Source organism: Leptinotarsa decemlineata, unplaced genomic scaffold (genome assembly GCF_025532065.1).
Source record: "Leptinotarsa decemlineata unplaced genomic scaffold, Ldec_3_MD MMD2_tig00000505_RagTag_RagTag, whole genome shotgun sequence".
NCBI lineage: Eukaryota > Metazoa > Arthropoda > Insecta > Coleoptera > Chrysomelidae > Leptinotarsa > Leptinotarsa decemlineata.
The window spans coordinates 20,751,018-20,803,447 of NW_027412549.1; the positions used below are offsets into that span (position 1 = coordinate 20,751,018).

The window sequence follows — 52,430 nt, forward strand, 5'->3', positions numbered from 1 at the left end:
TTTCTTCTCCCAGAGAATCCAGTCCTCTCTACTAGGTTAGGTATAAGGCAGTTCATAGTTGACAGTTTGAGGCATAATGTCAGAATGCTGTGACTTCCACTCTCAACCAACCGTCTATTGTACTCTGCACAGTAATCTGTCTGCTTCTCAGATCAAACTGTTCGATCTGAGGAGTAAGCAGATTGATATATCTGAGGAAACTCGTGGCGAGTTTTGAAAATGGCTTCACAATCGGAACCAAAACTGCAGACGCGGTTCAGCACGAAATCAACGAAAACATGTACAGTGTCACACATAAATTTCGCGACATATGGAAGTTTTCCTTATTAATAGATAAAATTAAAATTTGACTTCGCAGTTGATTTGTGGTTGAAAAATGAGTAAGAAACAGCCTCTTTCCTTTTGTCATGTGCTACTCCAAGTCTGTCAAATTAAACATTATTTTCGAAAATAATCAAAAAATCTTTTTTTTTTTAAATTTCGAAAAAGACAAAAACATTTGCTCAGTTTCCAATTCTATACCCTTGCTCAATCATTTTCTCTATCGATTCGAACAACATGATTCAAATTTCATAATTTTGATGAATACGATACTTCAATGTCATAGCTTGCCAAGAAAATACCCGCATTGGCATGTTGCCAGTTTTTGTTAACAGTTTTTTCATTTCATCGTTAAACTGATTTGATGTATGGACGTTTATATGTCAGTAATCGTATTCTCATATTCCTCGTATTCCCTTTTTTAGCAGATTTGTATCCCATTAGCTGCAGAGGAGTTCGAAATATTTTGATGCAGTTTACACAGTGTTACTGATGGATGTAAACTGTTAGATACAGTTATCCGGCAAATAATAATGCTTCTTGAGTTAATTCCATGAATCTTATATTCTTTATTGTCACCAGTAGATATGTAAATAACATTAAACCAAAATAACTACAAGCAAATTCACAACAAAATATCATAACATTCATTGTTTCATCTCAATAATCTTGAAAAATCCGAATTAATCATTCAGTTTGCCGTCCTTCCCGTTCTATACAAATTATAGTCCTTTCATTTACAAATTTTGTGACATTTTTAATAAATAGGGGATTTATGTTAGCACAACACTCCCAAATGGTGTTCTCCAAATGTTCTTTGTTTACAATTGGTTTGTGCTTATACACTTTTCGTTTCAGATAACCCCATAGAAAAAAGTACATCGGAGATAAGTCGGGTGATCTTGGTAGCCAATAATCTTCCCAATATCGCCCTATCACTTCGCTCCAAAACATCTGATTGAAACACTGTTTCATTTCTACCGTTTGGTGGATCGATGCCCCGTCAAGCTGATACCACTAACTTTGTCTAACATCTAGCGGCAGATTATCCAAAGCTTCAGACAACTGATTCATGATGAAATTTCTGTAGATGTCTGCGTTCAAATTTTCCCTAAAAAAATATGGTCCAATTATTTGGTTATGTAATAATCCACACCACATATTCGTCTTAAACGAATATTGGTCACGACATTCTATAATAAAATTTGGATTATGGTTGGACCACCAGCAACAGTTTTGAGAACTAACTCTTTCGTTCGACGTGAAAGTTGCCTCGCCTGTCCATAAAATCCAACTTTGTAAATATTCTATCTTCCTTTATTTTATATCCCAACAATAAATACACAGTTAAATTCAACCTTGAATATATTAAATAAAAAGTATTATAATTTTTTCAACTTCAAATAAATGGGTTCTTTGGTATGTAGTAAAAATGTGTCAGGGTCTAATTCCAACGGAACACTTGTACTAGTACTAGTGTATACTTGGTACTTTCTCAATATGGTCATTAAGCCTAACTTAACTTGCATCAGACCAAATCGCATACCTGAAATGAATAACAAAATGTTTAGTGAATGAAAATATTTTCTAACTTTTTGGTCCTACTTTTTATAGATGAATGAATTCTTGCCACCACCACCCTTCTTTTCAAACATAAAAAGTGCCGGAATAATATGCAAATTTTGTTATGGATCACCTGCGGTACTTTTACGGTATTGACTTAAAACGGACGTTGACTAATTACTTGTGATGCACTATTTGGGACCTTTGGTGTAGTAATGAATATTAGTGGAGTTTCTTTCCCAACACCAAATCGTTATTTTTAACACCTCGACACGTGTTTCGATCACCAAGTGATCTTCCTCTTGAAGATGATCACTTGGTGATCGAAACACGTTTCGTTAAAGTAATGGTATAATGTTGGAAAAAAACTCTAGTAATATTCATGTTGACTAATTCTCTAGGGATATTGAATCCTTTGTAGGAAATCGGAAGTACGGAATTCATTGAAACTATTAATTTTCCACCTTCAGGCTAATACAAGCGAATAAGCCTCAATATTTGTCGTGAAATGTTCAGGTCCGAGTGACACGAATATATTTCATGAAGAGAAGGGAAAGCAGATGAAATATCGAGATTATCTTTTCAAACTATACAGACCCCTTCATTAATATGGTTGTTCTGATTGTTGGAATCATTGGTGGAATGATACCATCTCTACTCTAGAATCTCAAGATCATTTCGGTTTGCTGCATCAAAGCAGAAGTTTTGACCTGCAAAAAGCAGGTATTCTTAGCTCATTGCGTCTACTTAGGACTCAATAAAGCTTCAACTCATATTTACTCGTAAGTGGGGATTGGTCATTGAATATTGATGGTGGATCTCCTTCCTTCAGAGTTCCCTCAGAATAATGATTCATATTTTCAGGAAACATGCATGCTCATACGAAAAAAATAAATTAAAAAATCCGGTTCTTCATGTGCCCCAAGCGGACGCAAGAATGAAACCTTTTTGTATTTGTGCGAATCAAACTTCTGCCTTGATGCAGCAAGCCGGTATACTCTTGAGACTCGAGACTAGAGAGTGCATTATTCCAACAAGGACTCCAATAGTCAGAACAATCAAACTAACAGAGTGATCTGGATAGAATTTGAAAAGAAAATCTCGAAATTCTATTCATTTTTTCCTCCTCTTTTTGGACCACATTTCTCGTTTAGGATAAGTACTCTACATCAGACATATCTCCTGGTGTCAGCCCTAGGGTGGAGAATGAATTGTTTCAATTTGGCACTTCCCATTTTTCACAATCGATCAATATCGCCTAGAATATGAAGCACCATGTGTCTCGTCGATACCGTATGTGATAAAAAACACTTTCATGGCCGGATTATATCGATGGATATAGCCTGAGACCGCATATGCTGAACATGCCGACAGCAAACCCATAAAGGTGGGGCAGGCTTGATGTCAGACGCAACTACGGTAGGTATAGGTGACTTCAGCCCACTCGACATGGAAAAGCAAAGGTTAGATGTCTTCAATTTTGTTGAAGAAGTCCATATTCATCGGTTTACCCTTGTGTTACTGCAGGAGAAAACTGATATCTACGGCTTTTATGTAGGTTTCTTGCTGAATGGGTTTCAACTCGTTGACAGAGTTGTGGTCACATCGTTCGTGTCAAAAAACAGAACCCAGTTCATAAACCACTTGGGCAGCTGCCTCAAAGATGAATGCTCCAGTTCCTATTCTCCCATTGCCGCGGACCAAGCAGAGGAGGGAATGTTAACTTCTATCGACTGCACAGGCTTCATTACACTACTCCAAAGAAGTAGAATAAAACTGGCAGCAACTTTGTTTTTGCCAAGAGTTTCGATGATCAGATCTGACGAAGTTTGTGCTGGTATTTGCCGATAATAGAGTTTTTCGCTAATGTTACCCCATGTTTGGCATGGTTCCACCTCGAGTTAAGTATACGTCTTTCCAGCATTCAAATAATGAACTAAGTTTCCCTCTACGAGCTGCATAGCTTCTCCACAATCACCGCATCAAGCTTTTTCAGTTGCAAATTTGTTTATTCCAAATTTGCTGCGAATAGCATGCATATACTCTTCCACCACCCTCAAGGACTGATGGAGATTTTTTTTCGGCGACATAAATTTCAAAGTCAACCATATGAAACAAACGGGTGACCGTGTACCTCCGTTTCTTGGAGAAGCCACAGTTAAATTATGTATTATCTCTGACCGCAAAGAATAATGGCAATAGTGAGATGCAGAAAAGAAGGAAATTGGCGGATTCACCTTGAAATGCACCCCTTCTGAATGTAACCCGTTTTGTTTGGACTGTGACATGGTGAGTAAGATCACTCATTTCTCACTACACTATATTATTTCTATATATTTCTCATATGTATATGACTTTTCATCACCTACCAATACACATTCTTGGTCCTTCTCCGAACGGAAAATATCCAGGACGACTCAAGTTTTTATTAATGAATCTTTCCGGGTCATATTCCATCGGTTTTGGGTAATATTTTGAGTCTCTTTGAAATCCAAGAATCGGAATGATAACAGTAGTATTTTTTTGTATCGTGATATCAGAATACCGAAAAGTATAGTCTTTCGTGCACACTCTGGTTAATGTTGTCAAAGAAGGCCATTTCCTCAGGGTTTCTGTGAAAAATAAAGAAACATTTCAATAATGTTTTCACTAAACTAATCAGAGATCAAATAAACGGAATAACCAGATATGTTCACCAGATTTATTTTTATTTCGTGTGTAGCTGTTCCATTAGCGATACTTTCATTTTTTTTATGTTGGTATACTCGTCTCGAACATATGTTCTCAGTTGCAACTGTTTAGCATGTTTAGTTTGTTGGTGAGAGACATAAATGTAGAAGTGTTTTGCGAGTTTGGCGATTCTGCTATCGAAAAAAATGGTAAGGTCATCTTGATATCATCAGTCATTGAAATGACATTAAATACGCCATAGTGATGAGGGAAGGCCAAGAACCGGCTGTTATCTCCTACGATTGATGTATTTGCCAATTTCGACATTTTCTTCAAGAGAAAGATTACTCTTCCTCTTGAAAATGACCACTTGGTGATTCAAACACGTGTCGAAGTTTAAAAAAAATAACTGTTTGGTGTTGGGATAAAACTCCAGTAATAATTTCTCAACTTTGCACAATGAATATAAAAATAGAAGGATATACTTCATAAAATGATAAAAATTGTGGAAACAAGGATAAAAGATAAGGGTTTCGTTTTACAAACACATTTTTTGTATAAATTTCAATTTGTTCTTTGATCGCCTCAAAAGGACCCTTCACAAAATAACTGGAACACGTAGATGACCACAAATTTGATTTCCATGAACAAAAATTTGGCAGATAATTTGCCACCAACGACGAAACAAAATGTTATAGCAATAGCTCAAACAGTATGAAAAACATTATCATTTCTCCAAGTACAATGAACAGGTTGTGCTTCAATATCATGTGGATATTGATATGGTTGAAAGTGTTCAAAATATGTTTTTAAGGTACTCTGCATATAAACTGGGATATCATATTGGTGAATATGACTATAAAATTATATTGGACATTCTTAACTTGAATACTCTGGCTCATAGAAGATTAGAAGCAGATCTTATACTAATTCATAAAATAATCAATGGTAGCATCAATTCTCCGAAACTTGTCCAACTTATAACTTTTAATGTAAATCCAAGGAGAACAAGAAATTCGGAAATCTTCAAAGTACCCTTTTGTTGCACCAACTATGGCCAGAATGAATCTGTAGGTAGAATTTTGAGAAACATTCAAAAAGACTGTGAATAGATTGTAATTCATTATTTTTACGATTTTTTTTTATTTCATTTTATATATTTTTTCCTTTGACCTAGCTTAGATCACTGTTAAATACATATGTGTGAACTTGTTAATTATCTTGTGAAAAATAGGCATTGCCGTAAATGAATAAATAAATAAATATAAAAAACATTTCTTCATGATATTCCTTGAAATACATTTTTTGTGGTGAAATCAGTGTTTGGTACTGTTTTTGGGTTTTTAACCTTCCACAACCTACAAAATAAAGAAATCGATAGGGAATCTGTTGAATTTTATAACAAATTTCGTTAATATGCGAAATAAAAAAATCCCAAGTGTTCTCAAAGCAATACTGACATATTTCTAATCAACAGATGTGTTTACAATGTCAACGAATATCTAAACAAAATAGATTTAATCTCGTATGTGTATCGTTTAATGCTTTTGAAATGTTTGTTAAATGTTTGTTGTAGTTATACTAGATGGGTTAAAAAGTACGTAGGTTCACAGACAGATGGCGACACTAGTAATGAATACATATGATTTTTGGATAAACTCAACCTTCAAAAGATACGTGTATGAATGGCACAGCTATCAGACTATTAGTTTGTCGGGCAGAACATTTTGAGTGGAGCAACTTTTGTTCGTTTGAAGAAAATGGATAAATCTGATTTTTATGTGTTAATAATGCGTTGCTTGCGGAAAAAATACTGTTGAAGCCAATGCTTTCACTTGACCAGGAAAATCAACAGTTTGGCGAGGATGAGACAAAAACCTAGAAAAGCCTTCGAATGTGCAAGGAAATCAGGTTCATGGGACCAATACAGAAGGTCCCTAACTGAGTATAACAAAGTCCTGACAAAATCCTAGAGAGATACGTGGAGATGGCAATGTGAGGAGGTCGAACAGGCCCAAGCATGTGCCAGGCTCTACAAAATACTCTCAAAGGAACCTCAGGTCTCAATAAATAATCTGAAAACAAATACGGGGGAGTATACAAAAACCGGAGAAGAGACTATCAGAGAGCTTTTCCGGGTAACTTTCCCGGGTCAGAAATTACAAATCTAACACCGAAGTCCTGGGCGAATTCAGAACTAGAGACCCCGAAAAGTGCATCCATAGAGCACTGGCAAATGACAAAGAAGGTGATAGATATGGAGAAAATCAAATGGGCTGTAAACTCATTTCAACCCTATAAGTTGCCGGGACCGGAAGGCATATACCCAGTAATGCTTCAAAAGGGACCGGAAGTCCTTTTCAAAAGATTGTATATAATTCTCAGGGCAAGCTTAGCACTGGGACACATACCAAAAATTTGTAGACTGATCAGGGCCACCTTCATTCCGAAACCTCAAAGCCTTCGCCGGACAGGACTCGGCGAAGGCTTTGAGACCAATTAGTCTCATGCCATTTGCGTTAAAAACGCTATAAAAACTACTTGACAGATATATCAAGGACGTATCACTGGCTATCAGACCATTACACCAAGACCAATATGCATACAGGTCAGGTATGTAAACAGAAACGGCTTTATGTTGGGTAACAGAAAACATAGAATATACTTACAAAAACAAGGAAGTACTTTTAGCTACTTTCTTGGACAGTGAGGGCGCATTTGATAATACGTCGTTAGAATCAATCATCCAGGCGTCGAGGAGAAGAGGGATCGACAAGACAAGCTGTAGGAGTATAAACTGCATGCTTGGGGTAAGATTGGTATATACAACCATTATGGGGGAAACAGTCGTGGCACGGGTAGTAAGGGGCTGCCCTCGGGGGGGAGTAGGGTGCTAATGCCGACTGAACGCCTCCCCCACCCCTTTTGACCTTGAGACGTCACACGACCTTGAATGACGTCGCCTAACCTTGAACGTCGTACACGTAGTATGAGCTTGAATGCGGTGTTTGACCTTGAGTGTGGGGTTTGACCTTGACGTTCGACATTTCGACTACCTTGAGCTTGCTCCATGGCATTGAATGTTGACCTTGAATGAAATCGTGACGTGTACAGAATATAACCTTGAACAGTGGGCGTTCGGCGTTGTCCACTCCCTTGTTGGTAATTCCTATATAAGTTCAGAATATCGTATGACGTCACCTAACCTTGAACGTCGTACACATAGTATGAGATTGAATGCGGTGTTTGACCTTGAGTGTGGGGTTTGACCTTGACGTTCGACACTTCGACTACCTTGAGCTTGCTCCATGGCATTGAATGTTGACCTTGAATGAAATCGTGACGTGTACAGAATATACAGTGGGATTAGGCGTTGCGGTGTTTGACCTTGAGTGTGGGGTTTGACATTGACGTTCGTCACTTCGACTACCTTGAGCTTGCTCTGTGGCATTGAATGTTGACCTTGTAGCTCTCATTTGGGTTATGGTGGGGGGGAGGAGTTGGGCTTTTATAAGGAGTGTGGTGTGAACGTTTCACTCATTTCAAATTCTCCTTATCGTACGGTATATATTTCTATATACAAGATGTATTCGTGCGTTGATTGTAAAAAAAGTTTCACTCGTAGTGACAACCTACGTCGTCATCAGCGGGATTCCTGCACACCCGCAAATGGTGATGGACCTCCAACATCGAAGAGGCAACGGTTGACACCCCCAGCACTTCCAACACTGCAAACATGCGTTTGCTGCAATTTGACTATTGCAAGCGATCAGATGAATGTACATCGGAGGACGTTGCAGCACAGAACAAATGCATGTGTTCAATATGGGGAAGGTGTGAAAATTGTCAATACAGCTTTCAAGTGTCGAATTGTGAGCTACCGAGTGGACAGTGAAAACCACCACATGGATTACCCAACATTCTTCAATGAAATTAAGCAGAAAGTAGTGAAACTACTCGAAGAAGTGTTGGATATCCATAAATGCATGAAAGTGAACATGGAAGTGTTTGGGCGGTACAGTCTGCAAACTAAGGATCTTTCAGACATCAAATCATTTAATAGTCCCAATGAAGTAATTGATCAATCGAATGATTTGGATGTGGTTTATAGCAGTTTTGCAGATAGTTTAACTGTTAAAGCAGCGGAATTTCAAGATCGGGATTCAGGTATGTGATCTAGTCAAAATGTTGATGATGATGGACTTATAGAGAAAACCCATATTTTCAGGTTGGACCATTGAGAAAATTTTGTACTTGGAGGTGAATATCAACAAGTATAGCCCCTTCGGAGGGTCTTCATACATCAAATTGCCAAGGTTCATCGAATTGAAGAAAAGTGTGGTGAATGTTCTTAATCAAGATCAGTGCTGCTTTGCGTGGGCTGTGACTTCAGCTTTATACCCTGCCAGTCAGAAACTTAATGAAATTTCATCATATCCCCACTTCTCAACCGTCTTGAATGTAGCAGGTATGGAATTTCCAGTTAAGTTGAAAGATATTCCTAAGTTTGAGGTTATGAACGATTGCTCTATCAATGTTTATGGGTTGGAAAATGTTTTTAAAAATGGTAGAATTGAATATGAAGTTGTGGGTCCATTACACTATTCTAAACGTAGATTAAATAGTCATGTTAATCTGTTGATTATTACAGATGATTCTGGTAATAGTCATTATTGTTGGATTAAGGATTTATCGAGACTAGTATCATCACAAATATCTGCCCGTGGTCATAAAAAGTATTTTTGTGATGGTTGTTTATTGTACTTTGATAATGAACGAACTTTATTGCGACATCAGTTGAATGATTGTAATCACATATCGACAACGACACCATCCACAAATTTCAGGGTTGATAAATTTGGTAAAAGGGTACCTGAGAATATTTTGAAATTTGAAAATATCGAGAAACAGTTGAGGGTTCCATTCGTTGTATATGCTGATTTCGAATCTATTCTGAAACCAGTGCATACTAATGAGCCAAATCCTGCTAATTCTTATACAAATCGAACATATCTTCATGAACCATATGCTTTTTCTTACCTCATAAAGTGCTCTTTTGATGATTCTATATCTAAATTTGTACTATATAGAGGTGCTGATGCAGCTAAAGTGTTTGTGTCAAACTTGGAGGCTGATGTCACCAATATTTATCACAAATATTTGAAGAAAGTCATTCCAATGAGTCCATTGACTGATGAGGAAGAGCATGATTTCAATATTGCCGCCACATGTGGTATATGTGGAGAACCATTTGGTGATGGTGATATTAAGGTGCGTGACCACTGCCATCTAACGGGGAAAAAAAGAAATGGAGCTGCACATAGTATTTGTAACCTCAATTTCAAATTGCCCAACTTTATACCCATAATTTTTCATAATCTCAGTGGGTATGACTGTCATTTGTTCATAAAAGAGTTATGCACAAACAAAACAAAAGTTGATGTCATTGCTCAAACTAAAGAAAAGTATGTTTCCTTCACGAAACATATAATTATGGAGAGAATAGTAGATCACAATGGAGTGACGAAAAATAAGTTTTTGAAATTAAGGTTCATCGATAGTTTTAAATTTATGGCTGCTTCCCTTCAAGAGTTAGGTGACAATTTAGATGAAAAACATTTTGTGGAAACAAGAAAATATTTTCCCGAACAGGATAAATTCCAACTTATGAGGCAGAAAGGTGTTTTTCCGTACAGTTTTATCGATTCTTTAGATAAATTAAATTATTCTAGTATACCATCAAAGGTGGACTTTTATGATAAATTAAATGAAAAACATGTTTCTGATGAGGATTATGATAGAGTAAAGCAGGTATGGAACACATTCAATTGTCAAGATTTGGGTGAATATTCTGACATATACCTAAAATCTGATGTTCTACTGTTGTGCGATATTTTTGAAAATTTTAGAAATATGAGTTTAGATACATATAAATTGGATCCTGCTCACTATTTCACTTCTCCAGGTCTTTCTTGGGATGCTATGTTGAAGTATACGGGTGTCAACTTGGAATTATTAACTGATATCGATATGGTGCATTTTCTCCAAAACGGTATACGTGGTGGTGTAAGCCAGTGTTCGGAGAGAAAGCATATTGCAAACAATCAGTTTCTTCCAAATTATAATCCCGAAGAACCTTCATCTTTCATAATGTATTTGGATGCAACAAATCTGTATGGTCATAGCATGTCTCAATCATTACCTTTTGGTGGGTTCACTTGGTTGACCGCCAGTGAAATATGTCAGTTGGATATCAATAGTATTCCAGATGATAGCCCCCAAGGATACATACTTGAAGTAGATGTGCATTATCCTGTCGAGTTACACGATCTACATTCGGATTTACCATTTTTGGTTGAAAGTATTATACCACCTGGTTCAAAGTCCAAAATACCCAAACTTATTCCTAATTTGAATGATAAAAAGAAATATATCGTTCATTATAGGAATTTGAAACAAGCGGTCCGTAATGGTTTGATGGTGATGAAAACTCATAGAATTCTCAGATTCAATCAGTCACCGTGGCTGAAAAAATATATCGATTTAAATACAAATTTGAGAAATAAGGCTACCAATAAGTTTGAGAAGGGTTACTTCAAATTGAATATAAATTCCATATTTGGCAAAACGATGGAAAATGTAAACAATAGAAGAGACATTCGAATTGTCACACATTGGGAATCCATAAGAAGAGGTATGGGTGCCAATGCTTTGATAGCTCGTCCCAATTTCAAAACATTATCCATATTTTCGGAAGACTTTGTCGTCATACATATGGATAAAGTTAAGGTTTGTTATAATAAACCATTGTATTTGGGGTTCAGTATATTGGATATGTCGAAAACAGTCATTTATGATTTTTTCTATGATGTCATCAAAAAACATTACGGACCACAAGCTTCTCTTCTCTATACCGATACGGATTCTTTGATACTGAAAATAATGACGGATAATTTTTATAATTTTATGATTGCAAATGTTGACAAATTTGACACTTCTAACTATAGGTTGGGTAATAAATTCAATGTGCCAGTTAGCAAATCGGTGATTGGAAATATGAAGGATGAACTTCCGAGTGATCCCATCATCAGTTTCCATGGCACCGGTGCGAAAGCATATCATGTACAAAGTGTGTCTGATGAAATAAAGAAAGCAAAAGGTATTAAAAAATCCGTTATAAAAAATCAAATTTCAATTGAAGATTACATTAGGATTGTTGAAACAGGCGGTATAATATTTAGAAAGATGAATGTATTCAGGAGTGATTTACATGATATTTACACGTTGATGTGCAATAAAGTCGCGTTATCACATAATGATGATAAGCGATTCATCATTCCTAATACCACCAAGACATTACCTTGGGGCCACAACGATATTGAATTCTATCAGACAAGTTCCGAACAAAATTTAAGAATTCTTTTGAATGTACTGAAAGATGAAAACAGTATAAGTGACAAGAAATTAAATTTACTCATTGCCTTATTGGAAGAGCAATCGAGTAATTGAATTTTTTCACTCATTATCTGGTTTGTTCAACAAATTGTAAAATTCATACTTGTCGAATATTTCAAACGAATTATCCTACCCCACTTCCACCCCCACTCCCATTCCCACCCGAAGTGGTAGGGAGCATACGGCTATAAAACATGAGGAGGAGGCCACAGTTCATCATTCGATTGCAGTCTTCCTTCGAAAGAAGCAGCCAACCTGAGATACCTGCCAGCCAACTTAGTTGAAAATTCCAAGCAGCTTGATGTAAGTACACACTTCCATACTATTTATATTATATTGTCTAATATTTTCATTTTCTCTTTCTAGAATCATGTCTTTTCTGAGGAATGCTCTGATGACCCCGATTACCACTCTCAGTGAGAGACAGTTGGAGGATGTAGAGCGGAGGAGGGTGGTTGTCCTACAGGACATCATGGTACAACCACCAGCTGCAACACCAGCTGCAGCTCCCATTCCACCACCGGGGATGACTTCCACCCAGGAAGTGGCGGCTCCCATTCCACCACCGGGGATGACTTCCACCCAGGAAGTGGCGGCTCCTGACTTGAAGTTCTTTTTCGAGGACTTCAAACCAACCCCCGAGGAGGAGGAGATTGACCCCCCACCAACTTTGTCGACATTCAGTGGACCAACTTCTTCGTCAGCACCCCAAATTGAAGATTTACTGAATGTCTACAACCCGGACCTGGACGAGTCTCTGGCGGATTTATCGCATCTTCAAAGCTTCTTATCGCCCATCGAACCATTATCCCCCATCGATTCAGGGGATGAGTTCGAGAAACCGGTGAAGAGGGCCAAGAAGATGAAGAAGTCCGCACCTTTGAAGAAGTCCGCACCTGTGAAGAAGTCCGCACCTGTGAAGGCATCCAAAGCCAAAGGTGGGAGGGGTGGTAAGTTGAGTGCTTTTCGCAAAAAGTGTGAAAAGAACTCACCTTACGGTGGTTGGCCTACAGCACCCCTTCCAGTGATGGAGGTGCAGAACTTGGTGGAAGTCGTCGCCCAGGTCCATCGGGATGCGTCACCCCCTCCAGTCACCCCCCAGGTCCATCGGAATGCGTCACCCCCTCCAGTCACCCCCCAGGTACGTGTTGAGCATTCCGAACAAGAGGTTGGCCCGGAAAATGTCCTTTCACAGACTGTGGTAGAGGGTAATAAACTCAAAGAGTCTATTACCTATGCACAGTCTGTGAAAAAGAGATATTTGAGGGAAAAGAAGGTTGTGGATGGTTCTGATTCCAGAAAAAGGGCCTTGATGGCGGATATTTCCACCATCGAGGCCCAGAAACTGGAATTAGAGAAGCGACTCTCTTTGCTTAGGGCGAAACTTCAAGAAGAAGATTCGCAACAAGGAAAGAGTTTGGCTTACATCCAAAAATATGGACCTCTTGTTCAGGAATGGGATGCCATGTGCCAGGGGTTCCTTAATACCTAACCCCTTTTGTAAATATATTTTTGTTTAGTTTAAGTTAGATGTATGTTTAGAATAAAAAAATTGTAATTTTAGGAATATAATAAAAACTTGCATGTTAATTTTAAGGTTATGAATGTTATGAATGAAAAAATAAAATAAGGAATATTGGAGTGCATATCTATTTTGGTTGTTGCACACAAAATACTGCGTGGTTGGGGCAGTATTTATTCCTTCATTCTAGTCATTTTCTAGTCACATGTAGTATATAGAATAAAATTAGTTAAATAGAATAATTGTATAGAATTTCCATCATTTGAAAGTGTGTGAATTGTAAAATAGTTATTTTTTCTAGAGAATAAATAAAAGTGATTCTAGTAATGCTCTGAGTATAATTCCAAAACCTTTTGACACTTCTCTCATCATTACTTCTCTCAACATTATTCAAACAAATTTCATTTATGTGAATGTGTAAAAATAAAATCATGAATCTAATGAATATTATATTGGATTTATTCCCCAATTCTCACATCAATACTTGAATAAATAACCTAGTGGGTCTTTATTTTTCACATATTCCCCCTCCCTTACTCTACCCCACTTTCTTCAAATCATATAAATAAGATTGTATTCTCAATATTCTTCAACTTGTTCGTTCATCATGAATCAAGCAACACCAATTATTCGGGAAGCTGATTCCACCAGTGAACCTCATTTTGCCCCACCAGAGAATTGGTCCTATGGTGACATTCAAGTTGCTGTAGTTGATTCAACATCTCCCGATGATGAATTCGATGGGTATTCAGATACAACAATAGAGCTGAATGAAGAACAAGATGTAACCTCAGACGAAGATGAGTTTGAACATGATGAATTTGCCAGCCCAGAACTTGTGGATCAACTGTGGCTTGAAGATCATCAAATCGCTCCACCAAATATCATCGTGGTGGTTGATTCTCCCGAACCTGACATCATCATTATAGATGATGATGATGATGATCAGGTAGGTTAGGTTAGGTTTTCCTCGGAGTGCACATAGTACCTGGTTGGTGCACACGGAATGCTGCGTGGGTGGGGCAGCATTCAACCTAACCACTCTATTTGGTAGTAGTGAAAAAAATAGGGCTATATCGGTACACCCTTGCGGTGAAACGTTAGTTGTTTCGCTATAAAATGAACTAATTAGAAAATGGAAACAGTTAATCATTATCTTTGAATATCTTTGGAACATTATTTTAATAATGTTGATAAAAATTCGTATCATAAAGAAATTTCAAGCAATGTATATTCGGATAAGTAACGAAGGGAAAGGTTGTATAGGCGATCGCGAAGCGATCGCTTCGCGATCGTGAAGCGATCGCTCAGCAGGCCGCTTCGCGGCCTGGGGCGCTCAACATCCACCACTTGCATCCGGGGCGCGTTTTTTGCGACCCCCACCTCCCCCCCACTCCGCCTCCCACTATACCCCCTCCTGTGCAAGAGTATAAATGTAGGAGTTCCTCAATGTAATCTTCAGTTGAGTAGCTATCGTCAGCATGTCAACATACCAGGAAGCCGATTCCACGACCGGACCCCAGGCGGAAGAACCTACAGCGCCACTCCCGGATCTTCAGTTGGAGGATTCCGATATGGAGAATCCAGATATGGAGGCCGATTCAACCACCACGCCTCATCACCCTTCCACATCTTCGGTCCAGGTACTGCATGTGACCAGTACCGAAGACCACTCCGAAGACTCGAGCAGCTCGGATGATGATGATGACGATCTCTGGGACGACGACGCATTTGCGGAGGAAATGGCGTTTTCTGAGGGTTCGGTGATGTGGCAGTACTTCCCCCGACCCGATGACAGCGACGACGACGACGACTTGTAATCCTTTCCTTTTTTTTCCCTATTTTTTTCCCTATTTCACCCATCCTTTATCCTTCCTCGGAGTACACATTTTGTTTGGTTGGTGTACACGAGACACTGCGTGGTTGGGGCAGTGTCTACCTCCCTCTCTCCTTTCCACCTTTGAAATAAATATTCTGAATTACAATACCAATTACTCTTATTGACTACTCTGAATAAACACCCCTCGAATTTGAAATATTGTCTTATGAAAATTATATTTCCAAATCTTGACATGAATTCTGCAATTGTTCAGATAAGAGAGAGCTAGTATGTTATCAAACAGATTCAAATCCACTCGGACGCTTAAACAATCATTTTTCAATGTGATTTATTTTACAAAGATAAGATATTCAGAGAACTTACATATTCTATAACACATTTGTGCATACCTCATATGTATATGGATGTACATTTTAGAGGTATATCCATATATTACAAACTACTCTTCGTATGATTATGTGACACTCAAAATATTCTATTTCTTTGACTGAGTGATCAATCTTATTATTAGATATCTACACTTTGTTTGTAGCTCTGAAAAGAGCTGTATTTTTGTTGACCCGAAAGTCCACGGTAACTGCTCCGCAGATGGGGTGTTGTTGCAATCTCATTATGAGATATCTACTCTTTGTTTAAATAATGTAGCCCTGAAAAGGGCTGTTTTTTTTTTGTTGACCCGAAGGTCCACGGTTACATCTCCAGAGGTGGGGTGTTGTTACATATGATGCAGACGGCTATTCTCCTAAAGTTGGTCAAAGGCCTATCACATGCTTTACACCATGTTTGCCCCATCTCCATGAAGCGGGCGGTGTAATGAATGTCGACGTGCTCATAATACCCTCCATTGTTATTCCGCACAGAATAAAAGCGGAAGCAACACCAACACAACTTCTCTATTTCACCGTCAATCGTTTTGATCCTGACATGGCTATCCGTTACACAATACAAATCTAACGGATCATCCAATGTCTCAGTGATATTCAACCACTCAACATTGCCAATAACTACTCCGCTGTCGTCAGTCTCGTGAGTCGAATCTGTTGCGATACCTTCATCTTCTTCAACAAGACCTTCTTCATCATCATCAATATCTAAATCCCCAACACCTTGCTCAATTGCCTCATCGTCTTCGATATTTAAGCCACCTTCTGCACCTTGCTCATTCACCTCATACTGCATATCTCCACCATCATTTTCTTCGTCAACACCCACTATCTGTCCAACGTCTTCAAACTCTTCCACCAGCTCATGGTTATTAATATCTCTCTGAGATAATAATGCTAACACAGCAGCTCTCTGGGCAGACATATTAATGTATTCTTGTGGTGATACTTGAATACTGACTGAAGTTTACAATCACTCACCGATTTTTATATGATTTTTGACAGTGGTGGTGGTAGCTCCCTCCACTCTACCCCACTCTTCACGGTACCTGTTTATAAGAGGGAAACATGGGAGCGTGAGAGTGTAGTTAAATTCATCGATTGAATATTTGTACATCTATCAGTGAATATGTCTTTCCCTAAAGAGTGGGATACAAAACCGACAATACGCGGCTTTCCAATCAAAATTGGCAAACATATAGTGTGTTACAACTGCCATGGGTATTGGCCTGAAACATATATCAACCCATGTACCGGCCTGTGTCGTAGATGTGTTGTGGCAAGGAATCCAGACCCACTTCGAAAGAGGATAAATGGTTCAACTCTAGAAGTAAGTGACTACCGCCAGCAGTGCAGAGAATGTTCGAAAGAGATTATGTGTAATAATATGGGCATTTCAAGGAATATATGCATAAATTGCGTAGCGACTTGCGATACATTAGTCCAGCGATGTCTACAATGTGGTGAATATAGTGTGGATTGTTGGAACAATTTATGCAGTGCTTGTAGAAATGATTGGCAATTGTGTGAGAATGTCGGCCAATTTCACCCCAACAGAGATGTCCACTTTCGAGAGTGCTGGTGTCTAACCCATGAAGAGCGGATAGAGAGACGGAGGATTCATGGAAATCTTATGCTAACATACACATCTTGAAGTGATTTCAATATGTTGAATTTATGAAAAATAAAACCAATAGTTTACATATTACTTGCATCATTTCTAAGGTTATTATTCTATTTAGTTTTTAATAAATAAAACAATTTTAATACACTATTTTTTTATTTTTTATCTAATATTGAGTACAATCATGATAATGTCATTACACTAAAGAATTTTCATCGATCCATGAGTTGTGATCTTCAGAGAACCCCAGCCACTTTACATAGAGGCGATGTCCTTTTCTTTTTAAAACTCGCTCCACCAAATACGTATTGGGATCTTTCGTTTTATTCAACTCCAGCCCATAAAAACAGCCTTTGATTGGTTGCCCATTCACATCTTCTAATGCATAAGTTATAGGTTCTGTATTATTAACTTTCACAACTTTGAATATTTCAGCTGTAAAATTTGCTGTATAACCTTTATCGAATGCATTTTTATATTTGCTGATTCGAACACTATCCCCAATTTTAAATGTACTTTTTTTACGTTTCACATGTGGACTCTTAGATTTGGCATACATTGACAATTTAGTAGACTGTTTCACATCTGCAGGTTTCATACCAATCGTACGATGAACTTTGTTGTTATACTGACGAGTAATTCTAGGAAGAATGTTCAACCACTTGTAATGACCTTGAAGTGAAAACTCCTTATAAAGCCAACTCTTCAATGTTCTGATTACTCGTTCTGCAATTGCAGCTTTTTTTGTGCTGAATGTTGAGTAATGATTGATGTTGTGTTTCTTCATTAACGATGAGAATTTCGAATTATAGAACTCAGTACCATGATCAGATTGTAAATTTTTTGGAGTATATTTAGCATCTTTCAACACGCTTGCCATAGCTGCAGTAACTGAATCACCAGTTTTATTCTTCAACGGCCTTTGAATAACAGTTGATAACTATAAGGATGTACCTACATCCCTCATTTTCTTTAGAATATGATTGCATTTCCATCAAATCCATCTGCCACAAGTCAGAAAAACCCTTTATTATTGTCTTCCGACGGGGGAAATTTCGACGCGCCGGCTTGTGTATTTCTTCCACAACCTGCCATTTTGCATTACTCATATTACTGCTCTAAGACTTCTTCAAGATGATAAAGATGAGGAATCACTTTTCTACTGTTCAGGTGCAAGTGTAACGATTGACTATTAAACTTCAATGACTCGCTTAGTAAAAGTATCAACCAACTTAGCTATTACGTCAGTTCGCTTTTCCACATTACTCAATTGATCAGCTAATGCAGAAGTGATGAGTGCATTTTTGTCAATGATTATTTGCACCTCATTATGTTTTGAATCAATATGTTTTCCGATGTTACGTAGCGTTGATGCAATGAATTCTTGGAAATACTTCAGAGTTGTCTCATTGACTTTTCTAATGTGATCGTCAACATATCCTTTAGTAACAGAATCTTTACTGTCTACAGGTTCACCAACATTTTGAAACCGCTTATTCTGAATATCATAATCACCATTTGGTGTGAGAATGAATCCAACACCAGATCTTCCAACTATTGGTTTACTAACACCACCTCTTCTACGACCAAATTTATCAATTGTGGTATGCATAGTTAGATCGTTTGTGATCGACTGAGCCAGTTTCAAACATCATGTTCATGATATTGCGGTCAATAGACTAATCCTTCTTCACGTAATTCCTCAATTATGGCTAATATTTCATTATCATGTCCGGTATGTCCAGCCAGTCGTGAACTCCAAAGTAGTCGAAGGCGATCAATCAATTCTTCGAGTTCATTCCAATAAACATAATCTGTATGCTTATTTCTGATATATTTTTTCTGGGTGGGTATTTTGATCATGCCAGCACCTTCTCTACTAGGGTTTCCATTGGATAATAATGGTAGGATTATTTCTCTATATTTCTTCCAATTATTCGATAGAAGACCTTGTTTTCTCTCATTGTATTTATATGCAGCCTTTGTTAATTTGAGTATATCACCATATGTGGTCATATCGGAAGAGGGGATATTTCTCGATGGTACTTTCATGAATATCAAGTTATATAGTTTTGGAGTGCCCTGATAAGAGCCAATAGTTTTACCATTTTTCATAAACACAATTTTCTCATCGATAAATTCCACATCAGCTACTCCCATTTGTAAATTTCCCGTTTCAGTGTTCATGTGTACTCCAAAGACTGTATCGTAAGAGGGATTTCCTGATAGTAACTTTTTTATATGCTTTTGTACTTCATCACCATCATCGAATACATTAGGTGATTGTGAATCTAAAGTTGTCAATTGAGAGGTTTGAAGATCCTTCGAGGAAGCCCCTTCAAATTTCGGTTTCCACTCACTTTCAATTATAGTTTTGGCTGTTAATGGTGTAGCAGGCTTTGTTTTCTGCATCACTTGATTCATTTGAGATGCTCCTTCAGTATTGGCAGATATTACTTTCAAAGGTGTTATTATTGGCTCATAGATCCTCTCGAGTGCTGATTGATCACCTAGACGACTACTTTTGATATAATTGAATTTCTTCCGAACGGCATCCGTTGCTTCAATTAACTTTCTTTTTAAACATATTTCATCATCATTTTTTCCCTCCATAATTCACTCCAAGAATTTGTATAATGAAGTGTTATCTCCACTATCTAGCACTCAAGTGATTCAATTCTTCAAGAACGTCAAGGATATATGAAAGCGTCGAATCCTTTTCGATAACGTCCATTTACCACTTCTCGATCCTTATCAATTACTAAAAATCCATATTTATCTTCCCAACATCTCGCACACATATCTTGAAATTGCTTATATGTTACATATGGTGATACATGGTCGGAAAAAATATGATTGAGATTCATATCATCTTGTTTGAACATTACGATAAAATTTGCATTATCTCGTATCAATTGTTTCGGAACTCGTGAATATGTTTGGGCTAAATAGAAACAATCCACATTTTTATGACGACCCATACTGAAATATGATCGTATAACATCCTGTTTCTCGCACATAACATCATCAAAAATGAATATCGAATCAGGTTTGGCGTCTGAAGGCTCTACTATTTCACCTGCATTATTGGCAAAAGTGTAAAAACCCAACCCTTCGATTGGAGACAATACTTCACGTAAATACTCGTATTTAGGTTGATAAAGAGACTTTGAATAAAGATAAACATTTGCGAATCGTAATCCTAGAGGATGCGTTAGCAAAGAAATCATAACATTTGTCTTGCCACAGTTAGAAGGTCCAATAATCAGGCCGCGAATAGAAAGTGGAAGTAAAGATCCGTGACGTTGTTTGACACCGCTTCCCGATCCACCACCCACTTTTTCATCGAAATTATCGATGAAAAATTGCTGCTTCTGCTTCAATATGCGCATTGTATGACAGTTGGAGACTATATAAGCAGGGTTCCACATCGATTCCTTTATTTAAATAGGGGTTATGAGTCGATGCAGATCTACTGAATTGCATTCAAATAAAACTGGTAGAGGATTGATCAATTCCCTCATCAATAATCTACCATTTGAATTACACTTACCTGGCTATCAGTATTGCGGTCCGGGCACCAAATTGCAGAAAAGATTGTTGAGAGGTGATTCAGGTGTCAATCAGCTGGATTTTGCATGCAAAAAACACGATATTGCATATTCACAGAACCCCGATAATCTTGCAGCTAGACACATAGCGGATAAGGAGCTTGCAGAAAGTGCTTGGAATCGTGTCAAAGCAAAAGACGCTACTATTGGAGAAAAAGGAGCTGCTTGGCTAGTTACGAATATAATGAAAGGGAAACACCGATTTGGTATGGGTTGTGACTCATCTCCCAAGCAGTCACACATTCCGAAGAAAAAGCGTTCTATTAAGAAAAAAAAAGTTAAAAAAATATTGAAAGCTTCTAAGGTGATAGCTTTTGGTTCTGGGATCGTTCAGAAAGTGCGTGATGTTCTACACAAAGCGGGTGGAAGTGAATTTGTTGTCAAAAATTCTAAAAGAGCAGCTGAAATTGCACTCAAAGCAGCACGCAAATATATGAGGGCTGCAGGTGGGAAAAAGAAAATTCGCACACCGCGAATCATACCGATTCCTAAAATTGGTGGAATACTACCACTCATTCCAATTTTTGCTGGTTTATCAGCACTAGGTAGTTTAGCCGGTGCTACTGCTGGTATAACGAAAGCAGTTCAAGCAGCAAAAGCGAGTAGGGAGCAGTTGAGTGAGACAAATCGCCATAATAAACACATGGAGGCAATTGCTATAGGTAAACAAGGAAGTGGTATCTACTTGAAGCCTTACCGCAAAGGATTAGGAGTCTATTTGAAACCTCAAAATTCAAAAAACTCATAAATTTGCTACCTAAAAGAGCTCTCTCCAATATCGACCTCAACTATTACGCTAAGAAAATGACGATTCCATATTTTCGGGGGGTATATATGCGTGACGATTTACCAAAATCAGGACCACTCCGATATGAATCTGCCATAGTAAATTTGGATAGTCGACATGGTCAAGGGACACATTGGGTAGCATATAGAAAAAGGGGAACTTCGATAAAATATTTTGATAGTTTTGGCGATTTACCCCCTCCCAAAGAACTGATTCACTATTTTTATATGGGTTCGAATCCTATCAATACTATCACATATAACTATAAGCGTGAACAACGATTCAACACAGTATGGTGTGGCCATTTGTGTTTGAAGTTTCTTCAGAACAAGACATGGAGTTAACACCAGTACAGGATAGGGAGAGTATCAAGAGGATGAGTCATTCATTGATCGCATATTCCAGAGTACGCACTTTACAAAAAATGAGTAAAGAACAACTCGCTGATATGCCGAAAGAGGTGTTGATTGGGTGTGCATCACATGAAATTGCATCTGTATGGGATAAGTTACCACAAAACCTACAAAATGATATTGATGTCTTGAAGTATCAGTACTGTCAAGAGCATTACAATGATTCCAGCGGTAGCAGTAGTAATTCCGATATGAATGATGGTCCACCTACAAGAAAAATTTTTTGTTGTTATTGTAAAGTGAATGATGTGAATGTAGTCACACATAATGATATGGATAGACCACCGAAAAAGCGACGATTGGTCCACAATTTCTGCTGTCAGCAATAAAAAGACATGAATCATCGAAAATTCGTCAGTCATGTCACGCACGTTTTCATTGTCGGGATACTCTAGCGAGTTGAGTGCCAACTTCTACCCACCCATCGAATTGGATACCAATAGTAATTATGGTCTGGGATTACATGGTTTCTACTCCTACAATTCCATATTCAATGTAGATGCTAAGAATAATGTTATCGGCTATTCGAAGACAATTATCTCACCCCCCACTATTATAAAAATTCCACCTGGGGCATATGAAATTGATGAAATTAATAAGGTGATTCAAAGATTCATGAAATCCAAAGAAGTGCAACTAGAAAAAGGAATTGAAGAAAATATCGACGAAGTATTTCTCCTACGTGCAAACAACAACACTCTGAAATGTGAAATGCGATCGAAATATTACATTCATCTCAAACATGAAAACAGCATTGCTGAACTTCTAGGATTCGATGACAATGTTTTCAATTGTGGTGAAATACATGAATCAACATTGCCCGTGAATATCAATAAGGTGAGGATTATTCGTGTGGATTGTAATGTCACAGCTGGAGCATATTCGAATGGCGATGAAATCCATAGCATCTTTGAATTTGATATTGATGTAGAGCCCGGTTACAAACTCACCAAGGAGCCACAAAATATTATTTATATGCCAATCCGACCTGGTGGTCGTCAGTACCTCGACAATATCACTCTTCGCATATTGGATGATAATGGTAATCTGATCAATTTCAATGGTGAAAAAATAATAGTCAAATTGGAATTGATAAAGCTATAATAATCATCATTTCTCATATATTTATTCACAACATCGACGACAGTCATTAGTAACAATCATCGTTTCTCATACGTTGATTCAGAACATCGATGACTGTCATTAGTGTATCATAAAGAAAATGAGTAAAGGAAGCATCGATAAGTTTGGTCGCAGAAGTAAGGCAGTTTCAAATATTGTTTTGCGTGGGCAGCCTGGAGTTGGTTTCAAATTAACAACCGATGGAAACTTTGATATGGAAAATAAACGTTTGAAAAATATAGCAGAGCCTGAAGAGAGTACGGATTGTGTTAATCGAGGATATGTCGGTTTTTATATCTCAAAGATGAGAGGAGAATTAGATACTGATATTGACAAAATTAATTTGAAATTAGATGGAATAGAAAAATATTCCGTATCAGTGAGGGAAGATCTCATTACGCTTGGACTGAAATTAGTAGAATTTGTAAAAAAGTATGAGCATATGGATAAGGATATCAAATCGCTGCAATCTGATTTGAAAAAACAACCCTCGATAAGCATTCAAACGATCGAGCAAAAACGATGGTGAGCGATGATCATCTGTGAAAAAGTCAATATAAAGCTGAAGTTGATCAAATTGTTACTCAGTATTTGTTACTTCCTAACGCTGAGCAGGTGATATTCATTGATGGAACTATAAATTCTGCGATTATCGTTTCTAAAAATGGGGTTGTGCTTCAATAGTCAGCGATTGCCGCAGCGGCAGCAGTTGAGTCAGCATAATGTATTTGGTGGAGGCTATGATCATGTGCATTTAAAGAAGCGAAAATCCAGCAGTCGATTCATTCCACGTATATCTGCCAAACGGTCAAGATATAGAATAAGTGCTAGTAGCCTGAACTTTCTCAAATCTATTGGCTTGAAGGTGCGATATAAAAAATAGTAATAACATGGCAACAATCACCACAAGTGATAAATTGGAAGTGTTCGAGGAGCCCATGTTCGACCATTCCCTCATCAGCCTTCATGAGCATACATATAAGCCGTATGGTTCACCATATTACAAAAATTCAGATGAAATACGAATTCCAATCAATTATCAAGATCTCATACTCGATATTGCAGATAGTTACATTTATATCGAGGGGAAGTTCACACCATCTGATGCCACAAAGCGGTGCTACCTATCCAATAATGCTCTCGCCTTTCTCTTCGACGAAATTCGCTATGAAATGGGTGGTGAGCAAGTGGTTGTTGTTCGAAAATCCGGCATAACTACCACAATGAAAACGATGATATCATTCGGAAAAACGCATGCAAATTCGCTACTACCGATAGGATGGGGACTCGATGTGAATAAACAAGATATATTCGATCCCGTTAGCAATGTATTCAGTGGTAAATTACCCTTGAAGTATCTCATGGGTTTTGCTGAAGATTACAATAAGGGGATAATGAATGTGAAGCAGGAGCTCATTTTGATTATAGCTCGCTCATTCAAAAATTCATTCATTGGGGAAGTCGATGCAGATTTGGAAATCAATAAAATAGAATGGAGAATCAGGCACATTGTGCCGGAAGATCGACAGAAACTGAAACTATTGAATCGCATAAATAAAAATGGTAATAATGCTAAAGTGAAGGTGGCTTATCGTATGTGGGACCTTTATGAATTACCCACACTTCGTGATACATCCTCGGATATATGGGCGGTGAAGACAACCAGCAGCCTCGAAAGACCACGATATATCATCATCGGCTTTCAAAACACCGACCAATCCGAAAATATGTCAAAAGATGTAACGAAATTCACACATGTGAATATTAATAATATTCGACTATCTCTGAACTCTGAAGTATACCCATATGAGCGTTGGAATCTGGATTTCGACAAGAAGTTAGACTCATCAGCTTACTATGCATATGAAAACTTCCAACGTAGCTACTATTATAAAACTATGAGTGAACCGATGATGGATATTGGTAGCTTTCGCAACAACCCACTGTTCATTATCGACTGCTCCCATCAACCCGAAGCTATGAAGTCATCCACTGTCGACATCAAAATAGAATTCGAAACACGCAAGGTGAAGTTTCCAGCAAACACCAAAGTATATGCACTCATCCTCCACGATGCTGTTCTATCATATAATGCTCTTAATGGCTCTGTTCAAACTGGATTGTAATAAGATTGACATGTAATATGCTATGAAATATTCGATATTGATGAATAATAAAACACTCAATAATTATGTTATATCTTTTATTCACCAAACAATTAGATACAAACAAATATGGATTGAAACATTATTTTATTCACAAACATATACAACAGATTTCAAATATTTACAACACCATCATTTATCGCTTCTTCCAGTTGCGGGTTGGGACTCTGTGGTTCCAATTGATATTTCTCTATGATATTTTGCGGTAGGTAGGTGCATATGTCTTGAAGAAAATGTTTCAAGTCTGCTTCAATTATTAACTCACAGAACTCATCCAAATTTCTACTCCCATATGAATATTTATGACACAATGCCACACCGAGTTCATACTTCTCACTAAGCTCCAAAAGTTTTCGCACCTCTTCAGCATCGTAACATACACTCAAATCATAATTTGATGAATGTAGAGCATCAAAACTCAGATCAGCCATCTCCCAAGCCATTTTTCTTATGGCGGAATCCAAATCCACTGCTTCCGGCCACTCTTGGGCTGAATATTGCATCCACATATTTATAGAATGGTGAGTTCTGAAAATTCATAAATGGCATTCATTAGTTTGCAAATAATATAAAAAAAATACTCACTTGAAATCTGACTATGTCTATGAAGTGACCAAGTTGATACATATTTTATATTAATCTACCATATTTTCACTATTTACAAAAAAAATTCATAATTTCAAAATGTTCAATCTAAAACATTGAATTTCATCAATGATCGGGTTTTAGCACCAGGGTTTTAGCACCAGTTCGCAGGGTAATCCTGCGAACTTTGACCCATATAAGTAAGTGTGAATTTGGCTTTGGATGAATTCACTTCACGAATGAAGTCTTCTGGTAATTGCTCTGTGACACGTTTTGGAAGCCATGCTTTAAAAGGAGTATCACTTTCCTCATCCAATAAAACTACTTGAATTGATTTACCATATCGTGTGGAATACATTGACATTTTTTCAATTTTATATTCTTTATCAATAACCAGAGCGTTTATAGGTTTCTGCTCTAAAGCTTCACTTTGTTGAATTATAGAAAAATTAATTTTTTCAATGTCAAATTTCAAATTATCCATATTCATAAATATAGTGAAATTACGGTTAATTAAAATAAAATATATATTCACCTCACTGACGAAAACGCCCTCTCGGATGGGTTGATACTCGTTGTCTTCACTTTGGAATTCGACAAATACTTCTGTTTACCTATTTGGGTATTTTAGAGTGTCTAAACTGAATGTGGAAGCATGATATTCTGAACTTATATAGGAATTACCAACAAGGGAGGGGGCAACGCCGAACCCCACTGTTCAAGGTTATATTCTGTGCACGTCACGATTTCATTCAAGGTCAACATGCAATGCCATGGAGCAAGCTCAAGGTAGTCGAAGTGTCGAACGTCAAGGTCAAACCCCACACTCAAGGTCAAACACCGCATTCAATCTCATACTATGTGTACGACGTTCAAGGTTAGGTGACGTCATACGATATTCTGAACTTATATAGGAATTACCAACAAGGGAGTGGACAACGCCGAACGCCCACTGTTCAAGGTTATATTCTGTACACGTCACGATTTCATTCAAGGTCAACATTCAATGCCATGGAGCAAGCTCAAGGTAGTCGAAATGTCGAACGTCAAGGTCAAACCCCACACTCAAGGTCAAACACCGCATTCAAGCTCATACTACGTGTACGACGTTCAAGGTTAGGCGACGTCATTCAAGGTCGTGTGACGTCTCAAGGTCAAAAGGGGTGGGGGGAGGCGTTCAGTCGGCATTAGCACCCTACGGGGGGGTTCTATCCCCTCTGTTATGGAACCTTGTAATGGACGAGCTACTATGTCTCTTGGACCATAATGGGTATAAATCACTGGGCTATGCAGACGACTTAGTCATCTTAGTCCAGGGTAAATACTATAATGTAGTGAAGGGATGCATGCAGCAGGCCCTGAACATTATAACAAGATGGACCAAAGAAGAAGGGCTTAACATAATCCCATCCAAATAGTAGCATTCACCAAGAGGACTAAAACGGAGGGTCTCGGGTAAAACTTCGAGGTAAAGAAATACAAGTGTCGGGGGAGGTTAAATATCTGGGAGTAGTCCTAGATTCCAAACTGACCTGGAACCAACACTTGGACAGGATGAAGAGGAAAGCGGGGGTAGCACTGATGCTCGCCAGACGCACCTATGGAAAAACATGGGGGCTAAAACTAGACATGGTATATTGGCTATACACGATGGTGGTTGAACCCATGATAACATACGCATCTCTGGTCTGGTGGCCAAAGATGAAACAGGCGACCGTCATCAACATACTAGGCAAGGTGCAAAGACTTGCATGAGAACTACCACAACAGCTGCATTGGAGACACTACCTCTTTTACAGTTTGTGATAATGGGGGAGGCCAGGATGGAACAATTCAGACTGAAAAACTCACCGAACTACAAAAGATCGGACCGAACAGAAATTTCGGAACAAGTGGAGGAGCACATATTGAATATGTGCAGGGACCACATGACAACAAAGTACACTTTTAACACAAAATCATAAGTCGTGAAGAGTGGAAGACCATTAGTCATCTCGAAAACATGTTTGGAAAAAATAGTATACAGATGGATCGAAAACCAAACATGGAACGGGAGCTGGAATATACCGAGCGGATAGAAATCTAAACTACAGCTATCCGCTAGGACTATACACATCCGTCTTTCAGGCGGAAGCGTATGCTATCTTGCAGTGTGCAAGGCTTATTAAATTGAGACCTCAAAGAAATGAGCGGATCAATATTTTTACAGACTGCAAAAGTCCATTAGGGGCTCTGACAAACCCAAAGGTGACATCAAAACTGGTCTGGGAATGCCATGAAGAACTGAATGAACTTGAAACAGGAACAAATTAACTTTGTACTGGGTGCCAGGGCATTCAGGAATCACAGGTAATGATAAAGCTGATGAATGAGCTAGACGCGGATCATCAACTTCATATGTAGGTCCTGACCCAGCTCTGGGGGTACCAAAATCATTGGTACGAAACCAGATTAGGACATGAACCAATAAGAAGCACACAGAGTACTGGACAAAAGTACCTGGCAACAAACACACTAGAACCTTTATTAGGGAACCGTTCGAGAAAAGAACCGAAGAACTACTTCAATATAGTAGGGATCGGCTCAGAATAATTACAGGGTTACTAACCGGTCATTGTCCGCTTAGAGGACACCTGAATAAAATGGGGCTGTATAACGGAGACCTCAGCTGCAGATTATGCAACGAAGGGATAGAAACAGCTCTACACATCTTATGCGAATGTGAGGTACTGAATTACAGGAGGCAATATATGGACGTACAAAATTACGCCCAGAAGAATATGACAAACATCCAACACTGAACCTGTACAAACTAGTACACGGAACGAGACTGATGGAATGGGTGTTATGAGAAGATCGGAGAATAAACGCAATACGCCCAAGTGTTTTCTGTAGACTTGCGACTAAATGGACAAGTCGATGCACGCAGTGGACGCCCCAAAGAGTCTCTTACCGACGAAAACACCAAAAACGTTCATAAAATAATTTTTGATGACCGCAAAGTGAAGTTAGTCTAGATAGCTGAGGCTCTGAAGGTATCGAAGGAAAGTTTTGAATATTTGAATATGCAAAAGCACTCTTCAAAGTGGGTGCCGCGTGAGCTCAAAATCAACCAATATCAACAACGAATTGATGATTCTGAGCAGTGTTTGAGTGGACTGCACGTGATAAACCAACTCCAAAGTGGGCAAAGAATGCAACAGTCGACTGGTTAGGTTATGGTATCATTATTTTGGGATACGAATGGAAGGTATAATATCCATCAACTATCTTGAAAAGGGAAATACCATCAACAGTGACTTTATATAGCGTTATTGGCGTGTTTGAAGGACGAAATGTCGGAAAAACTGTCCCATTTGAAAAAAAAGAAAGTAATGTTTCATCAAGACGATGCGCCGTGTTATAAATCGATGAAAACGGTGGCAAAATTACATGAATTGGACTTCGAATTACTTCCGCATCCACCGCATTATCCAGATCTGACCCTCAGCAACTTTTTCTTGTTCTCAGATCTCAAGAGAATGCTCACTGGAGGAAAAATTAGCATCAATGAAAAAATTATCGGCGAAACTGAAGCCTAAAAGTACGTTTTCCTAGCGACGGATTTTTTACGCAGCAGGAACCGGGTTCGTCCTAATCGCGTCGGCAGGGGCGTGAACCTTATCACGCGGCGTTTTAATGTTTTCCTATAAGGCAAATCGTACTATGAAAATGAAATCGAAAAATTGTATGTCCACTATATTCATTAACCTACTTACTTTCCAGCCCAAATGTTATTTTCAAAGATTGTGACCTGAATTACTTTGACTTTTTCTTGATTATTTATTATCTTGAAGAGATTATTAGAATTATTATCATTATTAATATATTCACTTCAGTTTCATCTCACACTCACCTTCAACGACGGCATTCATATATTCCATTCCCATGAGTGCGTCATATGTGATCCGATTATCATTTTTCTTCATGCTCTCTTCTATTTCACGTCTAAGTTTGTTTTGAATTTCATGATTTTGGGACAATTCGAAGAGAGTCAGCGTAGCAGTTGTAGAGGACGTTTCGAATCCAGCGGCGAAAAATAAAAAAATCTATAAGTAAGGTTAATTACACGAGTTCTCGAACGCTACTGAAGAAGAAACTCAAATACCTGTCCTATAATCTCATCTATTGTCAGTTGATTTGTAGATCTCTTCATGTCAATCAACATTTGTAGAAAATCATTCCTTCTCAAATTATTATCTTCTCTATATTTCACAAGATCCTTAACAGTTCTGCAAAAGAATTTCGAAACCTCAGGTTGAATATTTGACACTCCAATCTTTTCACATAGTTTTGGAAAAGAAATAGTGAGAAAAATTTTTATTGTATCCATCAAGGTGAATTCGTCAAATAATTGTCTTCCTATGTTTCTGAACTCAGCGTTTGGATCCTTGAAACTGTTACAATTTAGTCCTAAGACAGCCGATCCTAAAATATTCGAAAATTCTTTCATTGACAAAAATGAAACCACTAATACATTTTTTTCGTTTTCAAATAGTTCTTATGACAGTTCCTACCAGTCAACAGAAATTTCTTGCAAATACTCACAACAAATCTCGGTTCATTTCAATGTTGAAGGATAAGTTTATTGGCGAAAATATATTGGTTAAACAAGCTAATAACGATGCCGACGTACTGATTATTGAAACAGCTATAGAGCAATTTAATTTAACAAATACAACTATTGTTGTTGGTGAAGATGCATTACTCGTACTTCTTACTGCTCGAACTCCACCTGAAAAAACTATTTTGTTTTCTAAAGCCAAGAAAAGCTCAAAGTGGAATCGAAATATATTCATCAAAAAATTTATCTACTTTTGCAAAGAGTCAAAATCATATACTATTTTTACACGCAATAACTGGCTGTGATACGACGTCTACATTTTACAGGAGGGGTAAAGCAACAGTCTTTCTTTAAAATATTTGAAAAACAAGATTTGGTTCAATGTGCTCAACAAGAAATTATCACCAACGGGATTCAGCTTCTTCTTTCTATGTAGATCGCTCTGAAAAAACCACCTATTTAGATAAGTATCGATATGCATGTTTCATAAAAAAACACTAAAAATAAGAAAAAGGTGCAATTAGCTTGTCTTCCTTCAACCTCAGTTGCTGCTCATCAACATCTTTTCCGGGTATATTACCAAGTTCAAGTGTGGCTTGGTTATCAGCTAGACCCAAAAGACTGGGGTTGGAAGTTGGTCGACAATTCATTAGAACCTATTCAGACTTTACTGTCACCTGCGCCGGAAAAACTGCTGAGCATAATTTTTTGCAACTGTAAAAAGGGATGCATCGCTAAATGTGGTTGTAAAAAAGTTGTACTGTTGTGTTCTTTGGCATGTACACATTGTCAATTCCAGTCATGCTGAATCACTAATAGTGGAGGATTCATTTGATACCATCGAGGAAACATGCGATACATCACCTACACCCAGGATGAACATCAAGAAGATCAAGAAGAAGAAGACCATGAAGAAGGTTATGACTTAGATGAATAAATTTTTAAATTTTTTTAATTTCAATCGTTTTTATAATTTCCAACCCTTCCTAATAAATTTCATTATGCAAGTTTTCAATTTGACAGAATCCCAACAGACATGTAGAATAGGCCTACTGGGGAAACCACGTTAAAAAAATGCGCTAAGTACACTACCTCATAGGTGGCGTGAAAACGTGTGCATATAATGACCATTACAAGTTTTACAACTTTTTGACTCATCGTATCTCAGAAACGGTGGCTCTAAGAAAAAAAGTTTCGAAACATTTTTGTAGAGAATTTTATGATCTGCAATTTTTCTCTGAAGTTATTTTATGATAAATCTCACCATTTTCCTTAAAATCGCGAAAAACCTATTTTTTTCAAGAGTTTTGACCTTTGACCTCGAATAATTTTTTTTCCAGGCATCGCAATCATTCGGAATTTCAAAATCTTATTTTTAACTATGTTTTGAACAATTACACTCGTTTGCAGCTTGTTGTAAATGTATGTACCTTCCAATGTCCAGATTGACCGGATTACCTGTTGTTAACAAATCCACATAAATCGGCGGAGAAAACATTCAATCCCAAAAACACAATTTTCCAACAATTCGAGAAATTTGGTTTATCAAAACCCTATCATTAAGTGTTGGTTAAGTTTGAAAATTTCAGAAACCATTACTCGTCTACTAGATACAGTTAATGAACGATGAAAATATGATATATTTACCCATTTTTCGAATGTTTTTATAGTTAGCATGCTTTTCAGTTGTTACGGTGTTATAATAGATTTTTGGAAACCTTGTTTTATATTCAAATGTATCATTTTGTCTCCAAAAATCATTTGCCTATAAACCATCAGCACTCGATAGTTCTCAAATTCTGAAGAATGAAATAAAATTTGCTCTTACCAATTACATCAGTTGTAAAACATGCCATAACTTCGAGCATTTTCACGTCGCTGTTTTCAATCGCATTCTGCTCCAAACTGGCTGCCATTTCATCTGCGCACTTTGACATAGTCTCCAAAAATTTTCTCATTTTTGCAGAAGTGAACAGAGAAGTTGATTTTGCCTGAAAAACAAATTTTCATTGAAATAATATCCGACACAAACTCTGCTCCCAACGACTGAAATGATTTATTATATGCCTGGAATTCCAGTTCAACTTTTAGTTAAAATTATATCATTTAATGAATATAAATACTAAACATTCTCTCCCGCAGTAATTGATTCGAATGAAAGAAATTACTTCAAATTTGATTATTCTTGGGAGACTTCTCTTTGATTACATCAAGTATGCAAAGTGTAGACACAGCTCGTTTGAATGTTGTTCCAGAAGCTGTAACAACATCAACCACTCTGATTTTGCCATCCTTTCCAGGGTGAACATTTGTAATTCTTCCTTTCAGCCAAATGTTCCGTGGACTACTGGGGTCATAAAATAAGACAGTATCTCCTATATTGACATTTCTTCTCTGCTGGTGCCATTTACCTCGTTTTGCTGGAGATGGTAGATATTCTTTAGCCCACCTTTGCCAAAATAAATCTGTGAGCTTTCGTGCTGCCTTCCATTTTTTCAATAAACACAAATCCCTTTCATCAGTTTCAGCACAAGATAACGCTGAATAACAAGTTCCAATCAAGAAATGATTTGGAGTTAAAGCCTCCATATCATCTGGATCACTGGGTACATGGGTAAGTGGTCTCGAGTTCAAAATATTCTCCACTTCTACAAATACTGTCCTTGAAACTTATTCCTGGGGATATCTTGTTGTAAGAACTTCCGACACATTTTTCTTGATGGAGTTCATCAAACTCTTCCATGATCCACCAATGAAAGGAGCTAATGGCGGGTTGAAAAACCACTTCACATTTTTCAGCGTACAAAATTCCTTTATTTTATTTTGGTCAAACGATTTCAAACCTTTTTGGAGTTCTCTGTCACTTCTTTTAAAATTCCCTTCATTGTCACTATAAATATCTTGCGGAAAATCTCGTCTACTACCAAATTGTCGAAAAACATGAATGAAACCATCCGTGCTCAGGTCGTGTGCAATCTCTAAGTGAATTGGTCTTGTCACCATACAAGTGAATATCACCCCATATCACTTCTCGCGACTTCTCTTGACCGAAACTAAAAGAGGTCCAAAATAATCAACTCCTGTTCTTATAAAAGGTCTCACTGTTCGTTCTATTCTACATGTTGGAAGCTGTCCCATAATCGGAGGTTTCGGCAAAGATTTCCTGTTCTTACACTTTTGGCAGTTTGCCCAGCAACTGCGGATAGCTTGTCGCATTCGTAGTATCCAACACTTTTGTCTCATGCTATTGAATACAGTGTCCTGTCCATAGTGATTGAACTTCTCGTGATAATGAAATAGAAGCAGTTTCGTAATTTTGTGTTTCGGGTCTAAAATTATCGGTTTTTCACATATTCATCCAAAAGTTTGGAATTATCCAATCTTCCACCCAATCTGATCTAGACTTCTTCATCAAGGAAACAATCCAATGTATACAGGCGACTCGTATTGTTCACAATGCCATGAGTTCTCAAAGATTTCAATTCTTCATTAAATGTTTCCTTTTGACATCTGCTAAGAAGATTTTTTTCAGCTTGATTTATTTCTGATACTTCCAATTCACCTGAAGTTTTTGCTCTTGTTTCACAATTTTGTATGAATCTATATATCCAAGAGGTTGGATATATAGAGAATTTATTTGGATCATTCATTACTACCTTTTATTTATCGTTTATATCTACATGACCACTACATTATTTTCTTCCATGTCTACTTTTTGTCTATTATTATTTGTACTGAATTTTTCTTCAACAGGCCAAAATTCTGAGTCATGTACAAAAATGCTGGTCCCTTTAACCATCTACTGTCAGTAGAAAAATCCATCTTCGAATACTGCTTTGTTGCTTCATCTGCCACGTTTTCTTTTGTTCCAACATATCTCCAATCACAAGTATTCGTGAGCTCTTGAATTTCTCCCAATTGCGCTACAAACATTTTAAAGCGTCGAGCTTCCGACCGAATCCAATGTAATAATGTTTTCGAGTCAGTCCAATATATTGTGTCATCAATTTTCAAGTTCAAAACGCTTTTTAAGCTGGACCCCAGCCGTGATCCAATTAATGCTGACTGAAGTTCAAGACTTGGTATAGATAGTGGTTTTATTGGTGATACTCTGGTACGTGCGTTTAAAAAACAAACTTTAATGCCATCTTTTCCAGAACATCTCAAATATGCGACACTTGCATACGCATTTTCAGAGGCATCACAAAAGATATGAAGCTGAATTTCAGAATATTGTCTTGGCGGTTTAAATTCATACAAGATAATTCAATGTCAGTCAAAGTTTTTTTTTATTCTCCTTGTTTAAGTTACAACTGAACATCAATCTAAATATAACTATATACAGGGTAAATCAGAGAGTAAACAAATAATAATGAATATTAATGCTGAACATCAATTAATTCTCCATTTCAAAAAACTGTTTTCAGTTTCATCGATATTGAAGGAATAATGAACCAAATGAACTGAATACATTTTTTCAATAGAAATACACTGAAAGCTAAAGCTGAATTTCAGAATCGGACCTATCCATTTCACAATATTGTCTCATACAAGATAATTCAATGTCAGTCAAAGTTTTTTTTATTCTCCTTGTTTTTTTCCTAATTTTATTTTTAATTGTTTAAAATCGATTTTTTTATATTTCGATTGTTTAAATAATTAGTTGAGAAATAATTTTGCTTTCAAAAATCATAATTTACACTTTTAAATAGTTTGGCAAAAACAATTTCTTTTTATTTATTATTCTATTGTTTATTAGTTTAACAATTTGTTATAAACAAATATTGACCAACGTTATATTTTTTCTGAAGCAGAAAAAAATTATAAAAACAGCTATTTATGAGAAAGTGCCATAAAAAATTATATTATAATAAATAAAAAAAATTATGCCACTTTTTATATATAGCTGTTTTTATAATTCTTTTCTGCTTCAGGAGAACAATATGATGTTGGCCAATATTTGTTTATGACAAATTGTTGAACTAATAAACAATTAGATAATAAATTTAAAAAATTTTAAACTATTTAAAAGGGTAAATTATGATTTTTGAAAGCAAAATTATTCCTTATAATTATGAAAAACATTTTTTTAAATCATTATTATTTCTAGACAATCAAATAGCGAAAAAAAAATTCAAAAATATTGAATTTCTCTATTTGTTTAAAACAATTTAATAAACAAGTTACGTAGAAATTTTCATATCTTGTGTTAATAACTGCTATTGTTTAATGTGAAAACAGACATAGCTAAATATCAATTGAAAAAAAATTATCAACAATTTTTCGATATTTCATTTTGCAATAGTTATAAAAAATCATAATTAACACATTAATAAATTTTTATGAACTTTTATCGCAGGATCGTATGAAGTATATGTATCAAAAGGGCACCACGAAGTTTAAAATTTATAGGCTAATTATTTATACATTTCCCCATTATTTATGCCAACGGAGATTGGAAAAAAAATTGTTAGTTAACAATTGCATAACTTTTTGAAAATGGTGACAAAACTTTTTTTCTATGGGATTCGATTCATTCAAATGTTAAGAAGTTACTAAATTTTTTTCAAATTTCTAAAATGACAGTTTATGTTATCACCTAGTGATCATCTTCAAGAGGAGGATCAAATCCGAAGAGGAAGATCCTCTTGAAGATGATCACTTGGTGATCGAAACACGTATCGAGGTGTTAAAGTAATGGTTGAAGATGATCACTTGGTGATCAAAACACATGTCGAAGTGTTAAAATACCGGTTTGGTGTTGGGAAAAACCTCCAGTAATATTCAAAGATTACGTTGATGAATAAAGCCGATTTTGAATAAAAAACGTGTTTTTTCAGTCAAATGAAAACTCGATTTATTTTGTATAACATTTATATAGTTCCAAAATTATAATGCAAAACTTGAAAAACCAAACAAAAATTACATTTTCCAATAAAACTATTCGGTTTACAAGGAATTGGAATTGAAACTTCTTATGAATAATTTTAAATGCAGCAACTACAGTATTGTGCAAGATGACATCACAATATTGTCGATTGCTGTTCAATTTTTAATGAACGTAATGAGCCATATTTATTCAGCATATTTCATGTCAAACCCATTCGATTGTATGCAAGTAACACATTGTAATATCAAAATGCATTTTTGAATTACTTTATATTCAACATTTCTGATTATTGAAAACACATACATGTATATGAATCTGACTGGATTGATCTTTTCTCATTAAATAATGATACATATGAAAAGCAAAAGTTGAAAGACAAACATGACTTCTACATTTTTCCAAATTATCTATTATCTGCCTTCAGAAAAAAATTTAATAAGAATTACATACGACTCCTACTCGATGATTTTTTCATAATGAAAAGCATACCCTTGCAGTTTTCCATTCGAGCCCATCCTGGGAAAAAAGGTGAACAGTTGTGGGGTCACTCGAAGTCTTGTATATGCCCCTTCCCATGAAATAAAAAAAATCACTTGTTAAAATGTCTTTGGCGATGTCCGGATCCACGATAACCAATTGAGGATCGATCCCAAAGAATACACCTGAAACAAAAATAGTTGTGCCAATATTGCCTCCAGGGTGGGAGTCGGAATAATGATTAATATTCCGATCAGCTGCTTCAGCCCGTTGTGCATCGTCAGTACAGGCAGTCCTCGATTGAAGACAAAATGTGAGTAACCAAGGAAAGTACTTAATAAAAATAACTGCGTAAACAAAAACAAGACATAAGTGAAACCACCTATTGGGGTGACACCCAAGTCAACTTGCCAAGTTTTTGACCAATCAACTGACAACTGTGGTAGCAGAAACTTAGGAAGCTATCCTGGAGTAGCATCGGAAAACGAATCTACATGTTTTTAGAAATGATATAAAATCGAGAAAGGTTAACGCAGTCAAGTTGCTATAAAATGATTCAATGAAAATCAAAAGATAAATAGATAAGTACTATTCTGATCATTCCCATATTGATTTCGATTCAAGAGCCACCGATAGACAGTTGTTTCAGCTGTCACGTGTCACGTTGTTTGTCCGCGATGGACTCCTGAACTACTTAACCGATTTCAATCAAATTTACACATCGTGTGCAGTTTGATCCAACTTGAAAGATAGGATAACTTACATCTTAATTTATAGTCGCAATATTATTTTATTGCAAATTATTTATCTATTATTTGACATTCACGATTATCTGTTAACTCCAAATGATTTTTACAGCTGACCATATCTGTTGATGGGATTGAGTAAGTAATCAATAGATGGCGCTGCTATGTTAAACCTATAAACGTGTCATACAAGCTACAATTCAATAACATAACCACCACGTGTTGTTGAGGCTAAAGTATAACTTAAATTTATTTTGTATTAAACGAAATACCGTGAAATTCAATTGTTTTTACTTTTTAAATGTTTGGTGTTAGCAAAGCCGGCCACGTTATCACATAGTTAAAAAAGTCAATTAATATTTCTATGAGAAATTTATATGAGAAAAAAAAATTTTAAAACCCGCATAGCTCTTCATAAAAGTAATTGTAAAAATTTAAAATGAAATTCTTGTACTCTCACACAACACGTTCTAGATAATGATCATTCAGTCAATTATACTAACACCAAAATTATCAATTTCGAACCAGATTCAAATAAAAGGCAATTTCTGGAAATGGCTGAAATCAAAATCAAAGAAAACAATATCAAGAAAAAGACAGACATCGACAACCTCAGCAAAATTTATTCATTTCTAACAAAAAATATAAATATGAATACATCCTGTAATATTAACACAATATAAATCACCATGATGAATGACAATAAAAAATTAGAAAAAGTATTTCACATTATTCAATGTCAAAAAGTTGTCATTTTGATGTTCGAAATTGAAATTTCCAAATTGAATATACTCACATAGCACAGGTATGCTGTTTTATCCGTTATTAGCAAGGATTTAACACGGTTATAGAATTCATTTTCGGATTTCAGATTTTTAATCGAGGATGGCAATTCATTATACAGGATGACCCCATTATATAAGGGTGATTTTTGAAATTTAGCTGTCCTGTGGAGGGGTATTCTCAGTTGATCAGCGTGACGTGTATAAAAATTGTGAGAGGATCCATTAGTTGTGAGAGTTGTAAGATTTTTTCTAATAAAAACTACACATTTAAAAATATACAGTGCTGGGACAGACATCAATTTCATTCTCATGAACACTGGTTTACAACTTTCACGATATTCCATGTCAAAAATTAGTCTCAGAATACGTTTCTGTCCTATAAATACCCTATTGAAATCCGAACCGCATCCCCAAGACATGATGTTCAGGGAAATATGTGAAAAAGCCATTGCATAATAGATGCTTATCAGACTTTTCTGATCTACATAGTTTTTCATCTGCTTTATTGCAAAAAATGCTTTATTGAGTTTCTTGCAGACACTATCAATATGAGAGTTCCAATTCAAGGCTTCATCCACAATTGTTCCTAAAAATTTTTTCTATTTCCTATTTATTCTAATTAGACCGAATCCCCGAAAAACTACACTAATATATATATATATATATATATATATATATATATATATATATATATATATATATATATATACATATATATATATATAATACATACATATATATATATGTATATATATATATATATATATATATATATATATATATATATATATATGTGTGTTATATATAACGGCTGCAAGATGTACAACCACCTTCCAAATTATATCAAAAATATACAGTCCAACACTGGCTTCAGAAAAACTGGGGAAAGAGTTCTTTCCGATAGATCCTATTATAATTTGGAAGAATAATATGCGGATATAATAGACTAATAATAAATATACCAAAACTTTACATTTTGAAATCATATACGTACTATTATTTGTTATATTTCAAATTTTAAATGAGTGACTGATTGCTTTTCAACAATTCAATTTTATAAAGTAGTGACTACGTATACTATGTATACTAAGTAAATAATTATCTAAATTTTATTCATATAATTTAATTTAATTGTTATTCTTTGATAATAAAGCATATTTTTATTGATTAATTGATTGATTTTATACATATATATATATATATATATATATATATATATATATATATTCGACGTTTCGGCTCCCAGTTTGGAGCCATTTTCAAGAATTTGATGTGACTTGACGCCGGGGCCTCAATCTGCTTACTCCCCAGGTCTCGTCGCCAATTTTCTCTAAGGTCTCAATATGCCTACTCCTTAGATTTAACTCAACAGTTCAATCTAAGGAGTAGGAGTATAACATATTGAAAATAGCTTTTGATAGTTATCAGCACTCGGTTTGGTGACTCGGTATATGCAGTTTATTTCATTGATTAAGAACATTACCTACCTCCGATCTTGCATCCAATCTTTGTGAATTCATCGTAAAAATATTTGGATATAATTCCAAGGGATACTCCTTTGGGAAAAATGGAGGTGTTATTTCCCAATGGAAATGTCGGTTTCAAATATGGAACATTTTTTCTTTTCCAATATCCATATCGATAATGCACAAAAATTGTTACTGATATACTCAATGTTCCTAGAAATATCAATAATTCCAAAAGATAATTCATCGTTATTGAATTTTAACACTTTATTGTAGACAAGGGAGAACTTTACACTCACTCTTTCAAGTGAAATCAATGTTATGACAATAACAAAAACAATATGAATTGGCAAAATAACTAAAAATAGAATACTTCTAAACCGTAGTCAGAAACGGCTCAGGGAAATTTCAAAGCCACGGGTATAAGTTGGTAAAAACTCTTGATGAAGTGATTTTGGTATATTTCAATGGAATTACTTATTTGTTTGGAAAGTACTTTTTCTTCCGTATAATTCAATACTCATGTGAAAGTTTTTTTCGGTAGGGCTTTTCGTTCCAGTTTGGGCTACCTATCGGGCGTGTCCCCAAGTGGCGAGTAGGGGAACGGCCAGGGGACTGGGGGCCCTATCCGGAAAGCCTTACGTGCGGGATCGCCGAGGCCTGGTCAGTGGCAGAAATATGTAGCGTGAGGGAAACTAAAACTTCCAAAAGCCTTTGCGAAACATGCCACCATGGACCAGTCTACCCAAGCTAAAGTGTAAGGAATCGTGCATGCAGCTGAATGGCCGCAAGGTGGTATGGGGTTACGAACGATCCCCTTGGGGAATCGGGCGAAACCTCATTGTCATCATCCTTTCTCTGATAATGCGAGGCTCTGCCAGAGGTGACCAACTCTTCCCTTGCTACTCGTGGGAACACACATATACAGTGTGACCCATTTAAAATGGAACCACCCCTGTAGAATGTGCATTTTTCAATCAATCTCAATTTTTTTTTATTGAAATATTAAGCATGAAAAACTGTATCTTGACACTAACTTTCACAATTTTAATTTCATTTCCAAGGCACTCTATGATTTTTTTTGTTTGTCAAAAACGGCAAAAGTTTATTAGGCAATTTTTGTTTTCAAATTTGACTACACCACTGGATTCGTAGTCGTTATAAATCAAAACTGTCAAATTTTCATTAAAACATATTTGTTAACAACGAAGTTACAACAACTTCAATTTTGGAAACAAAGTAGTTGTTTGTAATTTTTATTCAGATTATAGACATATTTGAGATCTGACAACACTGTCATCACCAAGTAGAACACCAGTGAATTTGTACAGTGAAAATCCGAAGTCAACAGCTCAATGCGTTCTACAGTTATAACTCCTGAAAATATGGTAATGTGAGAGATTTGTGGTGCAAGCGTTTTGTAATAAAAATCTGACTACGCCACTGGATTTGTGGATAATATTCCCTTAAAATCATTCATTTGAGTGTAGGTTACGAGAAGTGTATTCTAGAATAACAGAAAATTAAAAATTCATTTTCAAGTTATGCAGTACTTAGTACATTTTTCCGCATAGCCGCTAAAATCAAATTGATTTAAAGCATGGAACTCATTTATTCAATAATAAAACAGAGAGCAGGACAAAAATTGTTCCCTGTAAATTCTTCATAACTCAGCTAAAACAATCTTTCAGAGGAGATATCAATAATTTGAGGAAGCTGAACTCATTATGCAAAGGTTTTATAATAAATCAACAGTAGGCTGTGATTTTGACAGTTAATCATAAATAAAATAATAGTTGTTAGTTACGTGCATTTAATAATGGCTTTGCAATTATCATTAGAAGAAAGAATTGAAATTGTGAGAATTTCTGGGGACAATTATCATGGGGAAAGAGAAGCAGCTAGGATATTTAATCACAGACATCCAAATCGACTGCCCATTGACAGAAGCACCGTCAGTAAAATTAACAAAACATTTAAAGAAACCGGTGCAGTCAGCAAACATATTTTAAAAAATAATCACCGAAGAAGAAATTTAAACGAAGGTGCTGTTTTAGATTATTTTAGAAACCACCCAAACAGAAGTTTACGAGTCGCCAGTTTGGATTTAAACTTACCGAGAGAGACTATTCGACGATGTCTTAAACAAAACAAAATGAGAGCATTTAAACCTAAATTTCTTCACTCTTTAAAGGCAGGTGATGAAGTGAAACGTATGGAATTTTGTTTGTGGGCACAAGGCGAGTACCTGAATACAAGAAATTTTTTAAACTGCATAACGTTTAGTGATGAAGCTTCTTTCAGCACCAATGGGGTAGTTTCATCGCAAAATGCTCGGTATTGGGCTACGGAAAATCCGCACTGGATCATAAATTGTAAAAGTCAATATTCCGAAAAAGTTAACGTTTGGTGTGGTATAGTACAAAATAGAATAATAGGTCCATATTTTTTTGATGGAAACATAAACGGGCAAAATTTTTTGGAATTTCTAAATAACCAATTATCGGACGAAATAGATGAAATGCCTCTTGCGGAACAAGTAAATTTATATTTTCATCTCGACGGCTGTTCCGTGCACAATTCGAGGATTGTTAAAGAGTGGCTAAATAACCAGTTTCCAAATCATTGGATAGGACGAGGTAGTGACTTAATTGAATGGCCAACTAGATCGCCTGATCTAACAATATTAGACTTTTTTCTGTGGGGTATTCTGACACAAAAAGTATACAGAACAAGACCAACGAATCGAGCTGAACTCATGCAAAGGATACGACAAGCTTGTGCCGAAATTACAGTTCAACAAATAAGAAATAGTGTAAACAATATTCGGAAGAGATACGATGAATGTATTGAACTTAATGGAGGTTTGATAGAAGCCACAAAAATTTGAATGTTTAGTTTTAAATCAATGTTTATTTTAGTATCAGTTTTTTCTTAATGGCAATTAATTGTTGAATAAATACTTTGAAACTTGTTTGTATACATTTTGTTTTCATCAGCTATAGAAGAAGGTAGAGTAAGTTCAGAATCTCATAAAATGTGATTTTCCAGGTGCGCTGGAAACTTCCAAAAAGCTTACAAGTATGACCATTAATACTTCAAGATTCTATCAAGATTTGGTAAAAGCGCAATTGGGAGATCCCATGACATGAGATTCTGAACTTGGTCCACTACTGCGTAACTTGAAAATGAACTTTTAATTTTTTGTTATTCAATTATTCAATTTTTATTTTAATTTTCACTTCTCGTAACCTACACTCAAATGAATGATTTTAAGGGAATATTATCCACAAATTCAGTGGCGTAGTCAGATTTTTATTACAAAACGCTTGCACCACAAATCTCTCACATTACCATATTTTCAGGAGTTATAACTGTAGAACGCATTGAGCTGTTGACTTCGGATTTTCACTGTACAAATTCACTGGTGTTCTACTTGGTGATGACAGTGTTGTCAGATCTCAAATATGTCTATAATCTGAATAAAAATTACAAACAAATACTTTGTTTCCAAAATTGAAGTTGTTGTAACTTCGTTGTTAACAAATATTTTTTAATGAAAATTTGACAGTTTTGATTTATAACGACTACGAATCCAGTGGTGTAGTCAAATTTGAAAACAAAAATTGCCTAATAAACTTTTGCCGTTTTTGACAAACAAAAAAAAACATTAGAGTGCCTTGGAAATGAAACTAAAATTGTGAAAGTTAGTGTCAAGATATAGTGTTTAATGCTTAATATTTCAATAAAAAAAAAATTGAGATTGATTGAAAAATGCACATTTTACAGGGGTGGTTCCATTTTAAATGGGTCACACTGTATGAAACAAATAAAATAGACACAACAAAAACCAATCCCGAGGCTGGATGGAACTGCTCATCTCAATCTAAGGCGGTGGCTGATGGGGATGAACAGAAATGTCCAATCCAATCTACCGCTCGGAATGAGGCCTAGACATAGCAGATCACCTCGTGATGTAATACAAAGGCGGCGTATTTGCGGCGCCGATGCCAAAAGGAGAAAGAGAACGAAAGGGGCAGGAGTGGGAGCAACTATAAGTGCACCCTCCTCCTTCCCCACTCCACCTCCAACAGCAAGGGCACTTCCTGCGAATTATATTTCTCGTTCACACGAAAGGGTTTTTAAAATCTTTTTATTTGAACAGAGTAACAACTAATAACTATGAAATATAAGTACTGGCTATTACAAATCAATTGCAACTATTTATATATAAATTATTGCCGACTTTGCAGATCGGCAATAATCGGGTCATCGAACAATATCCTGCTGATGTAAGGGGTTATCGAACTGTAACTTCTCCATGCCCTGGGGAAGTCTTGTAAGGGACGAACAAGACTGAAGATGATGCTTCGTGTTCGGGAACTGGTGGATCATCATTGGATGGTTCTTTCTTTGTTTGCCTTTTCAATCTGTAAATTACGTATAGAATGAAGATGGTGATTGAAATGTAAATGGAAGTCATCCAGAAATGGCTATTATCAGATTATCTGGTTTCTTCTGGGATGAGTTGTAACCTTTCTTCTTCTAGGGTCAGATGTTATAGTTTATCCAGGGGAATCTTATCTAATTTCAATGGTTTGAATTTCAGCGAGGAATTGATGTGAGCTGTCTTGATATTTGGTAAAGTGAGGGGTTCGTCTAATATGACACTTTTGGAGTTTATGAAGGCTTCGTTGTTGGTTTTGAAGTCACAACCTGGTGGAAGTTTTATCAGATGCACTCCTTCCAGAACCATAACTTTCGTACTAGAACAATGTGTAGATATCTTCGTGGCCTGTGGAAATATTCCTATGTAACGAGCTTCTGACATTTCCAGAATCAGTGTTGTATTCATCGAAACTGATGTTCACATCTTGCTTCTTCATCTGTTATTTCCAACATCTGGGTAACACAGTCAGGGGATCTGCCAGTATCATGGAGGAAATTTTCTTCGCAAAGGCAATCCAAGCCAATTCGTTCACAAGGTGAATTTAGGTATTGGTAGAGGTAGGGACTCACTGTTAGGTAAGAAGTTGGTGGAATAATTATTGTCGAATTTTGTGTAGGAATGGGAAATAAGTGGAAGTAGGCGAATGTATCAGGGAATATTAAGGGAACATGAAGGATGAATACGATTTTATGATCCGTGTGGTAGGCCTCTATTTTGATGACGTCGTAGTGTTTATGGATGTCGTCCTCCTGGTTATAGAGTAACTGGTTTTCTGAGTGGTAGTTGAGCAGTGTCCTTACGATCCAACTCAAATCTTCGCTTTTGAGGACGCTGTTATGGACTGTATTGATCCTTGCCAGGGATACTGCCATTTCTAAGTCATTCAGTGTTTATAAAATAACTTGAAGTATCAGGTTGATTTGATCCAATACGTTTCTGGTTTCCAGATAGTGATTGAAGTCAAAAACGAGTCTATTGAGATCGGTTTCAATTCTCTTGACTTCTATTGAGATGGTATCTTGATTATGTGTTAATAGAGAGATGGTTTCATTGTAGCTCTCCATTATTCTTGTGTTTAAACTGATGTGTTGGTTTACATGACTTATTATGTTCCTTTGGTTGTTTTCTAGGGAAGCAATAGCATTCTCATATTTCCTTGCATCTTCTTGGTCCAAGTTTCCAGAAATTGCTTTGATCGTGGGTACTAGTCTTGATCTTTGCTTGTCCCATCTTGAGGAGAAGTAGTCCTGGATTTGTCTTGAGGTTCTGGATTTCGATCTCCTGTCCTCTCGTCAGATGAAGGCTGTAAAGGGACGATGGATTTAGTTATCTTATTAGGCAAATGTCTTATATTTTTCTTATGGGCGTTTGCATTTTCTGTCTCGACAGTTACTGTTTGGTCTTTTTGAATGGATTTTGGAAAGAAGGCAGTTTGTTTCTTTTCATTGTTTTTCTTGTGTACACCTTGGTGCAGGGTTTGTAGGTAATAGGAGTTTCTCATTTCTTTGTTTCTCTTCTCTATGATATTCGTTTTCTGTTTCTGTAAATCTTCGTTGATTTTCCTACATATTTCCTTCGTTTTTTCCCTGTGTTGTTGGACGTAGTTGTTAATCAAGGCTCGTCTTATGTCGATATCGAATGGGTCTTGACTATTGAGATGTCCGTTCAGAATATCCATAGGTTTCTGTCTTGTTGCTGAATGGATAGAATTGTTGTATCCTAGGATGGCATAGAGCATCTGTTCTTGGATATCTCTTTTCTTATGCGTATCTCTCGATATTCTCAAGTGCTCGATCAATGTGGAATGGAATCTTTCGACTATCCCGTTTGACTGAGGGTTTTCTGGAGTGGTATAGTGAATGTTGACTTCATGTGTATCAACAAATTTATGGATCAGTCCATTTCTGAATTCCGTTCCATTATCAGTGACGATCATATGTGGTATTCCATGATGGTTGATGAATACTAAGAGAGCATTGAGAGTGTTGATATTGGATACGCCTGGCCATATTTTGAAAATGCATCCACAATCGTCAGGAATTTTTGTCCACCAGCCTGAAAGGTATCCATGTGTATTATTTCAAGAGGCTTCGTTGGGGTAGGTGTCAGCATGAACTTTGGCTTCTCTGATCTTCGATCATACTTGTTGATTTGACAAGTTTCGCATAAGTTGATAGCTTCTTCGATATCCTTTTTTATATTGGGCCAATAATACAATCTTTTGATCCGAGTTTCCGTTTCGGTGATTCCTCTATGGTTTGTTTTTCCTTCATGATGCTGCTTGATTATTTCTTTTTGTCTAGCTGAGCAACTGACATCTTCCAAAAGGTGGTTGCATTTTATGAGATCGAAAGAGGAATTCTTGAATGTCTCTCTCAAGATTCTGCACATGCTGGGGTAGAGTTCTTCATCTTCGAACATCAAAGCGTATTTCTTTCCCGGGCTGATATATTCTTTGAAAAAGTTAAAAATATTTTCGTCCATATTATCGTTTCCCAACTGAGCATGGTATCTTCTTTCATTCGGGAATATTTCTTCTATCACCGTTCTTGCTGGGTTATAGCTTACTCGTCTGAAGATAACTTGGTTATTAAAGACATTGAGAGGTTTCTCTGATATGGGTATTTCTACTATTGGACTTTCTCTGGCTGTATGGTTGGTGATACCACTAGTATCTTCGTCTGGGGTAACTTCCGGGTTCAGGTTCACGCATTCCTTGTCTCCTTCAGTTGGGGGTTCATTCTGAATTTCTTGTTCTTGCGGTATGAGGTCCTTATCTTCAGGAAAATGGTGATGAAAGTAATCTTTAAACAGATCGTTGATGATGTCATCTGCAGACTCAGGAACTTCTGATGGAGGATGGTTGAATAAAGATGCCTTGTCGTCGTCGTAGTTTGCTTCATGGAGCTCCTTTGTATGTATCTCTATTCTGGAGAGCGCATCGGCGTTGGTATTGCTTGTGCCTTTTTTGTAGACCACTTCGTAGTCATACTCTTCTAGCTTCAGGCGCCATCGGACCAGTTTTGAGTTTGGATCCTTCAAGGAGAAGAGCCACTGGAGGGGATGGTGATCTGACAGAATTTTGAATTTTCTGCCGAAAAGATATGGTCGGAAATATTTGGTGGCCCAAACTATTGCTAGCATTTCCTTTTCGATGGTAGAGTACTTCATTTCAGTTTCGTTCAGGGTCCTGGATGCATAAGCTATTGGCTTGTCTTTTCCTATGGGTCCTTGGGACAGAACGGCTCCTATGGCGAAATTTCTGGCATCTGTGGTCAGATTAAAGGGCTTTGTGAAGTCCGGATACTGTAGTAGTGGTTCATTGGTAAGCAGGTTTTTACAAGTTTGAACACATTTTAGGAATTCTGGCGTATGCTCTATATGGGCATCTTTCTTGAGACAGGAGGTTAACGGTTTGGTCGTCTTGGCGGAGTCCTTGTACTCGTAATGTCCGTTTTCGACGTTGAACGCGGTCTTAGGGATGTCCTCCTCTGCCATCTCTATTTGGTGAAATCCGCTTGCCTAATCCAGGGTAATGAAATATTGACACCTTCCCAGTTTGTCGAGGGTGTCAGAAATGTTCGGAATAGGGTAGCGGTCGTCGATTGTCTTCTCATTGACTTTGCGGAAATCCACAACGATACGCCATTTTGCTTTTCCAGAGGCGTCCAGTTTTTTTGGAACGACCCAAATTGGTGAGGACCAGGGAGATTGGCTAGGTCTGATGATTCCTTGGTCCAATAACGAAGTTATTTGCTTCTTGACTTCTTCCTTGTGTACATACGGATATCGGTATGATTTTGTGTAGACTGGGATTTCGTCTCTGGTTTTTATATGGTGTTTGACCTGATTGGTGAATGTGAGTGAGGAATCTGGATGGTGAAAAATATCAGCATATCATCCGCATAATTGCGGAATCCTCTTCTGGATTCAGGTGGTCTGTTCTGATTAGATCATCCATGTTGTTGATTGGGTCTCTGTTTCCTGATGGGATTATGTCAGCAGAATAGATATGATGCTCTTGAAGATTTATTGGGCTGCTGCGTACTGGTTCGGTTAGAACGATTTGGAGTTCATCTGGACTGAAGTTGACAATTTCCATCCAGGCTAGATGATCACGGGCATCAGTGAGAGCTTCACGGATGTAAGCGCTTTGCAGTTCCTGTCTTGGTATCATGATAGTTCCATTCTTCTCCTTCACCGGTAGTCGTACTTGGGACACGCTGTCTGGTTCCAATTGAATAGAGTAGAACTGGGTCTTATTGGTTTCGTAGTACTGGATTGGGAAAGAGGAGTATTCGGTTAAAAGGGAGGATTCAGGAAAATTCAGCTTTTAGAAATTTCAGGTTGTCGAGTCCAATGAGGCCATCAAAAGTTTTGTGGAATTTGAAGAGGTAGAATTTCAGAATGCCGTTTGAGTTAAACTCAGGAAATATGGGAATTTCTGCACTGTAATCTTGAGAATAGTTTTGGAAAATGGAAGTGACGACAAAGGGATCTTTTTTGATGCAATCCTTGTAATATTGGAAAGCTAATTCAGGATTGAGAAAGTATTTTGTTGCTCCGGTGTCGATGAGGAGTTTGAGGGGAGGATTTGCAATGGTTATATAAGGAAATTCTCTCTTATCGTCGAATGTATGCAGTTCCACTATGTTTCTTGGTTTTGTCCTGGATCCAATGGAAAATTTACATCTGGTTCCTGTTGGTCTTCTTGAACCTGGAATTCTTCAGTTGGTTCTTGATTGGTATAAGAGCAGGTTTCTTCAATGTAATAGGGGTTCGCTTCATATCCAAAGTCTTCGTCATGTTGCTCAATGTTGAACATGGGAGCTGGATTAAAATTTGGTCTTGCCTGAGGTTGGGTTCTCATGCTCCTCGTTGGTGCTCCATAAGTATTTCTGGTACTGATGCTCATTGGTTTTGGTTCTTGCCCGTTCTGCCTGTTTGGTTGATTCTGTCCAAAAAGTTGTGGTTGGACTGAACGCCACATCTGTCTCTGTTGAGTATTTGGTTGCCAATGTGGTCTAAATGTCGGTTGTTGAAATTGTGGTTGGAGTCCTATGTCCTGATGAGGTTGTTGTTGTCCGGGTCGTTGAAAGTGTTGCATGGGTTGGTACATCCGCTGTGGTATTGATTGTTGGGCATATTGGTGATTTGCAGTTCTTTGTTGGGTCTGGAGTGGTTTCTTGGAGACTTGTGGGGGTCCAAACATCCTTTGTAGATAACGGATATTGTTTTCTTCTTGGATGTACTGCATTGTTGTTGCCAAGTCTATTGGTTTCATTGCTCTTATGGTGGATCCCATGGGCTCTCGTAGACCGGCTAGGAATGTTGTTAGAGCTTGTTGTTGGAAAAAGCTTTTCTTGGAAAAAGCTTTTCTTGCTGATCTTTATCGTATCATCAGCGGTGTGTAAATCGATATAGTTTGATATTGTGTTTAAAAGTCCCATGACTTTTTCGTAAAAACGTTGTGGTGTTTCGTTCTGGTCTTGTCGCAGGTTTATCAAATCTCTTGTTAAAGAATTTTCATTCCGTTAGTCGTCGAAGTGGATTAGAGTTCCTTTGATGCTGTTCCACTCACTACATCCATAAACTGAGATGACGTCTTTGGCTCTACCTCGTAGCTTCTTGAGTAGTCCTTGAATCAATATATGGTTCTGAAAACAACCGGGGTCTTCAATATTCCAATATTTGTTCAGAATCATTGTTGATACGTTGATGAACTGGTATAATTCATTTGGGGTCCATCGTATTCGGGTACAATCCAAAAATTCTTAAGGTCGAATTGTTTTGCCATGTTGATGGGATTTAAAGTTTGGTCAATTGTTTGAGGAATAATGGATGGGCGAGAATTGATACTTGAAGGTGAATTTGGTGAAACTAAGCTAGGGGGACGTAAAATAGTATTTGCAATTGATGAAGTTGAGTTCATTTGTGCTTACAGGATGACGATGATGGCTCGTTGCATATTCTGTCACCAAAAACTTATTTCTATGTAGATATTCCTTGACGGACGATAGTGAAGAGGTATTCTTGTCTACGGCCAGAATTCTTCCTGGAGTACTTGCTTCTTGGTGGAACTTGGTTCGGGAGAATAGTGGATAAACGTTTGAGAACGACGAGGATCTTCTAAGGACTCTTCCACTATCCTAATGTCTGCGCCAATTATATTTCTCGTTCACACAAAAGGGTTTTTAAAAACTTTTTATTTGAACAGAGTAACAACTAATAACTATGAAATATAAGTATTGGCTATTACAAATCAATTGCACCTATTTATATATAAATTATTGCCGACTTTGCAGATATCAGCAAAATAATTGATGTCGTCTTCGGGTCATCGAACAATATCCTGCTGATGTAAGGGGTTATCGAACTATAACTTGCGCCGTGCGCCAAGATCTCCGCCTTGATTGAAGGCATGGAACCGGCTGCCCCTGCAGGAAAGCACCATCACTTGAACACCTCCACTAGGTGAACCTCAGGAAGGTTGAAGAAGCCGCGCAATGACAGTAATGTCGCTGCACCTTCCAAAACATTCGCGGAGGCCGCCGTGAGACACCTCAAGGTTGCCAAAGAGAACGTGTGTTCGCCGATATAAAGGAGATGTCTCCCAGAGACCTGCCCACCTTCCTGGAAAGGACAGGATAGTCAATGACCTAGGAGGACAACTCCTCGAGAGGATGTACAATGGGTCATATGTGGCCTAAATGCTGTGTGAATACACTCACCTTCCCTACTATATTCATACAATAATAAACGTCTTTATTACTACCTTGTCAGGTAATCCGTTGTATCGCATAAATACGCTTTACGAAGCCTAAAAGGTAGTCATCGGATAGCAAGCCATGATGGTTAAGCCTCTGAAGAAGCTAGCCACTCGCGCCAGCGAAACGTCAGGAAGAAATTCCAAAATTCCACGGCTTTCAAACTCGAAAAGAAATGACACTGAACTGCTAAACTGTTTTTCTATCCATAATAAACACATCTATGAAAAAAGTTTTTATTCTGAAGTTGATTGTGTGAAGTTTTCCACAATGTTTGTATGAATATGACGAAGTAAAAAGTAAAAAATATTTTTTACTTTTTACTGAAAAGGGGTAATTTGCAAATATGTCAACTATTGGCATTCAATTCCAAAAATTTTTGTATAAAGATAGAGAAATAGAAAGCCGAAAGACTTTTTTCCCAACTCTTCAAATATTCAGTGCCACTATTTTCGGGGTTTTGAGGCCGTTGATTTTTGAAATTTCTTCCTGACGTTTCGCTGACGCTTGTGGCTAGCTTCCACAGAGGTTTATACATCCTGAGTTGATATCTCCGATGACTGGATATTGTGGCTCTGTAACGAGTATTTACTTCCCAGGTAGTTTGGTGTGCTAAATAGCTGTACCTGGATTTATTAAATTGTCAATAACGTTGACACTTTTCTACCTGCGGTCATGCTGTTTGCTATTTTCAAACCTTCTAGAATGGGATTCCATGTTCGATTGAGATTCACAGCTTCTTCTTCTGTGTTAAAATTATCCATGTGGATTTGTATTGCCTCCCGTACCAGTCGGTTATGGTATTCAGACAGAATCCTACGGTTTCCTTCAATAAGTGCTTTTTTTACCACAGCTGGCTTGCCAGTTTGGCCTAGTCTGCAGTTTTTTTCATGCCCCTCCAGCCTTTTATGGATCTTTTGATGGTTCCAATGTATACCGTTTCACAAGTGCACGGTGTGCGATACACCCCTGCTGGTGATAGTGGGTCCTTTCGTCTTCACCGGACTGAGACTTTGTTGTATCTTCTTGGTGGGTTAAAAAACCGTTTTAATGTTGTGTTTCCCCGAAAGTTCTCCAATTCTGTCTGTGACCCTAGGTCACAGACACCTGTCTGTGACCCCTAGGTCACAGACAGGTGACCCTAGGGGTCATAGACACCTTCTCTTCGTTTGTTGTTGTTTGATA

The 52,430-nt window shown here is 37.1% G+C and overlaps 2 protein-coding genes across 2 annotated transcripts; one reads left to right on the top strand and one right to left on the bottom strand.

The window, feature by feature from the left end:
* Nucleotides 1–1,668: 1,668 nt before the first annotated feature.
* Nucleotides 1,669–40,347, bottom strand: LOC111511545 (cytochrome P450 6A1). Its single transcript, XM_023167571.2, has 7 exons — nucleotides 40,050–40,347; nucleotides 37,044–37,216; nucleotides 32,493–32,655; nucleotides 30,209–30,528; nucleotides 29,957–30,149; nucleotides 4,254–4,496; nucleotides 1,669–1,867 (listed from the first exon to the last, which is right to left on the bottom strand). The coding sequence occupies exons 1-7, from the start codon at nucleotides 40,273–40,275 to the stop codon at nucleotides 1,704–1,706; spliced, it is 1,482 nt and encodes a 493-aa protein (XP_023023339.2). The 5' UTR covers nucleotides 40,276–40,347; the 3' UTR covers nucleotides 1,669–1,703.
* Nucleotides 11,877–13,516, top strand: LOC141481864 (uncharacterized). Its single transcript, XM_074174175.1, has 2 exons — nucleotides 11,877–12,312; nucleotides 12,376–13,516. The coding sequence occupies exon 2, from the start codon at nucleotides 12,380–12,382 to the stop codon at nucleotides 13,499–13,501; it is 1,122 nt and encodes a 373-aa protein (XP_074030276.1). The 5' UTR covers nucleotides 11,877–12,312; nucleotides 12,376–12,379; the 3' UTR covers nucleotides 13,502–13,516.
* Nucleotides 40,348–52,430: the final 12,083 nt, after the last annotated feature.

Excerpts from the sequence above, each read along its gene's own strand:
- LOC141481864 (XM_074174175.1), top strand. The coding sequence starts at position 12,380 with ATGTCTTTTCTGAGGAATGCTCTGATGACCCCGATTACCACTCTCAGT.
- LOC111511545 (XM_023167571.2), bottom strand. The coding sequence starts at position 40,275 with ATGAATTATCTTTTGGAATTATTGATATTTCTAGGAACATTGAGTATA. Across the intron at positions 37,217-40,049 it reads GATTGGATGCAAGATCGGAG|GTGTATTCTTTGGGATCGAT; the intron begins GTAGGTAATGTT and ends TTTTTGTTTCAG. Across the intron at positions 1,868-4,253 it reads AGGACCAAGAATGTGTATTG|GTATGCGATTTGGTCTGATG; the intron begins GTAGGTGATGAA and ends TATTCATTTCAG.